Source organism: Nycticebus coucang, chromosome 5 (genome assembly GCF_027406575.1).
Source record: "Nycticebus coucang isolate mNycCou1 chromosome 5, mNycCou1.pri, whole genome shotgun sequence".
In the NCBI taxonomy this organism is placed as follows: domain Eukaryota; kingdom Metazoa; phylum Chordata; class Mammalia; order Primates; family Lorisidae; genus Nycticebus; species Nycticebus coucang.
The window spans coordinates 128,672,337-128,733,284 of record NC_069784.1 but is presented as its reverse complement, the minus strand read 5'-3'; the positions used below and the strand labels follow the sequence as shown (position 1 = coordinate 128,733,284).

At 37.3% G+C, this 60,948-nt stretch overlaps 2 protein-coding genes and 1 pseudogene across 14 annotated transcripts; all 3 read left to right on the top strand.

Annotated features, from left to right (window-relative positions):
- Positions 1-4,750: 4,750 nt before the first annotated feature.
- MTRF1L (mitochondrial translation release factor 1 like) lies at positions 4,751-22,746 on the top strand. 12 transcript variants are annotated; one of them, XM_053591482.1, is made up of 9 exons: positions 4,920-5,048; positions 8,047-8,167; positions 8,886-8,993; positions 9,437-9,516; positions 11,754-11,937; positions 12,507-12,670; positions 17,410-17,527; positions 18,921-19,057; positions 20,053-22,746. In XM_053591482.1, the coding sequence occupies exons 3-9, from the start codon at positions 8,981-8,983 to the stop codon at positions 20,251-20,253; spliced, it is 897 nt and encodes a 298-aa protein (XP_053447457.1). In that variant the 5' UTR covers positions 4,920-5,048; positions 8,047-8,167; positions 8,886-8,980; the 3' UTR covers positions 20,254-22,746. The 12 variants fall into 12 exon arrangements, 10 of the variants coding, with proteins under 10 accessions (XP_053447453.1, XP_053447459.1, XP_053447462.1 ...); XM_053591479.1 differs by having other exon boundaries at positions 8,886-9,328; XM_053591486.1 differs by having other exon boundaries at positions 8,886-9,516; positions 11,779-11,937.
- Positions 12,859-12,992, top strand: LOC128586837 (uncharacterized; annotated as a pseudogene).
- A 4,405-nt stretch (positions 22,747-27,151) lies between the features above and the next one.
- On the top strand, positions 27,152-41,069 carry FBXO5 (F-box protein 5). 2 transcript variants are annotated; one of them, XM_053591477.1, is made up of 5 exons: positions 27,152-27,251; positions 35,104-35,827; positions 37,038-37,128; positions 38,360-38,542; positions 40,221-41,069. In XM_053591477.1, the coding sequence occupies exons 2-5, from the start codon at positions 35,142-35,144 to the stop codon at positions 40,470-40,472; spliced, it is 1,212 nt and encodes a 403-aa protein (XP_053447452.1). In that variant the 5' UTR covers positions 27,152-27,251; positions 35,104-35,141; the 3' UTR covers positions 40,473-41,069. The 2 variants fall into 2 exon arrangements, with proteins under 2 accessions (XP_053447452.1, XP_053447451.1); XM_053591476.1 differs by lacking the exon at positions 27,152-27,251 and adding an exon at positions 27,274-27,622.
- The last annotated feature ends 19,879 nt before the right edge of the window (positions 41,070-60,948 follow it).

The window sequence follows — 60,948 nt, the reverse complement described above, 5'->3', positions numbered from 1 at the left end:
GTATATTTTGCAAACATATTTGAATGTTTTTCAAACTTCTGACTACTATAAAATATTTGTTCTCCTGAGGAAAGAGTATTCATTCTGTGAACATTTTAGTAATTCCTTACTTGCTACAATTGCAAATATTTATCACTAAAACTGATAGCAAAAATTTGTTTCATATTGTCGGCACAACGCTTACAGTATCCTTGCAGTATACAACAGTGCACAGAATGATAAATACCAGGCTTTGATTTTTTATAAGTATTTTAAAAATTATTAGTCTCACAAATATAGTCCTCTCCAGCCCCAAGTGACATCTTTTCAGATGAATTTAGTGGGACATTCAAACTTTTCACTAATGAAAAGGCTACTAAAGGCCAAGTGCCATTGTAACTGATAAGAGCTCTTGGTTTGGGAATTTTATTCCTGTGACAGAAGTTCTAAAATGAATAGAGAAAAGGAATGCTATTAAGCACTGATGTCAACATTCAGATGTAGTATATTTTATACAGATGTTTAACTTGAAATTTATTCTTCTCTCATTGTTTCTGATATTGCATCACTACCATTTCAGAAACTTTAGAATTTAAATCTGATTACTTACACCTGCCATCACAGCATTACAACTTTAAATAGTTAGAAATAAATATTTTAGAGTAGTAGTTATACAGATTGCTCTTCTGTCCTAGATTTTGATACATTTCCTTTCTATAGATCTAGCTCTTACTGCTGGTTTTAAAAGGATGCTACACACAGTGCTTACTGATGGAAATGTATGTTCACAGATTCACATATGGAGTATAGCATGGAAACTTTAGGAAGCTTGTATTACAAATCTGATTTCACGTTACATTTCTGTTTCGTATGACTTTGGGCAAATTGTTTATCTCCTTTGAGATAAATGTTTCTTATTCTGAAAATGAGGAATATAATAGTTAATAAGATGGCCATGAGCATTAAATAAATAAACACGGAAAGAATAAAGTGTGATATGTAATATTTTATAAAAGTTATTTAGCTCAATAATTATAATTTTTCAGGAATATCTATATTAAGGGTCATTTTATTGCACTTTTGTCCTTGTTTTAAAACATACATACTTTGTACCCTCAATGAATCCCAAATAATATAAATAAATAACCATACTTAAAAATATGATATAATTATTCATCAAAATACAATCAATGTTACTTTAAGGTGGGGCCGTATCAGTGTTATTGCTTTGTTCAACAATATGATCAAAATTATTATTTTCAGTTTACTAATATCACATCAGATCTACACTCCATAAGTGTTTCCTTCAGTCTCTCTCTCTCATGCACACACATATATGAGAGAGAAAAAGAGAGATGAAGATTAAAACTGAAGTTTAAATAGGGCAAATCATTTGAAAATTTTATTTCCAAAGGAAACAAAACCAGGATATGAATAATATAAATATTAAGTCATTTGCCAAAGATGTAAATGGGTAAAGAGTGAAAACTAAATTATAAGAAATTGACCATTAGAAAATATTTTTAATATTTTTTAATATTAAGGTTATATGATTTTCTTTAACAATCTTATGAAAATAAAAAAATTAATAAAAGGTGGTAATGTTTTAGTAAAACCTTTTATTTTAGAATTGTTTTAGATTTACAGAAAAACTGCAAAGACAGTACAGAGAAGTTCCATATACCACATCCGTGGGACAGAGGTCAAATTAATGAACCAGTATTGATGCATTAAGTCCATACTTTATTCTGTTTTTCTTAGTTTTTACCTAACGAGCTTTTTCTGTCACCAGATCCCATTCAGGACATCACATTACATTAGTTGTCACATATTCTTAGGCTCCTCTTAGCTGTGACAGTTTCTCAAACTTGCCTTGTTTTAGATGGCTTTGGCAGTTTTGAGGACTATCAGCCTGTTTTCTTGTAGAATATCCCTTTGTGAGGATATGACTGTTTTTCTCATGACTAGGTAAGTAAGGATTGTGGGAAAGAAGATCACAGAGAGAAAGCCCCGTCATTCTTATCACAAAATATCACAGGTACATGCCACCATCATTACTTTTGTTAGCTGGGACAGTTTCTTAAACTTTAGGCTCCTCTTAGCTTTTAATGTTAACTTTGATCACCAGAATGAGTCAGTATCTTTTAGCGTTTTCCACCGTAAATTAATACATTTTTAAAGAGATTATATTGAAGGTAAGTTTTCTGGACATTTACATGGAGCTGAAAAAGTCTGAGCAGATTCCTCAACACTAGTATTAAGTTTCATTAAATGATTACTAACAAATACTGGAAAGAAAATACAATGAATTGAAAAGTGAAATGGAAAAATAAAGCTCTGAAAGTCTTAGCACGGATATTTGCTTAATAGGGGTGAAAGTAAATTTTTTCCCCTGAACTACCTGGATAATTAATTACCTTGATCCTCTACACATTTTGCATACTACAGATCTTAGTCTGTCATAATTTAAATTAATAACCACTTTGCTTAATGCTTTTCTATAATGCCTTCCGCTGAATGAGGAGTATGACATATGCTCACTATTGAACAATGTATAAGACTTGATATTTTCTCCCCTGGCTTTAACCTATTTGTCATAAATAAAATGTTTATTGTTTATGATTTTTACAATGTTTGCTAAATATTAAAAAGAATTTCCATGTGTTTGGTTCTGTAAAATTTATCATGTTGAAGGTGTATAACTTGTTACTAACATGCTCATTATACTTAGCAATTGATATCCATATATTGGACTCCACCAATAGTTATTAGTGGACTATAACAAAGTTTTGAATGCATGAATACAACTCAAGAGGCACCATGCTTGGTTTATTTTGCAATGCCAGAATAACTTAGGGACTCATAATTTGAATAGGTAATCCAGATTATGGTTCCTCCGATTTTAGTTCTGTTTTTTTTTTTTAATTCTCCCTTCCTTGGATCTATTTTATCATTTACCTATGTATAATATTACAGTTCTTGAAAATGCTACAATTTTCATCATGTAGTAAAATTTGAGCATGACAGAAATGTAAGAAAATTTGTAAATCTCAAACTGGTATATTAATTTTGGATTTTCAAAATAAACTACAGCTGTTTTCATTTGACTATATTGTGGAAATCTATGGATATTATTGTAAAATGCATATGCATACACTGACTTTCTTATAATGTTTTAAATTAATAAAGAACTCACCAATTATCCTTAGACAAGTTTACTGTTTCCTCATTAGTACAATACTGTAGGAATAAAAGGTACACTTACATAGTACTCAAATTGCTTAGGCAACTGAAGGAAAATAATAAATTCAGGCTAGATTCTTTACATTGTTTCCTCGGGTATTATTATTTTGCATTTTATAAATAATAAAATATATTCTTGAAATAATATATGTTTTGAAGATTTATCGTTTTGAAATCAAATGAGTCTCATCATTTTTATGGTTAAAAAAATTCAAGGGTGAGTTTAGACATGGGAAATAGCTGTTTCTAATAGAGTTATAAACAACCTGACCAGCCCTGTTTCATACTCAGAATTAAAATAAAATGGGTTTCAACCACTGTCTTACAACAAGACAGTTTTATAAAGTAATGTAGCTTGAATACACAAAGTAAAACTAACGCGAGGTTAATTAGTTGGAACTTTTAAGTCGCAAAATTATGTTTGCTTTCTGTGAATCAAATATTTAATTCTTCCATCTCTCTGCTTTCGTATGTAATGCTAAGTCATGAATAGCCGCAATGCAAACTCGTTTTCTAAGAATTTTAGAAATTGTTTTGATTAGATTATGGAGGGCTATGTTAACCTGATTAAGAGCTATTTTTTATCATTTTATTTTAAGCAATGCAGAAGCTCTTAAAATATGTCATTTTCTCTCAACAGATCATCTCTTAATAGCTACTGTTAATAGCTACGTATTTCCCAAACAGGCAATTCTCACATTGAGCGCTTAGCCCTTGCGTTCCCAGGACTGTCTTGCTTGCATTAACTTCATCATCTCCGTTTCTCTGGTAGACTGTGACTAGGTCTTTTGAAAACGGCAAAGCATTATACCACAATTAACGTTAGTATTCCTAGCACATTATTTGCTACGTGCAGTTTTTTGCGATGGGATCGGGCTTGGGTCTTTAAGTGCTGTAGTTTTAACACGGATTCACGCAATCTCTTTAAAAAGTAGCTAGCGAAAACTGAGAAAATGAACCTGTAGGCAAGGAAGAAAGTGTTTTGAAAGCAAATCAATTACGTAGCAGATGCAGGGCAGGGACGCAGATTTTGCAAATTTATTCGGTTGTCTTAGAATACATTTGTCACGTCTTGGCTAAAATGAACCTAATCCACCATCGAAAAAAGAAACAAGAGCAGGGAAAAAAGGAAAAGGAATCAACCCACACGCGCGCGACCCCCTAGGGACAGACAACTTCCATGGCTGTGACGCAGAGGTTCTCGAAGCCCCATTCTGTGCCTCCAGTAAAGCGCAACTTGCTACTTCCCCCTTTCAGTCCAAAGATCGCCAGGGCACACGTGATGAGGCATTTAAAAGTACCGGGGTCTCCCGCAGACACACGATAACAGCCCCGCCCCTAAGGCTCCCGGCTGGGTAGCTCCAACTTCTAGCCTCCAGGAATCCTACCGCTTCCCAGCTTAGCCGGAAGTTCCCGCCGGAGCTTCCGGGCGGCGCTTCACCATGGCGCATGCGCCGGGCGGGCCCCGTCCGCTCTCGCCCCTATAGCCGAGCTCGGTTTGGTGTCGCGAGATCTGGTCTGTCTGGAATTTCCTGTCCTGGCGGTACTCTATTGTCTCAAACTAGAGATGCGGGCTGGGCTGCTGTGGGGCTCAGCCCGGTGTTTCTGGGCCCGCTGGGCTGCGGGTCGAGCCCGCCGACCTCTGAGCTGTGGAGGCCGGCAACTGGAGGAGCTGTTCGCCAGTGGCGGGCCCTTGCGGACCTTCCTCGAGTGCCAGACAGGGTCTGGAGCCCGGGCCGAGGTCAGGAAGCCAGAGTTGGTGGCGGCGGCCAAACTGCTGAGCGAGAAGGAGCGAGAGCTGCTTGAAACCGAACACTTGCTGCGTGGTAAGGACGGCCCAAGAGAGCGGTGTTAGAGCAGATTTTTGACGCTTCGTGTGATTTTTCCACTAAGCCACTGGCCATGTACCCACACTCACGAATTTGAAGCCGCTCACTGGCAGCTGGATTTGTTTTGGATCAGAAGACGTGCGTTTTGATCCCATCCTCTCCTGTTGGCTGTCTTGTGTGCCTTTGCCATCATGTTCTGCTCTCTTTCACAGCGTTTAAATGGACGTTTATTGGTTGCATACTCTGTGGCAGAAGCTCATTAGTTCACTAAGGACAAATAATTCACTATGTCTTTGGACTTGAGAACAATGTTTCTCAAAGTGGTAGGGAAACCATATGCACGAGTGTCAGGAATAGTGCTGGTTAAAACCAGACTGAGGACTTAGAATCTGAGACCTATGCATATGAATTTTAACAGGTATCTCAGGTGTTTCACCTGCATTTGAATCTGGAATTGGGGCTTAATTTCTGCATTACTACAAGCTCCTGTGGATGCCGAGCTGTTGGTCCATGGGGTGACCAGGCTCTAGAGAGGGTCACAGTCTATTTGGGTAGACAAAACTACCTATAAACGTAGGAACAAATAAGTAGGAGAGCAAGAATGTGTGGGGAGGCGTTGCACTAATCTAAAGGTCCACCCCTAAAGGATATATGTGAATTATACTAATAGTTTTAACCTTTATCCATCCCTTAATAGGGCATTGCTAAGCTTTCTTTATGCATTAATTCATCCAATTCACTTAACTATGGGGTAGGTACTATTAGCCCCATGTGATTAAAAATGAACCTAAGGCATAAAGAGGTAAAGTAACTCAGTCCAGAGTTACAGTTTATAAGGAATGGAGTTGGGATTGGGCTGCCAATCTCAATCACTGTACTCGTTAACCAAGGATAAAGAAAATATATTGGGAGTGGCAGGTTGAAACCACTTTGTAAGGGGAGTCAAATTTATTAACCTAAAAGGTTGGTTTTTATCCTGTTGTCAGAAAGGACCAGCAGAAGATGTGAGATTGGGGAGTAACAGAATTAGTTTTGTCTCTTAGGAACCTTGGTTCGTGGCAATTTAGAATCCAACCTACAAAAGGATTGAAGATTCCAGGAAAAAGGCAGCTAACAGTAGTCTAAGTCAGAGTTAGGAGGAATCTAAAGTGATTTAAGAGAAAAAGAGCATTCCTATAGTTTTAAAAAACAAAGACTAATAATGGTATTGGGAAAAATATCCTTTGGGCAACAATTAAATTGGTTTCATAGCTTAAACCAAACTTAAAATCCAACCGGATTTTAGGGTTAGCGATTTAAAAACTCAAACTATAGAGACAGTAACAGAATGTTAGAAAGGTATTGTTGACATTTTAAATAACAAAATGTCTTTTGTCAATGTGTTGCACACAATTAGCAGAAATTTAGAGAACTATTTTAGGAGCTTACAGCCTAGTAAGGAAGAGAGATGAGTAAGAAGTGAAGTAAAATATAAATGTATGAGTGTTTAATTTTTGCAGGAAAGAGCAAAGTGTTATATAATAAAAGCAAAGGCTGGCATTTAAATTGATCTTAAAGTGTAAGCAGGAGCTTGTTAGGTGGTGGAAGGGGAAGGAAAGGAAAGCAGAGGTGACCAGCAGGGATAGGTACAGGTACAAAAATGGAGAATGAGCGTGGTGGCTCATGCCTGTAATCCTAGCACTCTGGGAGGCCAAGGTGGGTGGATTGCTTCAGCTCAGGTGTTAGGGACCAGCTTGAGCAAGAGTGAGACCCTGTCTCTAAAAATATACAGGCATTGTGGCAGGCACCTGTAGTCTCAGCTACTAGCAAGGCTGAAGCAATACTCTTGCTTTGAGGTTGAGTTTTGAGGTTGCTGTGAGTTATGACACCATGCCATTCTACCAAGGGTGACAAAGTGAGACACTTTGTCTCAAAAAAATAAAAGGGTACTAAAATGGGAAATAAAATATGGCGGGTGCACAGAATAGATGTGGAAATGATGAGGTAATAGAAACTCAAAACTAGAAAGAAAGACAAGCTTACACGTCAAAGAATGTTAATTTGTTTTATAGGCCTTGGGAAGTTAGCATATGTTTTTAAACAGAGAAGTGACATCTTTATAAAGAAAAGTTAAAGTTGGCATCAGTGTTGAGGATGAATTAGAGTATTCTCCAGAAATCCTGATGCCTGCGAGGCTAGGGAGGAGAATGTTGAAACAGTCCAAGGGAGAGGTGGTGACAGGCACAAGTATGACTCCCAAGACATTCTGGGCAACAACAGGATTTGGTGGCTATGACCTGAAAAGGATGAAGGACAGACAGAATTATAAGAACAGTCTTAAGCTTTCCCATTAAAATGAAAGTATAACATTTAGGAAAAAGATGGGTTTTGCATTGAATGGCCAGGTTAAGTAATAGCTACAAGAAGGACATCCATATAAAGATATCTATACTAGTCTAGGAGGAAAAAAAAAAAAAAACAAACACTGACTTAGGGGAAAAACTGAGCTTGGATAGTCCTATAAGAGCTCTCAGGATATATCGTACATGATAAGTTAAAACCTTAGAAGTGCATGAGAATACTCAAGGAAAATTTGTGAAGAAGAAACAAGCCTAACAAGGCCAGAAATATACAATATTTGAGGAGCAGACAGGGAAGAAAGCTATAGAAGTTCAAGGAAGAATAGGAAGAGCTTTGGAACATTGAACCAGATAAGTAAGTAAAGCTGTAGAAACCAGTTAAAGAAAATTTTAAGAAGTAAGGATTGTCAGTACCTGACTTAGGAAAGTAAAGCTCATCTCCAGCTCATACTGAAAAAAATCATTAGATTTGACAGTTTAGTCACTGGTTATTTTAATAAAAATTTTTTCATTTGTTACTGAGATGTGCTGTAAAGTATAGAACACACAGAGATTTCAGACTTGGTATTAAAATTAATTTTGTAATTACTATACGTTGAAATAACATTTTGAGTATGTTGGGTTTTTAATTTAATTTAATTTTTTTTTTTTTTTAGAGACAGAGTCTCACTTTGTCGCCCTGGGTAGAGTGCTATGACATCATAGCTCACAGCAATCTTAAACTCTTGGGCTCAAGTGATTCTCGTGCCTCAGCCTCCGGAGTAGCTGGGACTACAGGTACCCACCACAGTGCCTGGCTATTTTTAGAAACGGGGGTCTCACTCCTGCTCAGGCTGGCCCCTATGTTGGTTTTTTTAAAAGGTAGTATTAAGATTTATTACTTCTAGACTATGGCTCCAATATACTTGGCCTTGCAAAACATTAGCATTTCAGAACTGAAGACAGCTCAGAGATCATCCAGCTCAGAACTTCTATTTTCCTCATAACTGAGACTCAGACAAGTTAAGTTTGTTGCCCTGAGAGCACCCTAAGAGAGTTGAGCTAGGGCTGGAATTCATTTTACCTAACTTTTGCCATACCATGCACATGTCAAAATAATTCCCACCAGTGCTTCCTGTCCTTAGAAAGAGAATGCTGTTGTCATCCTCCTTGAGTTAATCTTTCTTTCCTTTTTTTGCCCATTCCCAAAACAAACAGAATTCCTTCAACTTGCTACTGTTTTAATATTGATCACATGGTGTTTTAGGTTGCTATTCTTTGTGAGTTTTTCTCCCCTAGAAAAATCTAAATAAAATAAAACTTATCTATAATCCTGCCTTGTGGGCAGGTCTTACATGTATATTATCCCCAGGTCCCAGCATAGTTGGTTTCTAATAGATAAGTGTACAAACTGATACTTTGTTAAGTGTTTGAACTTTAACCACAGAAAACAATTTGTAGTGGCTAAAAAATGTCCTTTTCTCTCTCTTCTTTATTATATTTCTATTGTCCACAGGGAAGAGGAATGAAAAAGTATGTTTTGTAAAGAAAAAAATGAGAACTCAAAGATGAAATAACAAAGATAAAGCCAGAGAAAGCGGGGAATACATCATGTCGACATTCTGTAAATATTAGGCAGAGTCTAATAAATGTTTTTTGGTGGATACTTATTTTATACACATGAACATTTACTAATAAGGCAATAAATAACCTTCAATTTTTTAATTCAGTTTTGGTTCAACTGTGGGAACATTTGTTCCCCTTCTAGTTTCTAACTAGCTAGATTCATTCATTTTTTTTTTTTTTATTGTATAGTCTAAATTGGAAAGTGAAAAGTGTATTTATGTGACTATGGAGGTGAAATTGTACAAAAATTTTAGCTTCTGTATATTTTTTACACCCACATGCTTATGAAAACAAATGCAAAAGATGCTACTTTTAATTACCATTTATTAAAAAGTAAGATAACACATTTTATTTTTCCCTTCAGCTACAATAACAAACTGTAAGTCTGCTGGCAATTTAATATTAATAAAGAAAAATTTAACTGCTATCCTTTTTTCTTAGATAAGAATGAAGATTTAAGGAAACTTGCAGAGAATGAAATAACTTTGTATAAAAAAGAAATAACTCAGTTGAAGCATCAGGTATGGTATTTGCACAGAATAAAGCATTTGCACCATTACTTATGCACTTTATTAGAAGATTATTAAAATAATTCAAGAAATAACTAGTTTGTTACTATTTAGAATAAACTGGCTGGTTTTATTTTTCAGCTTTGTTGAAGTATAACTGACAAAATGTTATACTATTTAAGATGTATGATGCAGCATTTTGATAAATGTATATACTATGAAATGAGGGTCACCACTGTTTTAAAGCAGGAAAAGACAGACTTCATGTGGTCCTGTTTAATCATATTAAAAGTATTGCACCATTGTACACTATATACATATAATGGACTTCAACTTGTACCCCCTAAATCTGCGTTTTTCAAAAAAGACTGTAGAGCTCTCACAGAAAGATAAATGTCACATTGATTGTGTTTTCTGGAAAGACAGTGAAATATTGGTATATCTGCGTATCTCCCCTCTTTTGGTTTGTAAGGGGGTGTGAGGTAGGTACTGGGTAAAAAAGGTCATGGAATGATTGTAGACTGAGCTCCTCAGGGGCAGGAATATTTATGTCTCTGGCACTATTAGAATTGTACACTTAAGAATAGGCCCTCAGGATGTTAAGTTTTGAAAGATACTGCTTTGGTTTTACATCAGGAGAAGTGCAGGAGAACATAAAGGAATCAGACGAAGAACAATCATGAAATTAGAACCACTCTTTGCTAATTCTGCAAAGCAGAAATTAAAGAGTGGCAGCAGTTATCTCTCGAGATAAGTAAAAGAACATGTTAAAATGAGGATGGAGCCAGGAAAGTGAATGCTTAATTTTGAGATTCTGCTTTTTCTTTAGCCAAATATGAAACTTACTGAAAAGTAATGTTGCTAAATCCTGCTTTAGAGGGAGGGTTCTACTATAAGGTGAAAAGTCTAGTGTAGCTTGTCTTTTACTCATTTTCTAAATTTTTTGTGAATTAGAAGGATATGTATTAAAGGGTACACAGCTCAGTAGCTACTAACCAGCTAAAAGAAGTAAAATCTCTCATTTGTTCAAGATTTCAGTGATCGTGTTGTATTAACATAGGCTAGATAGATGGAAAACAGTAACAAGTACAGCTCTTGACCAAGGTGAAGTGTGATAGTTTAGAATTCAGTCACACTGGGTTCAATCCTAGTTCTTCCACTTTCTAGTTGTATAATGTTGGGCAACTAGAATGCCCAGTCCCTGTTAACCTAGTTTTAATGTTGGGCAACTAGATTATTTCAACCCCTCTTCACTTAGTTTTACATCTTATAGTAGAACTGTTAACAGTACCTATCCAAAATTGTTTTAAGAATAATGAGGCCAGGCCCAGTGATCTGAACACTAGGAGACCAATGCAGGAGGATCACTTGAGGCCAGGAATTTGAGGTTTCAGTGAGCTGTGATTATGCCACTGCACTCCAGCCTGGGTGAGACCCTGTCTCTCACATATATAAATAATAAAAAGAATTACAGTATGTATAGTGCTTAGCAGAATGTGTGCCGTATATTAATAAATATTAGTAGCTTTTATTACTAACCCAAGAAGCCTTTATTTTAGATCTCCATAATTGGTACATACTTAATACATAAAACAGTATTGCAACAGGAGAAGGACCTGTTTGGGCAAAAAAGATTTGAGTTCTTGTACCTGCTTGGCCATTAACTAACACTTGGCACTTTAACAAGTAATTTATACCTCTGTTAACCTCAGTTTTCTTTACATGTAAAATGAGGGAATTGGACCAGATCATCTCTTAGGGCCTTTTCATTATCAAAATTACAAATCTCTCTCTTTTATTAAGGAAGTTTAAAACAAATATAAATGCAATCTTGAGTGTTTTTGTTTTTCTGCCATATTAGGCATTAAATTTTAAAAGGACAGAAATAGAATCTTTTGTGTTTTACACAGTATAATACCCTACTCACAGCAAGCACTTAATTCCTATTAACTGAATGGAGAATTGATATAAAGCGTACAAGAGGCAATAAAACAAGCCTACAAGTTTCAGTTGAATCTTGTAGCATCTATAATACAGTTTTGTAATAGTAGTACTTTATGGAAGTTATATATAATACTGTTCTGATTAGCAAGATAATTGATAGTACTCAGCAATATTAAATTATGTGCTTAAAGAAACTTAATTTAAAAATGTGTGTTTAAAATTACTGAATCTAATCATTTATCTTTGGGGGGATAAGTTTTAAATAACTTTTAAATTTAGCAGGGGTGCTATTTTTGTATTTACAGATTATCTTACTTTTGGTTCCCTCAGAAGAAACAGATGAGAACGACTTGATCCTGGAGGTGACTGCAGGAGTTGGGGGTCAGGAGGCTATGTTGTTTACTTCAGAGATATTTGATATGTATCAGCAGTATGCTGCTTTTAAAAGATGGCATTTTGAAACCCTGGAATATTTTCCAAGTGAAATAGGTCAGTAAACTGTTCAAATTGTTTTAGTTAAAGTATGGATTTATCTGCATGTGTGTGAGAAAAAGGGTGAGAAAAATCATGACTACTAGGGCTTTGGAACTTACAAGGATGCTCATCATTTACCTAATAAATTTGAATACAAATATACGAATTTTTTTTAAATGGCCTGTAAGACATAGTGGATAGTCATTCACTAATACCATTGCATGACCAACGATCTTTTAGATGTGTTATTGATGTCGGTTTATTAGCCTCTAAGTGCTTTATGTTTAATAGCTGTTGGCAATAAAGGTAAGTATAAAATACCGATTTTTTTTTTGTTTGTTTGTTTGCAGTTTTTGGCCGGGGCTAGGTTTGAACCCACCACCTCCGGCATATGGGGCTGGCGCCCTACTCCTTTGAGTCACAGGTGCCGCCCTTAAAACACCGAGTATTTTAATGTTTCAGAATCTCTGTGCTTAAATCCTTTTGTAACTTACTTAAATATATTTCAAGAGAGTAGATGTGATGGTCAACTATTGATAAATGACAGGGATAGTAAAATGAATCGTTCCCCTTATATTTTCAAGGTGGCCTTAGACATGCATCTGCCAGCATTGGGGGTTCAGAAGCCTTTAAGCATTTCAAGTTTGAAGGAGGTGTGCACAGAGTACAAAGAGTGCCAAAGACGGAGAAGCAGGGCCGCATTCACACGAGCACCATGACTGTGGCAGTATTACCCCAGCCAACTGAGGTGAGGCACGGTAAGCCCCTCTCCTTGGAATTCCAGGCCTCCAAAATGTTTGCCTCCAGAGTTTACTCAGAGCTTAGTGGATTGAGTATCTCCTTTTCTTAACATTTGGTCCTCCTCACATATTTTCAGTTGCTTTTGATAATCTATTATTTCAGTCCAAAAACTATCATTTTATAATAGATGATAATATCGCTTCTTGGCCTTTTGGCTAAGATCAAGTGTAGTACAATAGATGATAAGAATTAAGAATTTACAAATGATCTAGTCTTGTATTGTCGATATAAGAAGTCTTCTCCACTAACGTAGTCATTGTGTAGCCATTTCTGTGGGTGAAATAATACTGTTTAAATGTGGACTGGTTGCCTTTATGGGAACCATAAACTTTTGTTTTGGCTGGGCACAGTAGTTCACACCTGTAATCCTGGCAGTCCGGGAGACAAAGGTGGGTGGATTGCTTGAGCTCATGGCTTCAAGACTAGCCTGAGTTAGAGCAAGAACCCATCTCTACTAAAAATAGAAAAAAACTGAGTCCAAGAGTTAGAGGTTGCTGTGAGCTATCATGATGTCATGGCACTATCATGATGTCATGGCACTCTACCCAGCGTGACAGCTTGACACTCTGTCTCAAAAAAACAAACAAACAACTTTTGTTTTATGTCACTGATTCCCAGCTTTTTAATAGAATAATATAACTGAATCACATTAAAATGAAAACATTTTTATAGTGTTCATTATGAATATATTCTCATAAAGCTAATTCTCAGTCCATATTTGTAAGATAACTTAGTTTAGAAGTTCTCTTTTGTTTAATTTCCCTTCTGTTAAAAAGTAGTAAGAAATATTCAACTTAGTTTTCAGGATGAAGTATGGATGCTTTGTGGGAGGAGTTTGAGGATTTCTTTTTTCTTTTTTTTTATTGTAGGGGATTCATTGAGGGTACAAGATGTGTCTGTAACACACTGAGACCCCACCCCCTGCCCTCCTTCCTTCCTTCAACTCTTTCTCCCAACCCCCTCTCTCCTTCTCTCTCTCTCTGCTCTCCCCTTTCTCCACCCCCTCCACCATGTCATTAACTGTCCTCATATCAAAATGGAATACATAGGATTCATGCTTTCTTGTGATGCTTTACTAAGAATAATGTGTTCCACCTTCCATCCAGGTTAATAAAAAAGCTGTAAAGTCTATATTTTTAATGGCTGAATAGTATTCCATGGTATACATGTACCACAACTTGTTTATCCATTCCTGGGTTGGTGGGCATTTAGGCTGTTTTGTTTTACATTTTGGCGATTGTAAATTGAGCTGCAATAAACAGTCTAGTGCAAGTGTCCTTGTGACAAAGTTTTTTTTCCCTCTGGATAGATGCCCAGTAATGGGATTGCAGGATCAAACAGGAGGTCTAGCTTGAGTACTTTGAGGTTTCTCCATACTTCCTTCCAAAAAGGTTGTATTAATTTACAGTCCCACCAGCAGTGTAAAAGTGTTCCCTTCTCTCCACATCCACACCAGCATCTGCAGTTTTGAGATTTTGTGATGTGGGCCATTCTCAATGGGGTTAGATGGTATCTCAGGGTGGTTTTGATTTGCATTTAATAATTAAGGATGATGAGCATTTTTTCATCTTTGTTAGCCATTCGTCTGTTGTCTTGAGAGAAGTTCTGTTCATCTCTCTTCCCCATTGATCTATGGGATTGTTGGCTTTTTTCATGTGGATTAATTTGAGTTCTCTCTAGATCCTAGTTATCAAGCTTTTGTCTGATTCAAAATATGCAAATATCCTTTCCCGTTGTGTAGGTTGTCTACTTCTACTTGCTGTGGTTGTTGTCTCCTTAGCTGTACAGAAGCTTTTCAGTTTAATTAAGTCCCATTTGTTTATTTTGGTTGTTATTGTTATTGCAATTGCCATGGCAGTCTTCTTCATGAAGTCTTTCCCCAAGCCGGTGTCTTCCATTGTTTTTCCTATGCTTTCTTTGAGGATTTTTATCATTTCATGCCTTAAATTTATCCTTTATCCATCTTGAATCAATTTTTGTGAGTGGAGAGAGGTGCGGGTCCAGTTTCAGTCTTTTGCATGTGGATATCCAGTTCTCCCAGCATCATTTATTGAACAGGGAGTCTTTCCCCCAGTGTATGTTCTTGTTTGGTTTATCAAAGATTAGATGGTTATAAGTTATTAGTTTCATTTCCTGGTTTTCTATTTGATTCCAAATGTCTATGTCTTTATATTTGTGCCAGTACCATGCTGTCTTGACCACTCTGGCCTTCTAGTACAGCCTAAAATCTGGTATGCTGATGCCCCTGGATTTATTTTTATTACTAAGAATTGCCTTACCTATCTGGGTTTTTTTCTGGTTCCATACAAAACGCAGACTCCTTTTTTCCAAGTCTTGAAAGTACGATGTTGGTATTTTAATAGGGATGGCATTGAATCGGTAGATTGCTTTGGGAAGTAGAGACATTTTAATAACGTTGATTCTTCCCAACCATGGGCATGGTATGTTCTTCCATTTGTTAATATCCTGTTATTTCCTTTCTTAGGGTTTCATAATTTTCTTTATAGAGAAAGAAACCTCTTTTGTTAGGTATATTCCTAGGTATTTCATTTTCTATGAAACTACAGTGAAGGGAGTTGTGTCCTCTTGGCTGTTACTGGCGTATACAAAGGCTACTGACTTTTGGACATTGATTTTTATATCCTGAGACATTACTGTATTTTTTGATGATTTCCAGGAGTCTTGTGGTTGAGTCTTTGGGGCTCTCTAAATGTAAGATCATATCATCAGCAAAGAGGGAGAGTTTGACCTCCTCTGCTCCCATTTGGATGACGTTTATTTCCTTGACTTGCCTAATTGTATAGCACTATGTTGAATAGTAATGGCTTCTGAGGACAACCTTGTCTGGTTCTAGTTCTAAGTGGAAAAGATTTCAGTTTAGCTCCATTCAGTAAGATATTAGCTGTGGGTTTGTCATAGATAGCTTCGATCAGTTTAAGAAATGAGCCACCTATGCCTATACTCTTCAGTGTTCTAATTAGAAAAGCATGCTGGATTTTATCAAATGCTTTTTCTGCATCTATTGAGAGGATCATATGATCTTTATTTTTGCCTCTGTTAATACGGTGGATAACATTTATGGACTTGCGTATGTTAAACCAGCCTTGCACCCCTGGGATGAAACCCATTTGATCATGATGTATGACTTTTTTGATGATAAGCTATAATCTATTGGCTAGGATTTTGTTCAGAATTTTTGCATCTATATTTATTGGTGAAATTGGTCTGAAGTTCTCCTTTTTAAAGTTGGGTCTTTTCCTGGTTTGGTATCAGGGTGATGTTTGCTTCATAGAACGTGTTGGGGAAGATTCCTTCCTCCTCAATTTTCTGGAATAATTTCTGCAGTATGGGAATAAGCTCTTCTTTGAAGGTTTTAGAATTCTGGTGTGAAGCCATCTGGACCAGGGCATTTTTTTGTTGGGAGATTTTTTTATTGTTCCTTTGATCTCAGTGCTTAAAATTGGCCTGTTCAGGACATCTATTTCTTCCAGGCTAAGTCTAGGAGAGGGTGTGATTCCAAATGTTGATCCATATCCTTCACATTGTCAAATTTCTGGGCATAGAATTTCTGGTAATATTCAGAGATAATCTCTTGTATCTTTGTGGCATCAGTTGAGGATTTCTATATTAACTTTGGGAAAAAGTCTTGTTTTATCTTTATATCTTGCTAGGTTCTTCAGATCAAATTTTTGTGACACCTAAAGTAGGAAGGGAGTTTTCTGTTTTGAAATGGCTTATAAAATGGTAGGCTGAGGTCCCACTATTGCCTAAATTCTTCTGGGAGTTGCATGGGGAGATATGGAGGGCCTAGGGAATGGCGTAGGGTTCTTGAAATGTCATAGAATGGGTCATCATTTTTCTGTGAAAAAATACTATTTAAACTTTAGTGCTTTTGATGGTAGCTGTTGGTATAGGGATCTTCACATAATATCCCAGGATATTCATGAATTGACTCTATTCCCATGACTTACCATCTCCCTTTGCTTCACTTCTGTCTCCAAATACATGTTTGAAATTGAACAAACCCTTCCTGAAGTTCTCAATCTAGCATTGTTTTTTTCTCTGGTAACATCTTTAAACTTAGAAAAATTCTACAGAATCTCCCTTTAGTTTATACATTCATATTTCTAACAATAGCTAAGTTCTCTGTTTGTGTTAAGGGAATAATTTAAAGACAATCCCATTTTATGAGGATTAGGGTGGGTTTGTTTTTGTTCCTGTATGATGTTTTATTTTTTTGGATACAGTCTTACTCTGTCACCCTCGGTGGAATGCAGTGGCGTCACAGATCATAGCAACCTCAAACGCTTGGGCTTAAGTGATTCTCCTGCCTCAGCCTCCCAAGTAGCTGGGACTACAGGCACCCAGCACAACCCTGGCTATTTTTTTGTTATAGTTGTCATTGTTGTTTTAGCAGGCCTGGGCCAGATTCAAACCCATCAGCCCAGGTGTATGTGGCTGGTGGCCCTAACCACTGAGCTACGGGCGCCAAGCCCTGTATGATGTTTTGTTTTGATTCTCTACTCTTTTGAAAAGGGAGGGTTCAAAACTTCCAACTACTTGTAGTCTTAAACAGTCTCAATTTTGTTATGAATTCTGTATGTGACATTTATAAATTAGTAGTTCTTACCTTTAAACAATTGGGATATGTAATTTTTTTTAAATCCCAACTTTTCTTCTGTATAGATTAATCTGGTGATTAATCCTAAAGATCTGAGAATTGACACTAAGCGAGCCAGTGGAGCTGGGGGACAGCACGTAAACACCACAGACAGTGCTGTCCGCATAGTTCACCTTCCAACAGGTACGTAAGTACTAATTCCTTCAGCATAACACTGAAGAAGGAAATCAATTTCCAAATGCCTAATTATCTGTTTTAATAGATCCTCAACTACCAGAGGAATGTATACTAAGAATTGATATTTAAATCCTTAGCTGATATGATATTCTCTGGGATAATTTTAATTGCAAAGCCAGGAAGAGGGAGGGATCTAAACCCAGGGAATTTAAAGACTATGAGTAGAAGGAGTGGGCACTTTCAGGTGGCCTTCTGAAGTTTATGCTTAATGGTTTTAGCTACTTTAAAAAAAAAAGAATCCTCACAGTGAAGTAATTATCATAGGTTCTTTACCAGAAAAAACACTGAAACGCTGGTTCTTAGTCTTTTGTTGGGGTAGGAGAACATGGACTCCTACCCACAAACATATACACAGGAAAAGTTTTGCATATTATTTCAGATGTTTCTTTCCATTAATTTCAATCACCTACCTCCAAGGAATCTGATTGTAGACAGGCAAAGAGACTGCATCTCAGTCTTTGTTAAGTCTCCACCGTGTACTAGCGGGCAGAACCACTTAGTGTCCCAAAAGTCATCACACATAGAGAAAATGGGAAATTATAGCTAAAGGTACCTTTATTTACAAAATACTCATAGAATTTTACAAAGTATTCACAAAATATTCTCTGACTCTTTATAAAATTTTGCAGACCTGTGTTTTATAATTATTGTTACTGTGATTTACATGTGATAAAGCTAGATAGCAAGCCTTAGTTATCTAGAAAGAATACAAGAATATCTTACTATGACTGATTTCAAATTGCCATAATTATCATTAACCAATAGTGGTTGATGTGAGTGCTGGATTGCCATGATTTTGTTTTTTGTTTTTGGCCAGGGCTGGGTTTGAACCCGCCACCTCTGGTATATGGGGCCAGTTGCCCTACTCCTTTGAGCCACAGGCGCCACCCGATTTTGTTCTTTTAGTTATAGAAAAATCTGCATGTTAACCGTGATGGTGTCTTATATAATATAGGGTACATGAAAACATGGAAATCCTCAAAAAAATATTAATAGTGATTATCTCTAGTAATAGAATATTTAACTTCTAGTAGTTATTACTTTAAAAACATTTTGGTGGCTAGCTAAAGGAAAACAATCCATATTAAATGATTTATGCTTATTATTTACTGTGTCTACACCTTCAATATGGAAAAACTTTTGCTACAGTTCAAACTTAAATTTTTAGTTTTCTGATAAACTGTACAAGTAATTAAGTTTATAGTTTCTTTTTTATTAGAGTCCTTTTTTTCCCCTCATAAAGGAAGAAGAAAAAGGATGAGAAGGAAAAGGAGTATTCCTTGCTAAAAAAAAGAAGAATTTTTTATTAAAACTCTTTAATTCTCATAACACTATTCAGGTGTTGTTTCTGAATGCCAACAAGAGAGATCCCAACTGAGAAATAGAGAGATGGCAATGAAAAAGTTACGTGCAAAACTGTACAGCATGCATCTAGAAGAAGAGACGAGTAAAAGATACAATGCTAGGAAGATTCAGGTAAAATTAGTTTTAAAAATGTTTTTAAAGGACAAAAATATTTTACGTAACTCGGTTTTTAGATAGCTTGACTGAGGGTTATGCTTGTTTTATAGAAATCTTAGATTTCAATCTTGTTTTCTGTATTCAAAGGCATTTTTCTCAAACTATTAAAGTTGTTTAAAAAAGATACACTGAGTCTTTATTTTTAATCCTTTGAAAGTGTAAAAGCAAGTAAATTGGAAAGCATACTGAACTTACTGTCTTCCTGTTTAGTATTTACTGTATAACTACCAAGCCTTTAAGAATTCGTCAATATGGAGTGGGTGCAGTGGCTCATACCTGTAATCCTAGCACTTTGGGAGGCGAAGGCAAGAGGACTGCTTGTGGCCAGGAGTTCATGGCCAACCTAAGCAACATAGTTAAGACCTTGTTTCTCCAAAAAAGAAAAGAAAAAACCAGGTGGGCATGGTGGCACATGCCTATAGTCCCAGCTACCTGGGAGACTGAGGCAGGAGGATCACTTTAGCGTGGGAACTGGAGGGTGCAGTGAGCTATGACATCGCTGCACTCTAGTCCAGGCCAGAGAGCCAGACTCTGTCTCAGAGAAAGAGAAAAGAAAGAAAGAAAATAATTCCTCAGTATGGGAAATTCACCTTCCCTCCAAGGAAGATGACTACATTAATGCAAAGAACATACATCACCACCGTGTAATGGTTATTGGTATCTTACAGATGGGAAAACTAAAGTTTAATGTTGAAACGAGTAACCTAAAGTCAGAGAGCATTGAAGTGGTAGAGGTAGAATTCAAATAATATCAATCTGTCTGATTTTAAAGCCTGTGTTCTTCTATATCATGTTCTCATGTCATTTAGGGATTTAAAATGTTTAAAACTTGTTTCTTAAATTTTGGTTTATCTTACAAATGAAGAATTTAATCTTGAGTTAAATTTATAGGTTTAAGTTGCTCGGAATCTAAACCTAACTGCATCTCACGTCTTGTTTTATACATATAGGTTGGAACTAAAGGAAGATCAGAGAAAATAAGAACGTATAATTTTCCACAGAACCGGGTCACGGATCACAGAATAAACAAGTCACTGCATGATCTTGAAACTTTTATGCAAGGAGATTATCTACTGGATGAACTTGTACAGTCATTGAAGGACTATGCTGATTATGAATCTTTAGTAGAAATTATTTCCCAAAAAGTTTAAGTCAATTTGTTATTAAAAACTTTTATAGCTCAGAAAAATTCTGTTATAGCAAATGAGATCGTATGTAAATAATTACCAGTGTTCTCTTGAAAAACATGAATTAACAGTTGGAAGTAATATGCATGTTCTTAAAGCATCTTGATAAGTAACAAATACTTCTCAATGTATTAACAAAAAACATACAATATACAGATGATGTCCCTCAATTTACATTGGGGCTACTTCCCAATAATAAACCCATAGTAAGTTGAAAATATCTTAAGTCAAATTCATGTAATGCTAGCTACACAGTACACAGTCCCTTACTTTGACTAACAAATTTTCAGCTTTCTGATGATATGAAAGGGATATACAATTGTAAGTTATGGGGAGCTCCTTGAGCTGAGGGGGGACTATGTCCCACTAAACTGCCAATAAAATCAGAAAATCATTGTAAATTGGAGACCATCTGTAATCATGACTGTGAATCTTAGGCTTACCTTTACAAGTAGGCAAAGGGGAAAATACCCATTTGCCCTGTGTTACGTAAATAATGGGTAATCAAAAATTTGACTTTGTTATGAAAAACTTAAAATATAAAATAGATATATGACATTAAATACTATATTGGTCAGGGTCTAGTCTTACAGTAAGGTTTCTTACAGTAAGGTTTTAATATAAAGAAATTTTAATTGATAATGGAGTTAGCTATTAAAAGAGAAAAAACTTTTATACATACATTAGAAACTGAAATAGAGTACCTAAGGCAGTTATCAAATCATAATTTGAAGAGAATGCGCTCCTTTGCAATGTTTATGACAGGCATTCTATAATACCTTCTTAAGATGTTAATGAATGCAGCATTCAGCGACCTATACAACTCAAGAATACAATAAATACAGCAGGACCAATCAGTCATATTCAGTTTCTCCCACTGTTCTGTCCTCTTGGGTCTTTCAGTTTCTAGGGTTGTTATGAATGGTACATATTCACAGGTTATTAAATATTATAATGTACTATTAGTTTTCCCTTACCTCTTCTCATAGATAACTAGAAATTAGACTGAGAGTATGAAGTCTTGAATGTTGAAGTTCATTCTGTAAATAAGGGGGAGCTATTAAAAGTTTATTTTCTTTATCCCCATCCCTCTCCACTCTTTTATCCCTTGCCTTGTGGGAAAAGAAGGTATAAGAGCTGTACTAACTAGGGTAAGAAAAACCCTTGATCAATTTTTAAACTTCACGTCCATTAGAACATCATAATACTTAGGTAATTTTAACAATATAAATTAAAAATATATATCTAGGTATATTATGAACACATGCAGAGTAATGCAGGTCTGTGAACTGACACCGGCTCCTTCACCTACTAATATTTATTCCTACATGATCAATGTAATTGTAAAAACCCAGGAAAAGGTAAGAGTAGACCACTGTAATCCTGGCACAAGAAGCCTAGTGTAATCCTAAGTTTTAACATTTTAAGGTCCTTGGAATTTGCAGATGTTTGCACAAACACAACTACCATCAACACAACTACCTTAATTACCGGCAGTCCTTAGTTACAAACATCTGACTTAGTGCAACTGGCACTTAGGAACAGAGGCTATTACAGTAACTGCCTGAGTTACAAACATCCAAGTGACATATGACTTGCATGTAGAAAGGAGGCTATTGCAGGTAATAGGTAAATACACTGTTCCAACTTACATACGAGCGTGGACAAACCTACAGACCCTCATTTATAATGAGGTGACTGTATAAACGGTGCACTGTCACTTTACCTGCCTTTTGTCACGCTGCCCTGCCCCCTCCACCTAGAAAATACTCACATTCTGTCTACCTTTGTTTTGAGGGTTCTGCCCTCAATAACACAATAATGAGTTATAAAAGAGCTTGATGGAGGGAGTCTGGCCTTTGTGCCCTTCTGCATTTGCCATGTGAAGATAAAGCATCCTTCCCCTCAAGACACCCCAAAATTCAATGATTCCAGGTGCCATCTTGGAAGCATGTAACAGTCCTCATCAGATGCCCATGCACCTGTTCCTGGATTTCCCAGTCCCCCAAACTGTCAGAAAAGACTCTGTTCTTTATAAGTTATCTAGTTTGTGGTACTCTGTTATAGAAACACTAAACAGACTAACACACCTCACCTGGACATTAGATGGAAATAAATTCACTGGTTAATTCTGTCTCAGACTGTGCTTAACAAGGAAATGGGAAAAAAGGGTCCAGGGAATAGGGCAGACTAGTATTGTTAGACCTCTCACATTGTCTCATCAATGGCCAAGACTGTTTTAGTCATTCTTACTTTTCCACGAGTGAACACAACATTCTTATGTAATAGGCACTTACATAGGTGTCTAAAGGCAGTTATATCCAAAGAATTTGTCTAAAAATCTGTTAGGATTGTTAAGAGCCAAAATTCAACTTAATTTCAAAAGGGTCTATAGCACTAATAAGTCAAAACTCATTAGCTACGATAGCAATTCTGAATATTTTGCAAATACTATGATTAAAATGGCACTTATCATTTTGCTTTATAACTCATTTCTCATTGTGTGATCTCCATTTCTTTCATGGTACTGGCATTCTCCATCTCTCAAATTTATGTGGTCACCTTAGATTCCTATTCCTCTCACTATACTGCTAATTTCTACTCCCTGCAACACCCTCATCCTCTCTAAGCCGAGGACCACTACTCTTGTCCAGAATTACTTCTTTTGGACTACTTTAATAGTCACCTGACTTCCTACATCCTATCTGGTTATTTTATTAACTGGTAAATTAATCCTTCTAAAAAGCAAGACCCTGATCTTGTCATTCTTCGCTCAACTATGTAATACCTCCCCATGGCTGCCCATATATATGTATATGTGTATGTGTGTGTGTATATATATATATATTTTTTATTTTTATTTTTTTTTTTTTTGAGACTCACCATGTTGCCCTCGGTAGAGTGCTGTGGAGTCACAGCTCACAGTAAACTCCAACTCTTGGGCTCAAGCAATTCTCTTGCCTCAGCCTCCCAAGTAGCTGGGACTACAGGTATCCACCACAATGCCCAGCTATTTTTTTGTTGTAGTTGTTTAGCTGGCCCATGCTGAGTTTGAACCTGCCACCCTCAGTGTATGTGGCTGGCACCATAACCACTGTGCTATGGGCGCCGGGTCATGGCTACCCATATATTATCAAAACTCTCTCACCAGTGTACATAATACATCCATAATCTGTCCAGCATATCTTTGTATTAGCCCATTTTACACACCACCTCCTTTATGCCACATCAAATTAAGTTTTCCTGATAAATGCACCTGCATTTAAGCTTTCCTCCACTTTGTTGTTTTTGCCATGGAAGGGTTCCCTAATCCCCATTTCCCTAAAAGATCCCCTACAGTAGCGGTTTTCATCCAGACACAACTTTGTCCCCCAGGGGAGATCTGGCAATATTTGGAGACAGTTACCACAACTGGGAGGGAGAATCAGAGACTAGGGATGCTGTTAAACACCCTAAAATGTGCAGGACAGCCCTCCCCAACCAAAAATAACCTGGCCCAAAATGTTAATACTGTTGAGGTTAAAAAACCTTGTCCTACAAATTATTCATGTATCCTGATACATAGAAATTAACGTGTCTGTTCTGTAAAAAACCCAAGTAAAACTTTAAATGTATTTGACTCATCCAGGGTTCCATTATAGCTTTATTGTATATACCTTATCCTCCCAACACCTCATGATTCTTTTATTAAAAAAAAAAATTATTTTTCTTTTCAGTATCTCCTTTGCTGAAAATATTCAATAATTATTTAATGGGCATTTAGTAAGTCTATTATGGGGCAAGGCCACAGAGAGAAAACACAAGGGTAGGAACCATGTCCAAGTTATTCTCATATACCAGCAGTTCTCAACCTGTGGGTCGCAACCCCTTTTGGGGTCGAATGACCCTTTCACAGGGGTCACCTAAGATCATCCTGCATATCAGATATTTATATTACGATTCATAACAGTAGCAAAGTTATAGTTATGAAGTAGCAACAAAAATAATTTTACAGTTGGGGGTCACACAACATAAGGAACTGTATTAAAGGGTCACGGTATTAGGAAGGTTGAGAATCAATGCCATATACCTTACAATATTTTACACATGGTAGGTCACCAATAAGAATTTGACAAAAGACTAAGGGCAATTCTCTCTGGACTTCATCTTGCCAACAGTGCTGATAGGCAGGAAGAAAGAGATATCTAGTTACTGGCAACTAGTAAAATTCAGAATGGCCCTTTCTAAGTTTTTCACTAAAGATAAAAATTAACTGGTACCCATGAACCTACTGAACCACTGTCAGTTATAAATTTTAATTATAATCAATTAAAGCTCAAATATCATTTAAAGTCAATGATTAAGTAACCAAATAAGCTGAAAAAAATACTGAAAAATTATTCCAGTCTGCATCAAAATGTGTCTGACTCTTTATATTACTAACTTTGATTTTCCCTGTAATATACATGTATCGGCCTTTTGGGCGGAGAAAAAAAATGCTGTAGGTCACTTTTAAACTGTGGTTAAAAGATTATACCCCAGGTTCTCAACTAATTTAATGAGAACCTTTACTTCCCTTAAATTTTGTATTTCTTTCCACATCTGAAAATAAAAGAGGCAAAAAAAGACTTCTAAGGTCAGGCCGGTATGGTAGCTCATGTCTGAAATCCCAGCACTTTGGGAGGCTGAGCTGGGAAGACTGTTTGAGCTCAGCTGTTTTTTGTTTTTTGAGACGGTCTTCACTTTGTCTACCTTGGTAGAGTGTCATGGCATCATAGCTCACAGCAACCTCGAACTCTTGGGCTCAATCAATCTTTTTGTCTCAGCCTCCCTAACAACTGGGACTACAGGCCTGCGCAACACCCAGCTATTTTTAGAGAAGGGGTCTCGCTCTTGCTCAGGCGGGTCTCCAAATTGTCAGCTCAAGTGATCCACCGGCCTCTGCCTCCCAGAGTGCTAGGATTACAGGCTTGGCCTGAGCTCAGGAGTTTTAGACTGGAGTGAGGTCAAAGTGGGAAGTAATGTGAAAATGTACTATTAACAACCAGGATACCAACAACATTATTTCCCAGGATACCATAATAAGAACATAGACTTTTTAAAAATCCTGCAAAAGGGGATTGAGAATCTCTGCTGTGGTTCTAAGAACCACAAGGTGAGAATTAACTTACATGTCTAAGCACAATCATGACACAATCAAATAATGCTCAGCCTATGATGAGGATTAAAGACTAACATTTACATTCTTTCTATAGTACATAAAAAGAAGCTATTACAGTTTTAATACTTACTCAACAAATAACCTCCTTGCTAAAATCCCTCCAACAGCTACTGGTTGCAATCAGAAAAGAGTCTAAACTATATTGAAACCTATGAAGTCCTACAGGATCTGGTTTCTGTCTACTTCTTTGACCTCATCTCCTAATCTCCCAATTTCAAGAAGCCCTAGTGAGACATTCCAGTCTCTCCTTGGTTTATTCTGCAACTCTTTGCACAGGCAGTTTAACATTCACATCTTGACTCAAAGGCTCAGAAACCTTCCCAACCATCCAAAAGCCTTAACCTACACCCCTAATCTCTATTCTCTACCCCACTATGGTTTTACATCGTCTTTCATATACAGAAATCAATTGCCAATTTCTTCCCATCTGTATGTAAACTTCTGAATACCAGTATCTCCAGGACACAGCACCAAAGGCAGACCCTGTTACAGGCTTAAGGCAAGCAATACATGCCTCAGATGCAAAATTTAGAAGGATGGCAAAAATTTCACTAATTGACAGTATTGTAACATTTTTAAAAATGAAATTTAATGCAAAAAATCCAAATGATTATCAAAATTTTAAGTAAAGTCAGGATCCACCCAGCACTGTTAGGTCTAATCCCAAATCCTGACCCTGCCTCACACAGGACTCGTCACTAACTGTACCGAACCCTCAACTATTAACATAAGCCAACTATTAAGTCTATCAGAGGCTGCTGAAGAGCAAAAGTGGAAACAGCCAAAGATGAGGATTTGTGCTTTGGGGATCTTACATCCCGCTGCATTACTGTGCTGTGGCTAAGAGCTGCGCTCAAGGGATGCACCGTCACCGCTTCCGTATTCGAATAGTGAAAAGTTCAGCATCACTAATGACACGGTGTAATTTTAATTCTTAACGTCATTCCAGCCATCACTAAAAAATATTCACCTGGCCAGGGGCCTCTAACCCAAGAGACTGGAGATTTTTATTAATTCTTTTTGGGGAAGCAGATTAGTGGCTCTTGCGCTTGGCCCCTGAAGAAACATCCCGGGGAAGCGTAGATTCAAATTCAGTAAACTTAACTTCCGTACAATAGCATCTGCAGAACGGTGGTTAAAAAATACAAATAAATGTGCTTACAAGGAAAAAGTGTCCTACTGTGAACCCTGCCGAAAGGCCCTGCAAGAACACTACAGCAAGGGTGGCGCCCGCAAACGCTGGGAGGAGCCGGGGTCCCTCGAGTCTACCGGTTCCCTGCACCTCGCCAGGGAAAGCCTCGGACCCCACCGCGCAAGCGCCGACCCGCCAACTCTGTAGCCACCGCCCTGCAAAGGCGCCTGCGCAGGGGCAAGGGACAGGGGAGGAGCGCTATTAGGAGGGAGAGGAGAGTGCGCGCGTAAATCCTAGAGAGGCGGGCTAAGCCGGACTTGGGGGAGGATTCGTCTTCCGGAAAGTCCGGATTCCCGGACGACCGGGGTTGCCGCTCACCGAACTCCAACTTGTGAGTGATTGAGGAAAGTCAGCTACCATTTGCATCCATCGGAGGTCTTCAGATAGAAGCCGCAGCTGTCTTCTGGCTTAAATTGGGACTTGCAGGAGGTCACTTCCCAAGTCGGCGAGGGCAGCTTGACGGGCGCACGCATGCGTGGTGGACTTCCTCCACGTGCGGCCCTGCCGCCGCCTCCCCGCGCTCGGAGGCTCCGCCCCCGGCCTCAGCATCTTTCCGGACGTGTGGAGCCGGTGAGATGGGAGGGGGTTGGACTCTGCGGCTCAGCTTCTCCTCGGCCACCTCCAATTGGGTGTGGGTGAGAGCGGCTCCGCCTACGGCTTTCCTAGTGGTGCGCACTTGAGGGCGACGCGTCCCATTGGGCCGCTCGGATTTGGGCACCAAATTCAAAGATTTTAAAAGTACCAGCTGGCGCCTTTTAAGAGCTACAGCTCTATGAAGCAAGCGGCTCAATTCTCTGCTGCTAGAGCAGTTCCTTCACCTGAGGCGGGCCGCACGTCCCCGGGTATGAGCCGGCGCCCTTGCAGCTGCTCCCCACGGCCATCCTCCTGCTCCTGCAGCTCCAGCACCGTGACAGCAGCCGGGCGCCCTCGCCCCCTGGACAGTGAGTGAAGGGAGAGGGCGTGAGGGGGGTTCGCATTTCAGGCGGGGTGCACGGTGAGGGGCGCACCCTGCCACTCCAGACCCGCCACCCTTCCGAACCTGGGGCAGCCACACCTGGGGCCTCGGGCGGCCGGGGGTTCCTGGGTCCTGGAGAAAGAAGCCTGGGGGGTCGAGAAGGGGAAGGCAAATGTGCTGGGGTGGGATGGCGGGTCGCGGGTTCTCGCCGTCCATGCTGCATCCGACTCCAACTCCCGGGGAGGTGCAAGTCGTGGCAAACTGAAGCGAGCGCCGTTTTTCCTTCTCGGAATACTTACCTATCCCCACCCGGCTTGAATAGGCGCCAAATGCCCCCTCCCCCACCTTTGGGCTCCTGGTTGTGACAGGGCTGCGACCCGGCACTCCCAGGGTCTGATCACGTGCTTCACCCTCACTCCCTGTGCCCCATGTCCTTATCTGTCCCGGACCTTAAGATCCAAAGTCAATTTTCCCGATTTTTCGCTGCTTCAGACCTGCTGGCGGGCGCGGGAGATCTGGCTCCCGGTTATCTCCCGCCTCCTCCGCACGTCCCGCGCCCTCGGGGGCAGCCCCAGCGACACCTCGGGGGCTCCAGGGTCTCCCCCAACTCCCGCCAAATGCAGAGACAGCCTCCCCATTCTGCGCATGGGACAAACATCATCTTGGATATACAAACAAAAACTTAAATTTTTTCCTTTTTTCCCCCTATTGCCTTGCAACTCGAGGCCTGCAGTCTCAAGGGGAGAGTTCACGGAAAACACTTTCTACTACAAAATCTTGAATTTGTTGATTATATTCAGTTGAATTTGTGAGAATTGAGGAATTGTTTAATTCCCCCCCCACAAGTATAGTTTGTACTTGTGAAGAACTATACAGTCTTTATTTCAAAGTTTGTAAGGAATGGAAGACACTCCAGCCCCTCCTTTTGTCCTCTTCGTTGCTACCTCTTCTAAACAATCCAAATGCATTTTTTTACCTCAAAAATGATCAGAAATGAAAAAAATTTAGCAATTTTGACATCGTAATTTGGTAATGTCTCTGTCATTGGGAAAGAAATTTAGAGTATGGAGAAAAAAATAATACTTAATTTTAGCAGGTTAAATATATTTCTAAAGGATCCTTGATCATAAATATCCTTTGAAATTTTGGAACTTGATGGCTTATGTGGGAGTTTTTTGATTGCTAACTCCAGTTGTCCTCAGAAGGTATCTGCTGCTTCTTGAGATTTTTTACAGGCTTTTAAGGAAATGAAATTTTGAAAAACTATTGCATCCTAATATTTTTGAAAGTAAGTTTTTCTAAAGATTTCTTTTAAGAATTATGTTTGATTTATGCTTTATAGTATCAAGCCTTGGGCCTCTCAGGTTCTTAAGTAAAGGAATGGCTGTGGCCTAACCGTGCACATGGTGGTTATCTATAGATATTAGAGACTGAAACTTAATTATTTCATTAACCCTAGAAGACTTACAAAGATTTTTAGGCACGGTAGCCTTAATTATGATATTGAGTCTCTCTTGGAAAGTTAAATATATGGTCAGACTTTGTACAGTTTAATAAAATACCACTTCTCTATGATTGGCTGTGAATTGGTAACTGAGAGTCTTTAAAAAAGTACCATAGTTGAGTCTTTATTAGTATTTTGACTTTAGAGAAAATAAAAAATGGTATAGAATGTTCCAAGTTCACAAAGTTAGTCAAAGAGCTGAGCAAGGATTTTCATTTGAACTTGAATCTGATTCTTCAACCTATACATTCTAATAGAAAAGTATATAGTCTGAAATGTATTCTTTTGTGTGGGGTGTATTTTTAAATAAATGTAATGACTTGCAATGTAAGGAAAATGAAAGGGTTTAGGTTATTATGTGATTAAAAGTAGATTCTGTTAATGACACCCCTGTGAGAAGGACTCTGCTATTCATTTAGTCTATGAGTTTCATTTTCATACCCTCATTTTACGGATGAGGAAACTGCCTTTAAGAGTTCACCTCCTCAGCTCTGTTAATGGCACTTTCTACCTTAGATACTTCAGCCTTAAATCATGGAGTACTTTTTTTTTAATTCCCTTTTCTTGATGTCCACATCTAGTATATTTGCAAGCTCTATTAGCTTTACCCTCCTAAATAATAGACATTGAATCCCAATGAATATCCAATTATCTTCATTTAATCATGCTGATCCCTGGTATTCCGCTCTCTGGACCCCTGTGATAAACACTTCTAACTAGTCTCCCTGCTTCTACTTTACCTTATGATCCATAGCTACCAGTGATCTTTTACAAATATAAACCAAATATCTCTTCTCCAATTACAATCCCTCAAAGGCCCACCCAATCCTACAAATCTATAGTCATTCTATCTTTACAACCTTTTTAAAAAATCATCTCTCTCTAGCTCACAAAGCTGCAGGCCTATGGTTCTTTTCTTTGAACACACTGCACTTGTCCTCACTTTCTGTATTTGTCTGGAACTCTTCACAGGATTTCTACAAGACTTTCAGACCTCAGAATGCCATCTTCTCTAAAAGATCATCCCTGCCTAATATCTTCTTCTCCCTTTACCCTGTCACTGAGTGGACATTAGAAAAATAAATAAAGTGGCAAACTAGACTTTTTTTTTTTTTTTTTTTTTTCTTCCACTCTGTCACCCTGGGTAGAGTGCATAGCAACCTCAAACCCTTGGGGTTGAGCCATCCTCTTGTCTCAGCCTCCTGAGTAGCTAGGACAGCAGGCACCTGCCATTATGCCCAGCTAGTTTTTCTATATTTTAGTAGAGACAGGATTTCTCTCTTTTGCTCAGGCTGGTCTTGAACTACTGAGCTCAAGCAATCCACCCACCTTGGGTCTCCCAAAGTACTGGGATTATAGATGTGAGCTACCACGCCCGGCACAAACTAGACTCTCAACCCTCCTCTGCTTAACTCAAGAGGTTCTGGAAGAATGTGATACTTTCTGAGTAATATCAGATCAGTTATACAAATACTACATCTATTTCCCAAATTTGGCTTGGGCATTGGAAGGCACTGAACTTGTTAAAAGATGGTTTTCACCCATCTTTTTAGCTGTAAACAGTTGGTTCAGCTTTGTAAAAACGTGGTTATTATTCAGTTTATTCTGTGGGGTTTTTTGTTTGAGCTGTCACCCTCAGTAGAGTGCTGTGGCATTACAGCTCACAGCAACCTCCAACTCTTGGGCTGAAACAGTTCTCTGCTCAGCCTCCCGAGTAGCTGGGACTATAGGTGCCCACCACAATGCCCGGCTATTTTTTTGCAGTTGTCTTTGTTTAGCTGGCCCAGGCCAGGTTCGAACCTGCCAGCTTTGGTGTATGTGGCTGGCACCATAACCACTGTGCTACGGGTGCCGAACCAGTATTCTATGATATAGTTACAGAGATGAAAAATACATTCAGTTCATGTTTTAAACTTAAATCTACAACCAGGATCCACATTTTGGTTCCTCATATTTTTTTCTCAAAAACAACCAACCAACCAAATAAAAACACCCGTGTTCCTTGGAGAAATGACTGATTCTAGGACTACAACAAGGAAACTAGAGGGTGATCCTAGAGCATCTTGTATTTCCAGAAAGTAAGGAATACTCAAACAAAATGATGCAAAAAGGACAAGTGGACACTGAGCCCAACTGAAAGAGCTCACAATAGTGAGAAATAATTTGAGCACCAACATAAGTAGTGTTAGATTACAACCCAAAGTCTGTGGGTATATACTGATATGTGCATATAAATTATTGTATAAATAAATCGGAAGGCATGGACAAATCTTCTGTGCAAAAGAATTCCAAATGGTATATAAGTTTACTCCCCCTCACAGAAGTGGAGCATGACTCCCTGCCCCTTTAAGTGTGAGCTGTGTGTAGTCACTTTCTTCCGAAGAGAATGGTACAGAAAAGGAACAAAAAGTAGTAAGTTTACAGTGGAAAAACCTGACAGATGTAGCTTCAGCCAAGTGAACAAGGCTAACATCAATGATAAATTATATCGATAGCATGTACTCTTGATGTAGTAATAATAGCACTTTACTCTTTTTTTTTTTTTTTTTTTTTTTGAGACAGTCTCAAGCTCTTGCCCTGGGTAGAGTGCAGTGTCATATCTCACAGCAACCTCCAACTCTTGGGCTCACGCGACCCTCTTGCCTCACTGTTTCTACTTTCAGTGGAGACAAGGTCTTGCTTTTTGCTCAAGCTGGTCTCAAGCTCATGAGTTCAAGCTATCCACCCACTTTGGCCTCCCAGAGCTAGGATTATAGGCGTGAGCCACCAGGCCCAGTGATAGCACTTTACTTCTGTGGTCTTTTTGTTAAAAACTTAGCCCCAGATTAAGAAAAACATCAGACAATTCCCAATTGAAGGACAGGCTTCAAAGTAATCTGATTAGTACTCCTTAGAATTGCCAAGGTCATTATAAGTAAACTCATAGAAATTATTATAGCTAAAGGGAGCCTAAAGAGATACGAGGATTAAATGTAATATGGAATCCTGAATAGGATCGTGGAACAGAAAAAAGACATTAGGTAAAAACAAAAGAAATCCAGGTAAAGTGGCCTCAGTATTGATGCATTCATTTTATCATAGATCCAAGTTCATAATGGAAGAGTTGCGTATTGGGTGCTTGATGTACAGGAATTCTGTACTATTCTCGCAACTTTTCTGTAAATCAAGTTTATTAATTTTTTTAATATTAAATCTTTTCATGTGAAAATACAGGTTGGCAGAAGAAGAATGTAATAGTTCTTTTGTTCATTTTAAGTTCCCCAATTTAATGAGTAATATTCTATTATAGTAATCTTCTAAATGTAAAATTGGTAGTGCTTTGAAACATGGTTTGATGAGGTTTGCTTAGTGCCCTCACAAATAAATATGAAGGTATACATGAGTAATAAATTAGAAGGTAAATATGCAAACGAAGCAGAAATATTCCGGGCGGAGAAAAGCATAATGTACAAAGCCCTGAGATGGGATATTAAGAGGGCACACTTGAATGAGAAAAGAAATGTACAAGTGTTTTTCTTTAGTACTTTAAAGAGGTCTTGCACTGTGAATTCTGGCTTTTTATAAGTCAGTATAAATGTTAAACGATATATGGTATACATTGCTTTAATTTGCCAGGTCTGTTTTTCCAAAGTACCTCATTCCTGTGTGAGATAATGGGAAGATCACTGACTTGATAGGCAAGAAATCTGTCTCATTTAACTACTTGTCTTGGGCAACTTAACTGATCTTCGTTGCACTCACTTTTAAAAACAACTCCCCATCATACCACAAAAAGGTGAGGACCAGTGTTAGGAAACATTGAAAGTTGCAAGCTTCTAAACAAAAATAAGGTATTTTATTCATTACTAGGGCTAATTTTAAAGAACTGTATATTCAAAGAATAGTGTTGAATGAAAGGTTCTGTTGGACACTCCAGAAACAGGGCTCTGAAGACAGAGGGGAGGGAGAATGCCTTGAAGCTCCTAAAGTACTATCAGGCCTCTTTGTTTAGGTAGCTAAACAGAGTGCAAGGTGTGCTTTCATATGGAGCTTCTGCTTTTTTATACGCTTAGATAAATTGTGGGTATATGTAACTCAAACCTGATTGTTTTAGTTGAGGCAAAAATAGAAACAGTCTCTCTTGGCAGCATTTTTCCCTCTCAGTGAAGGGAAACCACTGAGAATAAATGGTTCAAGGGTTAAAATTTTTATTGCAGGGTTAAAATTTGTATATTCTTTTATTTTGTTGTGCCCCTGAACTCGTAGTTTAAACCTAATTTTGAGGTTTAATGGGATCCTGAAGCACACACTATTTGTGTCTTTTACTGTGTTCAACACTGGGATTTTAAAAGCTGTTTCTATCTACAAGGTTACTTTCTTTGAAGGTATCCTTTTGTATTTGAAAGGTTTTGCTGTGAGTAAAAATGATGAAATTAATGGAGTGGTGACCAGTACTTAGTACATACAAAACATAGTGACTGATACATACCTTTACTGATAGGATAAATTGTTACCTATATATGACTGGCTGTGTGGTGGGGAGTGGTAGCTGGAGCACTTGTTAATGTGGCATTCAAGACTCCGCCTTTTTTGGTTCATATCCCCATTGTCCCTCTATTCATATACTCCGCCTTCAGCAGTGCTAAGCCGTTTTTCTGAACCCATCTACTATATTTCTTCCAAGCATTATGCCTTTGCTTGAGTTATCCTTTAGCGAGTGCCCCTCCCAGCCTCTCTTATACGCTGTGGTTCTCAGCTAGCAGAGGAAATGTTGCCACTGGCTTTTCCTCCTTACCAATATTTGGCAATAACTGGTAACTGGAGACATTTGTTTAACTGTTGAATCTTAGGAGTAATGGCTGCTACTTGTGTTAATGGGTAAAGGCTGTTAAACATACCATACACAGAACAACCCCTAAGAACAAAGAATTATTTGGTCCAAAATGTGAGTAATATAGACATTGAGGAAACCATTCTTCAAAGCTGTCTTACAATGCTACCTGTTCCAGTATGCCTTCACTGATTTCCTAGGCCCTGAAGAGAAGTTCTAGGGTGCTAAACAACCTTGAATAAGTCTTTGGCTTTTTTGAAGTTTAAATTTGAATTAGTAATTTTGAATTCTAATGGATACTATCCAGAACTAATGGTATGATTCTTTAGTAGTATCAAGACTTATTTTTTTATTTATGCTACTTATCATAAATAGCTATTACTATTACATTATCTTAAGTTATTTAAAGCAATTGGACAGTAATTTATACCTGCTGCCCTATCATTCTCCTAAATCTGATTAATTGATTGTAATGTTATTCTTATATTTACCAACTCTTAATTCTAATTGGTGTCAGAATAGTCCTGACATATTAGGGAAGATACAAGGAGATGTCCCTCTGCTTGAGTTTACTATCCAGCAGCATAAACAAACACTTTAAATATATGAAAGGGTCACCAGGAGCACCAACCACAATAAAACTGGGAGATGAGCACTGTGGGAGTTCAGGTAGACTTTAACTTATGGATGTTTAAATGTATGTTGTCTTTTCATTTTTTTCAAGCTCCTATGGATTATTTTAATGCTTACAATAATTTCTTATCTTTAAATAACATATAGATTTTTCATTTATTTTATCATCAAGACTATTCTGAACTGTACACATTTTTCTCCCTCAAGGGGTCTCAACTATTTTGACTATCAGTGGTTTGGGTTATTTAAGCCAGAGCAAACTGTAATGTCATTTCAAGTCAAGGGTATAAAAACTGATTCTAAAAGTATTTAATTTGTTCTTAAAAGATATAAATAATATTTGCAAGTGTTATCATATCAGTAATTAAACTTGGATAATATCACAGCTATATAAGCAAATGGATATAGGCAAAACATAACGCTGAATGAATATAAATTAATCTTTGTATATCCTACTTTTAGAAGTAGGGATGTGTGGAAATGTTACCATTAAGAAGTAAATATTGTATTCTTTTCGTAGGTTGTAAAGAAGAAGAAAGTTCTATTCTTTCTGTTAAAATGAAGTGTGATTTTAATCGTGACCAGCATGTTCATTCTGGACTTAAACTGGTAAAATCCGATGACATTGGAAGACTAGGTTCCTATGTTCCTGCATATTTGGAAGATTCTTGTAAGGACTGCTTTAAAGACTACGAAAGGTTATCATGTCTTGGATCACCAGTTGTGAGCCCTGGGATTGTAGAACTTGATACTGAAAGCAAGCCCTTGCATAACAAGGAAAATCAACATGTACAACAAACACTTAATAGTACACATGAAATAGAGGAACTAGAGACCAGTAGACTTTATGAAGACAGTGGGTATTCTTCATTTTGTCAGCAAAGTGGTCTCAATGAACACGAAGAAGGAAGCCTTCCCCTGGAGGAAAATTTCAGTTACAGTTCACAGTCCTGCCTGTTACAGATACAAAGCCCAGACCAGTATCCCAACAAAAACTTGTTGCCAATTCTCCATTTTCAAAAAGTCGTTTGTTCAACATTAAAAAAGAATGCGAAAAGAAATCCAAGAAAAGATTGGGAGATGCTGAAGGCAACTATAGCCAGTGGAAATTTTAGACTACAGAATATAATTGGCAGGAAAATGGGCCTAGAATATGTAGATATTCTCAGTGAACTCTTTCGAAGAGGACTTAAACATCTTCTAGCAAATATTTTAACACAGCTCAATGATATGGACTTAATTAAGTAAGTATTACTGCTTTGAATTTCCATGTCAGCATTTTTCAAATTTGGGAATATTTTCATTATTGAACATCCCTAATCCAAACTACTCCGATGTTCATTTCCTTTGAGCATCATGGCATCATTCAAAAAGTTTCAGGTTTTGGTTAGGGATACTCGACATGTACTAGGCTATGTTTCACTGAGGTGACGATTTCCTTCATTGCTGGTATTTCCCTACCTATGTGTCAAAGTATGCACTCAGTCTAGTCAGTTCAAATGTTATATTCATGCTGTTAGAAAACTATTTCTTTTAAATTGAAGTCCTTGTGCCTTTTAGTTCTGAAACTTTTTGTATGTAAATTAAATCTTTGGAGCCTAAACATAAAAAATAGCCTAGTTCAGTGGTCCAGTAGGCATTACGATTTTTGTCACACCTGAAAGTAAGAAATAGTTTCTGTTCCTTTTAGGCCATTTTTGATATAGGGCTGTGCTAAGTTTGACAGTGGTGAAACAGGAAAGCCTGCAAATAGAGATTTGATTATGACCATTTCATAGAAAAATACTAATTGCCCTTGGTCATTCTACCATGGAAAATCAGTTCGGATAAGATAACTTTGAAAATTAATTAAGATGAATATACAGACTAGGGTTTGATTGGATTCAACTCAACTGGATTCATTTTTTGGCTTTTTGAGAAATTATTGAGAGGCAGTCTGCAAGTGTGGCTTTCTACTGGTCTTTATGAAATACGGTTAATGCGAACCAGATGTACATATTGATTTTTAATAATATAAGTATTCTTGAGGGATAATCAATATCACAGTTTCTACTTTGTTAACATAGTAGCGTTTTTAAAATTAATTTCCACTAATTAGCAGTATGTCCTAGAGTACTTTGAAATTTTGTGTATAACTTTTACCAAATAGCTAAAATGGTGTTTTTCTTTTATATTTATTTATTTATAAAATAAAGTAGTGGCTATTTATTTTGTTCGCAGATATTGTGGAAAAAGAAAGTAAAATGTAGTATCCTGAGCCTAATTTTAGACCAGTGAGACATAATGTACCAGGACTGTTGGATCCTTAAATCTTAAGTGCCCTAGGCAATTCCAATCTATAATCAGGTTTGAAAAGCACTGCAAAATGTTTTGCGTGGTTTGTTTTCCTGCTACATTCATTTTAGCTCTTTGTGATGATTTAATTGTTTCCTTTATGGCCATTTACTTTTCCAGTGTGTCTAAAGTGAGCACTACTTGGAAGAAGATTCTAGAAGATGATAAAGGAGCATTCGAGATGTATAAAAAAGCCATGCAGAGAGTTACTGTAAGTCTTTACTGTTGATGTTTTCATTTTAAAATACACTGCTGGTGCTCTTTCAGAAATAGGAGATAGAAATAGGAAAGAAAAAGTCTGAAAACCCTCCTTTACAGAATAGGAGTAATGGATTTTTTTTCTGGTTACCAAAAAAATTAAATGTGAACATATTGAAGATTCTTAGTGTAGGAGGAAAATGTATTTACTTTTCTAAAGTAATCAGTTTACCTTGGAAGTATTTCTGAGAATCAAGATCAATACATGAATAAAAGTTCAGGCCTTACTATTGGATGGACTTGTGTGCAAATTTTAGTGTTTTTGGCGTTGCTGTTTACAGGTATGTAACTTTTGTGAATTATTGATGAGATTCTCCAAGTTCAGTTTTTTATCCAATAGGCTGGTTTTAAATCAGAAACATTCAAATGTGACTATTGCCACCTGCTGGTGGTGGAAAGAATAATCTCTTATTCTGGCAATAGTACTTTGACATTGATTAGCTTTAAATCATGTATTAAGTGCTTTATGTTACTTAATCGCATGTAAAGTGATTTGACACAATTTCTTTCAATAAGTTAGGCTTTATATGTGTGAATAGTTAGGTATAACTGTTAAAGCATGTGTGAGTAAATTGCGCATAAGAATAGATCTTTTATGTTCTTATTCTCCACTTACATGTACAAATGTTAAAAATGATTGCCGAGAATATAGATTTTTTTTTTAGTTTTTTTTTTAGTTTTTTTATTTTTTTTTATTATTATTATTTTTTATTGTTGGGGATTCATTGAGGGTACAATAAGCCAGTTACACTGATTGCAATTGTTAGGTAAAGTCCCTCTTGCAATCATGTCTTGCCCCCATAAAGTGTGACACACACTAAGGCCCCACCCCCCTCCCTCCATCCCTCTTTCTGCTTCCCCCCCCCATAACCTTAATTGTCATTAATTGTCCTCATATCAAGATTGAGTACATAGGATTCATGCTTCTCCATTCTTGTGATGCTTTACTAAGAATAATGTCTTCCACTTCCATCCAGGTTAATACGAAGGATGTAAAGTCTCCATTTTTTTTAATAGCTGAATAGTATTCCATGGTATACATATACCACAGCTTGTTAATCCATTCCTGGGTTGGTGGGCATTTAGGCTGTTTCCACATTTTGGCGATTGTAAATTGAGCTGATTGCCGAGAATATAGAAAAGAAAGTAATTTTTAAGTTTTATTAAAACTTTTTTCTAATTAGGAAGGCAACATAAACTTTTCAGCACATGCTTCAACCAGAGATTATGTTATGCTCAGAATCCCACTGGCTTCTGTTCAAGAAGCAACAGCTCAGACTCCTTTCCCAAAAGATGCTCAAACCAAGTTATCCAGTCAAGGTGATCAGAAGGGTTCTACTTACAGCCGACACAGTGAATTCTCTAAGGTAATTTTCTGTTTAATCAATAAATTAGAAACATAAGTCATTTATTTTAAAAAGGATTTAAAGTGAAAAATGGGGTGGGGGGGACCTTTCAAGGTCAAAATATAAATGGCTGTAGATCAGTGGTTCTCAACCTTCCTAATGCCACGACCCTTTAATACAGTTCCTGTGGGTCATGACTCACAGGTTAAAAACCGCTGCTCTAGATAATTCTTAACAAATTAGGATACTTGATACTGATTCAGGTCATTTAAATTTTAGTTTAATTTGAATTACAGTAGAACCTCTTTAAGTTGACCACCTAAGGGACTGTAACAAACTGGTCCACGTATGGAGGTGGTCAGCATAAGGAACTAGCCTACTATGCTTACATATATGGTGCTTGTTCAGTCTGTGAGAACTCGGTCAACTTGAGGTCAACCATAGATGTTCTACTGTATTAGGGGAGTATTAGTGGGAATTGTTTTCTTTTATCCCTTCATTTTGTTCTCCAAAATGTGGGAAAACAAACGCTATTTCAAATTAGGAAAGTACACAGAGATGTCTTTCTACTAATAGTAGATTCTGCTTGACATTATTTGTGGAAGTTCAGTGATGTTGAGTTCTAATTTACAAACACTAAGGAAATAATGAAAAACCTTGATGTAAACATTTCTTACAAAGTTACCCAATACTATGTTCTGCAGTTGCTGCCTTTAATAACTTCCTGAAATCGGCTTGGCGCCTGTAGCACAGTGATTATGGCACCAGCCACATACACCAAGGCTGGCAGGTTCAAACCCAGCCTGGGCCAGCTAAAACAACAATGACAATTGCATCAAAAAGTAGTTGTGCGTTGTGGTGGGCGCCTGTAGTCCCAGCTACTTGGGAGACTAAGGCAAGAGAATCGCTTGAGCCCAAGAGTTTGGGGTTGCTGTGAGCTGTGATACTACAGCACTCTACAGAGGGCAACATAGTGAGACTCTGTCTCAAAATAATAATAACTTTCTGAAATCAAAGTCCTCCTACTATACCATCAAATCAAAGTTCTACTGACATGTAGATAATTTTATAAGCTTAATTTAGAAAACCATAATTATATCTAACTGGTAAGTTTTTTTTTTTTTTAATGATCACTGTCATATGTTGGTAAATAAATAGAAATTCTATATGGTAAAGTTTTAATTTCTATCTTAAATGTTTATGATGTAGTGACAAACATGACATGTAAACGTTTTCAAAAATGTTTGAGCATCTGCTACCAGGTAATGCATCAATAGGAAATGTCGTAGTTCTACAATATAAATAGAAGACAGCTACATAAAAATAATGCCACATAGTGGGATAAGGTGCTTTCATAAAAGATAGAACTGCAGATGAAAGAGCAACTCCTTAATGACACTAGGAAGACTTTACAGGAAAAGAGACATTTAAGTTGGGCATTGGTGTGTATGTGAGTAGCATGCACAGAGTGAAGACCATGTATGTAAAAGTAGCAATAGGAAATAGCCATGGACCAGTTGACAGGTGGTGCTGTCTGTCACCCATCGAGCAGTAAACTCCTTCAAGGCAGCAGGTGTCTAACATGTGATAGTGGTGCTTCATACATGTATTGGGGAAAGTATAGACATTTACTAGTTTTACTAATTAATTATATTTGGTCCTTACTAAAATTTGTTTTATGTGTTTTTTTTCTTTTTAGGTTGCTAAGACTTTGAAAAAGAATGAAAGCCTCAAAGCTTGTATTCGATGTAATTCACCTGCAAAATATGATGGCTACTTAGAGCGAGCAACCTGCAAACGGGAAGGCTGTGGATTTGATTATTGTACAAGGTGTCTGTGTGATTATCATAACACGAAAGACTGTTCGAATGGCAAGTTCCTAAAAGCCAATTGTAAAACGGGTCCCCTGCCTGGTACTAAAAAAAGCAAAAAGAATTTACGAAGATTGTGACCTCTTATTAAAACAGTTGTTAGTGATCATGAATATTAGTTAGAAAAATTAGGTTTTAACTTAAAATAATAAAAATATATTGTGATTTTCAATTTTACATTGAAATTTTTTCTCAATGGATAAAGAGGATACACTACCTCTTAAAATATTTTACAATTTAATGTGAAAAAGTTTAAAATTCTCCGTGCAAATCAGAAAATTTAAATATTTTAAGATAAAAGGAAAAGTAATCTGGTATTTGTGATACAGAAGTGAAATGATGCAATTTTATGGTAAAAGAAGGCTGTGTAATTTTACCTTTGACAATCTTAAATATAAATAAGGTGTACCATCTATTGGCAATTAAGACATTTTATTAATCTTACCAAATTAATGCTAGCTGAAATATCAATTTTTAGATCTATTAATTTAAATGTCTTGTCTCCTTTCTTAGCCTTTTTCAATGTATGTATTTCCCAAGAAAGTATCCTTTGTAAAATGTGCTTGCTTTCTTTTTTTCTGTTATCTGTGTTCTAATATTTTTGTATACATATAAATATTTTTGTATTTTTATGTCTTTTGTATATACATATAAAAATACATTTTGTTCGTTATCAATAAAATTGTGAGCTTAATAAAGAATGTATGCCTTTTTGTTTTTATAAAACATCTTAATCCTAGAAACAACTTAATTAGGAAGTTGCGCCCTTAATTGGGTGAAGGCCTTACTTAAATGGGTCTATGTGTGGATTCTTCAGTGGGAGCTTGTGATATTGGCAGGTTCCACGCTTGTCCTATCTTGACTGCAGTCAAGCGTCTGCTGGTAACAAAAGCCAAAGTCATTTTTATTCATTCCTTAATTCCAAAGTTAAATGATTTAGTTTCATTTGTAAATATGGAAAAATCATAAGGTAGAATTCAGGTAACAGGCACTCTAAAGATTTAAGGGTGGGTCTCACAGTATCCCATCATTAGGGCCTCAAAGAAGCTTAAGGCTTTTGCCCTTTATCTCAGAAACTTAAGATAGAGGATTTACTGTTTAAACCTCAACAAATTAGGTATGTTCAAATGTGGGTATATGTTTTCTAAAGGAGTAAAACCTTCAATAAGATTAACAGACCAACTTATTTTTATAAGCTGCTTTATGAAAGTAAAACACATTAAATCGACTCCATAAAGTGTAATTTGATGAGTTTTGACATACATGAAGCTATCACCACAGTTAAGGCAATGAGCATAACTGTTACCCCAAGTTTTTTCCTACCCTTTTGTAAACTCTCCAGTCAATTGTTTTTTTTTTGTAGACACAGAGTCTCACTTTATTGCCCTCGGTAGTGAGTGTGGCATCACACATTTCACAGCAACTTCCAATTCCTGTGCTTAGGCGATTCGATTCTCTTGCCTCAACCTCCCCAGTAGCTGGGACTACAGGCGCCTGCCAACACCCGGCTGTATTTTTTGTTTTTGCAGTTTGGTCGGGGCGGGTTTGAACCTGCTACCCTCAGCATATAGGGCCAGCGCCCTACCGAGTGAGCCACAGGCACCACCCTTGTCACTAGATTTTTATATGATTTATAATGAACAGAAATGTATTATCTCAGTTTGGGAGGCTGAAAAGTCTTATGACTGAGGGCCTGGCCCTCTTGGTGTTTCATTCTGTGACAAAAGGGCAAGAGAGAAAGTGAATTTGTAACCTCAAGTCTTTTCATAATCAGCATTAAGCCACTAGGGTGGGTGGAGCCGACATGACCTAGACACCTCCCATTAGGCCAGCGGTTCTCAACCTGGGGGTCAAACGACCCTTTCACAGGGGTCGCCTAAGACCATCCTGCATATCAGATATTTACATTATGATTCAGAACAGTAGCAAAATTACAGTTATAAAGTAGCAATGAAAATAATTTTATGGTTGGGGGTCACCACAACATGAGTAACTGTATTAAAGGGTCGTGGCATTAGGAAGGTTGAGAACCACTGCATTGGGCCCTCTACCTGTCAACACTTGCATCTGAGGTTGAGTTTCCAATACATGTTTCTTGGGGGACACATTCAACCCATGGCAATATGGATCAAGTAAAGCTGATTCCTGAGATGCACAGATGGTTCAACAAATGCAAATCTAAATGTGATACCACATTAACAGAATAGAGATAAAATTACATGGTCATCTCAATAGATGCAGTATAAAAATACACAAAATTTAACATTATTTCATAAAAAAAACCTCAACAAATTAGGTATGCTCAAAGTAATTAAGGACCATATATGATGAATCCACTAACAAAGCTAGCATTATACTGAGTGGGAAAAAATAGAAGACCTTTTTTTCTTTTTTTTGTTGGCCAGGGCTGGGTTTGAACCCACCACCTCCAGTATATGGGGCCAGCGCCCTACTCCTTTAAGCCACAGGTGCCACCCTGAAGGCCTTTTTTCTAAGACAAGGATGCTCACTTTCACCATTTTTATTTAATATAATACTGAAAGTCCTGGCCAGAAGAATTAGGCAAGAGGAAAAAATAAAGGGTATCCAAATTGGAAAATAGAGTTAATAGATGACACGATTTTATACTTAGAAAAACCTAAAGATTTCATTTTAAAAAATTGATAGAACTGATAAACAAATGCATTAAAGTTGCAGGATACCAAGTCAACATACAGAAACCACTAGCATTTAGGTATGCCCATAGTAAAAATCTGATAAAGAAGTCAAGAAAGCAATCTAGGCTTGGCGCCCGTAACTCAATGGTTAGGGTGTCAGCCACATACACCGGGGCTGGCAGCTTCGAATTTGGCCCCAGCCTGCTAAACAACATTGACAACTACAAAAAAAAAAAAAAATGGCCGGGTGTTGTGGCAGGTGCCTGTAATCCCAGCTACTTGGGAGGCTGAGGCAAAAGAATTGCTTAAGGCCAAGAGTTTGAGGTTGCTGTGAGCTGCGATGGCACAGCACTCTACCGAGGGCAACAAAGTTAAAGTCTGTCTCAAAAAAAAAGCAATCTAATTTATAATAGTTTTAAAGAATATAAGATACATGGAAATCAATTTAACGAAAGAAGCAAAAGACGTGTGTGTATACATACATATATATATGAAAAACCATAAAACACTGATAAAAGAAATTGAAGAGTACACACACACGGAAGGATATTTCATGCTAATGGTTTCAAAGACTTAATATTGTTAAAATGACAATTCTACTCAAAGCAACTTACAGGTTCAATGTAATCCTCATCAAAATACCAATGACGGTCTTCACAGAAATTTTTTTTAAAATCCTAAAGATTTTATGGAATGGCAAAAGAGCTTAATGGCATGAGCAATCCTGAGCAAAAAGAACACAGCTAGAAGCATAAATACCTGACTTCAAAATTTACTACAAAGCTACAGTAACCAAGTCAGCATAGCAAGGTTCTGGCATAGTAATAGACACATGGACCAATGGAACAGAACAGAGAGCCCAGATGTAAATCCCTGCATTTACAGCCAACTCATCTTCAACGTGGGCACCAGGGATATACAATAAAGAAAGGGCAGTCTCTTCAATAAATGGAGCTGGAAAAACTGGTTAATTATATGCAGAAGAATGAAACTAGAACCTTATATCTCACTATACACAAATATCAAATCATAATGGATTAAAGACTTGACTCTAAGATCCGAAACCAAGAGATTACTAGAAGAAAACACTGGGAAACCCTCTGGATCCTGGACGTTGGTCTGGGCAAAGATGTTTTGTGTAAGACTACAAAAGCACAGGCAACCAAAGCAAAAACAGACAAATGGAATTAAAGCAAGCTAAAAAGCTTCTGCACAGCAAGGAATGATCAGCAAAGTCAAGAGATAACTCATAGAATGGCAGATGATTTTTGCAAACAACCCATCTAACACCGGATTAATAACTAGACTATACAGAGTGTATAGTCCTATATAAGGAGCTTGAACAACTTGAACAAGAATAAAACAAATAATCCAATTAAAAATTTGGGCAAAAGATCTGTACAGACACTTCTTGGAAGAAGACAAATGGCCAACAGATGTATGAAAAATGTCCAATATCACCCATCATCAGAGAAATGCAAGTCAAAGCTACAAGGAGATATCAATTCTCCTCAGTTAAAGTGGCTTTTATAAAAGAGGCAATAATGAATGTCATTGAGACTGTGAAGAAAGGGAACCCCTCCTGCACTGTTGGTAGGAATGTAAATTAGCAGAGCCGCTATGCAGAGCAGTGTGGAGAATCCTTAAAAGCTAAAAACAGAACTTCTACAAGATCCAACAATTTCACTATTGGGTATGTATCCAAAAGAAAGGAAACCAATATATCAAAAATACCTCTGTAGGCCAGGCATAGTGGCTCACACCTGTAATCCTAGCACTCTGGGAGGCTGAGGTGGATGTATCACTTGAGCTCAGTAGTTCAATAGTAGCCCAAGGAAGAATGAGACCCCTATCTCTACTAAAAATAGAAAAAATTAGCCAGCTGGGCGTCCTGACAGGAGGAGGCTGAGGCAGGAGGATCACTCCATTGAGGTTGCTATGAGCTATAATGACACCAGGACTCTCTAGCCTAGGGGCAAGAGACTGTTTCAACAAGGGGAAAAAGAAGGAAATCCAAAGTGGAGAGAAACAGGCTTCCTGCCAATTGCTAAATCTGCACGTGAGTATCTTTGAAAGCAGATTCTTTAACCTTAGTCAAGCCTTTAGGCAACTTTACTCCTCACACATATCTTGAGCACAATGTGAGCTGACTAGCTAAACTGGTTCAAAATTTCTGACCTCCAAACAGCTGTTAGGTGATAAATGTTTGCTGTTAGAAGCCTCTAAGTTTTGGGGTAATTTCATATGCAGAGATAAGTAACTAGTGCACAGTGGGCCCACCCTTCTAGGAGAGCTGGGTTAAGAGAAAATTGAGCCAAAGTCTTTTGTCAGATCCTTTAATTGGACGTACTAATTAATATTGAGAGGATCAGGTCTTCCCAAAGACTCTGAAATGTGTAATTGCTTGACCCGAAATTGACACTGGTTTAGGTATAGGGTGACAGCCTACATGTACTGTGTAGAAGAGTGTTCCCTACATAAAGAGCTCATACTGCCAGGCCAAAATGGGTTTGGGACTGGTCTGATCACAAAAATGGACTACTTTAAAGCCTGCTACATAAGGGAGAATGGATTACCTATAGAAATCAGTATTTTCATGGTTACTGTGATACATACAGTATTTTTTTTAAGTACTCATTTTTTCACAAAAAAAAGTTACAGTACTAGTTTCAAGGTTACTGATACTTTTTTCTTTGTATTCCAGCCCTCAGAAAAAAACTGTTTTATGAATTGAATATGAATAAAGTCTATCTTAAAAGAATTTTTAGATAGTTCATGTTGTGACAAAGGTCCATGACACTCAGAAGGACCCTTCAGCTGACCCTGGCCAAAAACATGGTTTGAAACTGGGAGGCCAGCTCCAAAAGGACTTCTTTTACCTGGCTTTGTTGATCAAACCGGTGAACAGTCTGTATTTTCATGTAGTCACCTCTGCCATCCTTCACAGCATGAAACCAACTATTTTCTGATCAAAGTGACCATTAATGGCAGATAAATCTTCATGGAGGCATTTATTTCAATGAAGAGAGTTCAAGTTTGGCAGTCCTGTAATGGCTTTGCTGACACTGAATGACTAGTGAAAATTATATTTTAGTGTTTCTGATAAAATCTCAATGTGTCCATATGTATTGGTCTTTTGTATGTGTTCTCAATTTCAGACTCACAGTTCACTAAAGTGGCATCAAATTAACACATTTTGCACTGAAGCCTACTTGCCATTTGCCAAGGTTCATGCTGGAGCGTTATCTGGCACCTGGAGATTAGCACGTCTATTTCCTCTGTTCAGGAAGTTTGTCATGCCCAGTGCATACAACTTAAGAACCAGCCATAAAGATTGCATATAACAGAAAAAAAAAAAAATCATGGTCCCCCTACTAACTTCTTTTTTTTTTTTTTTTGCAGTTTTTGGCTGGGGCTGGGTTTGAACCTGCCACCTCTGGCATATGAGGTCAGTACCCTACCCCTTTGAGCCACAGGCACCACCCTCTACTATCTTCTTAAACTCATAATTTTACCCTGATTGCTTGACATGTTTCCACTTCTCCCAAATTCTGCTTTAACTATGTAAACACAACGCCACAAGATGGTGCTCTTATAACAACATACTTTTGAGTCTGTTTATTCATGTAAAGTTTAATATACATGGATGAAATAGTATCGCTGCTTTTCAATTTATGCTGTCAGATTACAAAATTAAGTTCATACAGAGTGTTAACCTAGGATAGGAAAATATAAATAATGTATGAAGGACACAGGCTTGCTTCTCTTCCACATCAAAGTCTGGATCGTCACTGTGCTACACAGTAGCAACGTGTGACGACCAAACACTTGAAATGGGGCTCATTCCAACCCAAACTGTGATGTACTGTAAATGTAAAACAAACACCAGGTATTGAAGATTTAATATGAAGAAAGGCAAAATCTTATCAATAATTCATATATGGAATATGTGTTGAAATAATATATTGGATATATTTATTTAATTAACATATTATAAAGATTAAGTTTTCCTGTTTATTTTAGTATGGCAACTGGAAAATTTAAAGTCATATATGTGACTAATTTTATGTTTTTTGTTTTGTTTTGTTTTTGAGACACAGTCTCACTCTGTTACCCTGGGTAGAGTGCCCTGGAGTCATAGTTCACAGCAACCTCAAACTCCTGGGCTCAAGCAATCTTCTTGCCTCAGCCTAGAGGGATCTAATCACCACACCTGGCTAGTTTTTCTGTTTCTGTAGAGCTCGGGACTAGAGGGATCTAATCACCACACCTGGCTAGTTTTTCTGTTTTTGTAGAGCTCGGTATAGTTCTTGCTCAGGCTGACCTGGAACTCCTGAGCTCAAGCAATCCACCTACCTTAGCTTCCCAAAGTTCTAGGATTACAGAAATGACCCACTATGCCCAGCTTAACTTTACATTTCTATACAGTGGGGGTCTAAGATCACACAACCAGTAAGTACCAGATGAGTCTTTTCTGGCACCATAACCTAAATATGTCACACTACTTAACCTAATACCTAGACTTCCCATACTTTAAAAAAAATAAGTCAATTGTAGATAGAAAGATGAGAGGATATTTCCTAGAAAAATGAAGGAATAAATTTCATCTAAATAAACTGTAATACTTTACTTTAGAACTCTCACCACTCACAGTTTTATAGTAATTCACTTGTCATTAACCTCTGTCCCCATCTTCACTCTCAAACTAAAACTGCTGTTACCAAAGCAGGTCAAGTCCTTGTGTTCCTATTACCCAGAAGGTGCTTAATAAATATATCTGGAATGAAGGAATGGATGAGAAAACAACTAGATAGATACAGGCTGACTTCTCTGAGAATCCAAGGCCATTAAACTTGGGGCTAGCCTCCTTACTAGCAGTACAATCTGATTTTTTTTTTTTTTTACTATTAGAAAAGTTTATTAACAAAAAGTTGAATATGAAAATGTGCAAGACCCGATTTTGACGTCACAGTAAAACAGGCTCATTGAAGAGGGGACATGGATTTCTCCGCTGAACAGCCACTATTTATACTCGGTCCAAGGCTTCTAACGTGGTATTTCCTCGTATTACCACCATTCCAATGTTGTTCCCTTGCCCACTAGTTGTCATCACCACACATTTATCTAAGATTCTAAGGGATCAGATCCCCACAATATTCCTTAGCCATATCTGCCACCATTTAATTTTAATAACTTCTTTTCCATAATTTTTTTTTTTCTTTTTAGCTCGGGAGGGTGAGCTTTGCTCATGGTAAGTACTCCCCCGGATCAAGGATGATCAGAAACGTAATTCACGGTCTTGGCGCCTGTAGCTCAGAGGCTAGGGCACCAGCCGCATACTCTGGAGCTGGCAGGTTCGAAACCGGCCCAGGGCCTGCCAAACAACAATGACAACTACAACCAAAAAACAGCCGGGCGTTGTGGCGGGCGCCTGTAGTCCCAGCTACTTGGGAGGCGCAAGTGAATCGCTGAAGTCCAAGACTCAAGAGTTTGAGGTTGCTGTGAGCTGCGACGCTACAGCGCTCGACCCAGGGCCCTCTGCCCAGGGCCACATGGTGAGACTCTGTCTCCAAAAAAAAAAAAACAGGCGCAATTCCCGGCCTGCAGCACGCTCCCGCGGGAAGCCAGACGTCTTGCGTCTGACGCCACAAATCCCGTTAGCCAATAGGCTCTGGATCCTTTTCATCTCGCGATACTCAGCGGTCTCCCGATATAATCTTTAAAAAGTTGTCTTTATACCCTTTACTCAGGAGTAAGCTTCCCCCTTCTTGCTGAGCTTTGAAGTCCACAAAGAATTCGTAAGGTTAGTTTTGCAAAACAATTACCACGCGAATGGCTTTTTTGTTTTGCTTTTAAAGCTTATTTCTTTGGTCCAAAATCCCTTCACATATTAGAGCTAGAAGGGAATGAGCTGCGCTTTGTTATGTATTTTCAAGAGGCCTGAACTTTATGCTCATGTGAGGATTATAGAATAGACAAAGTAAGTGGAATGAAAGTGAAAAGGAAGGAAACTATTCACTTCTTTCTTTTAAGCACTTATAGGTAAATATCCACTGTATTTTGCTAATGTAATTCTTTCTGTGTTGTCAATATTAAAATAATGACTATCTATAAACAGAAAAGTCTACATAGTCATATAATAGATATCCTGAACTTGTTACTATGTATTTGTCTAAAGTACTGTGGGGTAACAGTGTCCTAAAATGGAAATGGAAAGAGTGATTCTTTGCTATCAGGTTATCTCTCTCTCTCTTTTTTTTTGAGACAGAGTCTCAAGCTGTCGCCCTGGGTAGAGTGCTGTGACATCACAGCTCACAGCAACCTCAAACTCTTAAGGCTCAAGCAATTCTCTTGCCTCAGCCTCCCAAGTAGCTAGGACTACAGGGCCCCACCACAACGCCCGGCTATTTCGTTGTTGCAGTTGTCATTGTTGTTTAGCTGGCCCAGGCTGGGTTTGAAGCCACGTTTAACTGTGGGCAAGTTTTCAACATCTATGAGTTTTAGTTTTCATATTTATAAAGAGACAGTAATACTGCATATTTGATATTAATATGGTAACTAAATAGAAAATGTCTGGCATATAAATAATTGGAGCTATTATGGTTTTTTTATTATGGCCAAAATGTTAATGCTTACACATATCTGGATATTTATGACTGTCAAAATAATGAAGTCCCTTACTAAATAATTCTATAATTTGGATAGGACAAGAATAATCTCATACTAAATTTTCCATCACTTTTATTATTTACTCCTAAGACTTGAAAAGCCTTTTTGTCCTTTGTAGGTGAGCAGAGAAAGTAACTTTCTTACTAAAAAATAATTTTGTTAAAGAATGAACTGAATTGACCTTCAAATGACTTCAAAGTGCAGACTTAAAGGTTTACAGCTATTCACTTATCCATTCATTAAAAAAACACTTTTTGAATACCTCTATGTACTGTGAGGCATGCTGTGTGATGTCTAACATAGAATCTCTCTTAATCAGGTTTCCTTGGGAGAACTGAGCTTGAATAATGTAAGGTATCTATTACACACGTAATAAATTTCCTCTTAGGGCCGGGTGTGATGCCTCACACCTGTAATCTTAGCACTCTTAGAAGAAGGGTGAATAGCTTGAACTCATGAGTTCAAGACCAGCCTGAGCAAAAGCGAGACCCCATCTTTACTAAAATAGAAAAGCTGAGGCAGGAGGATTGCTTGAGCCCAAGAGTTGGAGGTTGCTGTGAACTGTGATGCCACAGCACTCTACTCAGGGCAACAGCTTGAGACACTGTCTCAAAAAATAAAATAAAATAAAATAAAATAAAATAAAATAAAATAAAATAAAATAAAAATAAAGTTCTTCCTAGGGATCTAGAATAGTACCTGTTGTGCATCATCCTTGAGGAAATTAGGAAAACAATCATTCAAATAAGTGCCTGGGTTCTGTGGCTCAGGTAGGAAGTCTCGTTAAAGTCTAGGAAGTGTGGAAAAAGACCAAAAGAAATACTAAATTAAAACAGAAGATGAAATAAATGCAAAATAAGAAGTATTACAGTAATAGAATGGAAAGAAAAATACTTCTAAAAAGAGGATCAGAGTAAGGAAGTTATTGAAGAGAATTGTGAAGGATGAAAAGAATTGCCCTTTCCTTGTTCTTTCTCTTTCTGCTTTTCCAAAATGTGCAGATTATTGTGCTATGCCCTGCGATTGATTCGGAGAACAATCAGTCAAGGAGCTTCTGTGGTTTGTGGAAAAGTGGGAGGTGCCTGGAGAGAGGTGCACTAACAAATTACCGTGTGAATTCAGGGTGGGAATGCTGATGTCCGTAATAGTTCTCCTGCTACTGTGAAGAAAAGTAATTTACATCATTTGATTTCTTCACATAATAGGGAAAAAAACAATATCTACTTCACTCTAAGAATTAGGAAAAGTCCATTGCAAACTTTTTAAAGACTTAGGAATAAAATGGCAGAAAAGGAAACTCAGAGGTGGTGTTAGAGATTCTGACAACCTAAAGAAACTTGCTCATTGGGCGGCACCTGTGACTCAAGGAGTAGGGCGCCAGCCCCATACACCGGGGGTGGTGGATTTGAGCCCAGCCCTGGTCAAAACTGCAAAAAAAAAAAAAAAAGAAAAAAGAAACTCATGCATTGGTGACCTAAGTTCTGAACACACTTACATATTTATTTTTAAAAACTAATATTAATTTCTTAAAAACTAAATTAATTTTTAAAAACTAATTGTTTTCATTCTAGACGGTAAGTTAGATACCCTTTAAATGAGTGGAGGTTGAATTGGAGGAGGGTAAATGAGAGGATATAATGCAATGTCAGTGGATCTACCTTCTGGAAAATCAATTTTCTAGGCCCAAGGCATAGGAGATGGTGATCTTTCTCTCTAGATGAACTAATATTTTACATAAAGTCAGATATTCTCACGAGATTGATGCACAAGAAATCTCTAATGCCATTACCATCTTCTGAGACACTCAATAAGAAAGGGAGAGAAGCAATCCAGGGCATACAGGGGCCGGCAGCATAGACACTCCGAGGGTCTCCTGGCCTCCAGGAAATGAGGAGCTTGTCACCGGTAGAACTGAATTGAAGGGCAGAGGAACATAAGAGCACAACACTTCCCATCGTTCCTTAGCTGCCCAAGTTCAGGAGAAATAATCAGACAGCTTTGGTGACTTCATATAAAATGGGTTGGAATTGTCGAGTCAGGCTCATCAACTTTCAATAGGTTTCAGTTACTTGAGCGTAAAGTCTGAGGAATAAAGAAATAATGTTCCACACAGCCTTTACGTGTGAGTGAGGGATAGGGAGTGCAGAACCCATCTCTAAGGACTTTGGAGGGATTCGTCCCAAATCTGGTTGAGTCCTGAAAATTCTAGTAGCACAGCAAATGCCGTATTTCCTGTTAGCAACTATTCCTGAAAATAAAGCCTACAGTATATTCATGAGCATGCTTTTTGGCATGCTAATTAATACCTTTTACTTATAATTATTTCTAATAAGACATGTAATCTGATATTTATCCCTTCATAGTTCACCTCTAGTTTGGTTTGCACAGATGTCACTCAGAGGCTTTACTGCCTGTAGTCAGGAAACAAGGGCTCTACGCCCTATTGATTGCTTATTCTTACGTCATGTTTCTGGAGATTTTCAAGTCATTTTCGGAGCTTGCAAACTCTTCAAGCATTCAGGATGTCAGTAAACTTGCTGTTTTCTTTTCCTGCTATGCTCGAATGTTTCTTTGCTTTTACTTCTTTGGTTTTCCACCAGAGGGGGCAGTAAGCCTAGCCAACACACAGTTTGGAGCTATTTTCACTAGCTTCACTTCAGTGCGTGAAGTGTACATCCTGGACTAGTTAAAAATGGTTCTAATTTCATTACTCCAAGATGTTGTGGTTCAGAGCAGGTCTCTGATGCCAGACTATCTGAGCTTGGGTCTCAGCTTTGGTATTTGCAGCTTTGCCACCTTGTGGGATTCCTTTATTTCCTCTCGGAGCAACCATGTTCTCACTCTTGTAAAATGAGAACCACCTTCCTTTTGGGTTTCGGTGAGGAATGAATGAATTTAGACACATACATAAAGCACTCGAAACTAAGTCTGGCAGATAATAAGGCACTATGTAAGTAAGAACGTCTCAAAGTTTAAGAAAATGGTGGTTCTGCTTGCTTAGGAGTTACCTGGAAGGCAGCAAAGTATGGAAAACTGCTAAATCAAGCTAATTAGTACTATTCTTGAGTGTCAGGTGTGTGAAAGGGCTTAATTGAATGTATTTTTTCCACCAGACATACCAAGGGAGAAGTCCGTGTCCATTTGTTCATTGGTCCATCGCGAGTGCTAGAACAGTGTCTGACACTAATTAATATGGTTTAAATGAATAGAAGATAATTTTTATTAATGTGTGTTTGCAGGTAAGACAGTGGAGGCTCAGTGAGTTGATAAAACTTGCCCAGGATCACACAAATGAAATGTGTTGTGCCTTAACCCAGTTCTGTCTGATTATAAAACCAACCTCTCCACAGGATTTCAGTCACCTTGAAGGAAGACTGAAAGGATTGAAAAAAGTGAACTTTTGGTTGGCTCTGAGAACTAACTGCCTGGCAGAGGTTTTATACTATAGGAGGGAGAATGTAAGGGATTCCTTTTAGTAAGACTTTAGGAGGATTGTTTCACCAGGATTTAGATCAGTGGTTCTCAACCTTCCTAATGCCGGAGCCTTTAATATAGTTCCTCTGGGTTGTGACCTACAGGTTGAGAACCACTGATTTAGATGGTGTTTAGCAAAACAAATAATTTAAGAGATTACTTAATTCCTCTCAAACAAGTCTGACAAACAAGTCTGACAAATATTCCTGAATCATATTTTCCCTAATGCATTTTGTAACCTATTTTCCATAACCAAATGCAATAGCAAAATATAAAGAAAAAAGAACATTAAAAACCTGCTTAATTTTAATTCACATTTTTGGAGAGCTCAATGGCTGGCTGAGTTCATGCTCAGTATGTGTTTGTCGAATGCCTATGTGTGAGAGTACGGGAAAGCAAATAACCATGGCTGCAGTATTCTAGTCCCTTGGTATATGGGCAGTCTGCTGGCCAGCAGCATCGGCATTACCTGGGAACGTATTACACATGCCATCTCAACACAGGCCTACCGAATTGTAGTCAGCATCTTAATGAAGTTCCAAGTGATTTACATGCACATTAAGGTTTGAGAAACTCTGCTGTAGCCAATATGGTTAATTGTGGAAAACAAATGATTGATTCCCATTTACTAATTAATCACATCTTATTGAGCATGTTTTGAAAAGTAAGGAAGTAGAAGAAAATTTATGCTAGGCAACTCCAAAATATATATATTTTGAGGTGGGAGAGGTAGAACTCTGTGAGAATTTGTTAAAAAATGGAGACTGTAAGCTTACTTATTTCTTACTGGGGATTGGGCCCATCATGCCAACTTAGAATAGGTTTCTCCAATTTGACAAAATGATTTCTTGTGTGGATTACTTGCATGAAAGCTTTGGTTTCCCTTTACTTATGAGCTTATGTAGCTTGAAGTAATTTTATTGTCAATGTTATCCTTATGTTTTGTGTGTGAATCATAAAAATGTATTTCTTAAATCCAAGGTGGAGGTGGGTAGCCAAACTAAAACTATGGGACTGACATCCTTTGTGGCAATGTCTCTCATGTTAGGCTATAAAACCTCTCTATCTGTGAGGAGGCAAAGAAATCTGCAGTGATGTGGAAATACATTGTAAAATATTTCTGCCTAGTATACCATAGGATGTGTCTGTATGCTACTCATGTATATATACACATATCATACACACACACACACACGGTACTATTGTACATGTATACATCTATAGCTACTATTTTAGTGGTATGTATGTGTATATATTTTATACTATCTAACACCAGGAATTTGTATAGTTCTTTAAAAATTTGTAATGTCTTCTCGTTTTTTTTAAAAGTTTGTAGTCACCATAATATAATAATTTCTTATAATAAAAATAGGTATTTGTCTTTGTAAATACTCAAAAATTATAATGTAGAGTACTAACCTTTGACTATATTGGTAGAATTTTTTTCTTTTTAGTGTTCAAGCATATCTCTATAGTTCAAGACTACTAAAAATTATTAATAAACTAGTAATAATGCCAGGCATGGTGGCCTACAACTATAATTTTAGCACTCTGGGAGGCTGAGGCAGGTGAATTGTTTGAGCTCAGAGTTTGAGATCAGCCTGAGCAAGAGGGAGACCTTGTTTCTACTAAAAATAGGAAAACTAGCTGGTGTTTTGGCAGACTCGGGAGGCTGAGGCAAGAGGATCTCTTGAGTGCAAGAGTTTGAGGTTGCTGTGAGCTATGATGCCACTGCACTCTACCACGGTGAAAGAGTGAGACTCTGTGTCAAAAAAAACCAAAAAAACACAAATAAATAAAAATAAAAAATAAAAGGTCATACATCATGTAAAAAATAATCTAGGAATAATAATAGTAATAAAGCAGTTTGCTCCAATGACTTCCACATTTTCTCTCATTACATTATCAATGCACACATTTTTCATCTGTAAAACTTAACTCTTTCTTTTTAAAATATGAACCTGATTGCTGTTCTTAAGTAATCACTTGTGCTTTTATGACCAGAAATTAACTCATCTGTATTATAGAATATTTTGATTAGATTATCTTTGAAATAACCTTTAGTTTGGTTTAAAAGCATAATGGTAGCCTTCATTTCCCTTTACATCTCTGTGATTTTGCACAGAATCATAGATTTTGTATTTCTGGTGTTTTGTCCTAACTTCAAAATATAATTGAATAAGTCAGCAGCCTTGCTTGGCTCATGGTGCATTTGAGGACTTGTTCCCTGGGTCAAAAGAAAGGAAATAAAATGGTACCATTGGTGGCTCCCAGGAGTTCACCTGAGAAACACTGGGCTTCAACTTACCATTTTATATTTTCTTCAATAAAGCAGGACTCCATTATGCTGTTTGTACTTGCCCATGAAGACAGTTGTGCACACTTAATTTTTTCTCTCCTTCTTGTTTATATTATCATAGGTGCTAAGTCCATACAAACTGAACCTGTATGCATTGGCAGTGTTGTAGTGCTTGTTAAAGGATGCTATTTGGAAATGCAGTCAAACCGAACAGTTCCCTCAATAGCAATGATCATTATCAACAGAAAACATATTTACAAAGCATAATTCCTGTTATATCTTTATTAATATATTCCTGTCTGTTTATTTGAAAATGTTTTCAGGTTGTTATGGAAATCATAGTCAAGGTTCTAATCTTATGATTTAGTATCTGTAAGAAAAGGGAGCACCAAATATAAGGAAAGAAATACTAAGATTTTTGTTTTGCCAGTTAAATATATTCCATGGAAATTTTATATCTACAGATTGATAAGCTAAATATTTTCAAGGGCTTTCTAGTGATGTGTTTTTCATGATGCTGAAATTGATAGAAGAGTAGAATGAACATTTTCACAATCACCGAGACCATATCAAGAGCTCATTAACTAAACACCTGTTTCCACTCCCATCAAATCTGGAATAGTATATTTAAAATGAAAATCCAATGATGCACTAAATACTCACTCTGGGTAGAGTGCCCTGGAGTCGTCATGGTTGACAGCAAACTCAAACTTTTAGGCTCAAGCAATCCTCTTGCCTCAGCCTCCGGAATAGTTGGGGCTACAGGTGCCCATCATCACACCCAGCTGGATTTTCTATTTTTAATAGACACGGGTCTCACTCTTGCTCAGGCCAGTCTTGAACACCTTCTCTCAGGTTTCTACCTGTCTCAGCCTCCCAGAGTGGTAGGATTAAGTCATGAACCTCCACACCCAGCCAGAAGGAAAAAAATTTAAGGAAAAAAATCTTCCCTCCGCAAGCAGGTTTGAACTCACTGATAGCCTTGGGAGTGACTCTATACACAGGGTCAGCTCTGTGGGGAGTGACCATGTGACCAGGCAGTCACATGGACCTCCTGGTGAATACCTTTTTGAGCTTAGATTTGGTTTCACTAGCAGTTATATACTTGTTTTAGTTTATTTGCTTTGAACCAGATTTTCTAACTTTTATAGCTATTTGTTTTAAAATTTATTGTCATAAAGAGAGTCAGAGTGTGCTCTTTTAATTCTTTTGATTTTCATCTGTAGTTGCTTTCCTTTTTTCAGATGCTATATATTTGAGGATTCTCTTGTTTTTATCAATTCCACTGTGAATAAAAAAAAATTATCAGTCTTTTCAAAAATTCAGCTTTTGGCTTTTTTCTCTATCTCTTTATTTCTTCCTTTCCTTTTTTTTTTTTTTGGCAAAGTCTCACATTGTTGCCCTTGGTAAAGTGCTCTGAAATCACAGCTCACAGCAACCTCCAATTCCTGGGCTTAAGCCATCCTCTTGTCTCAGCCTCCTGAGTAGCTGGGACTACAGGCACCTGCCACAATGCCCGGCTATCTTTAGAGATGAGGTCTAGCTCTGCATCAGACTGGTCTCAAACTCATGAGCTCAGCAAATCCACCCAGCTCGGCCTCCCAAAGTGTCTTCATTTTCTACATTATGAACTTCTACTCTTGCCCTTGCAATTTCCTTTCTTTTTTGCTTTTGCATTCCTGCAGCTGTTCTAGTTCTGTTTTCTTGAGTTAACCGAATAAACAGTTTTCACTTTTTCCTTTTTAGCAATCTCAGTACAAAAGCGACTATGCACTAAAAGTTTTAATGTATATTATTTTCATTGACATTTCATTCTAAATGTTTTATGATTCCAATTAATATTTAATTTTAGATCCACAACTTGCTTATAAATACTTCAAGATTTCTAAATAAATTGAATTTCAGGTCTATTTTTCTGCTGTTTATTTTACTATAGAAAATACAGTGGCAAGGTGGTGTCCGTGGTATTGGGATTTTCCAATCTGCTTTGGGAACTAGTGTGTAGTCTAATTTTATAAAAGTTCTGTGTTTGCTTTCAATGAAATATGCATTCTCTGCTTATTGGACATAAACTTCTAATTGTGCTTGTTGATTGTAATATTTCAACCTTATAAATGTTTACTTATTTTTGACTATACAAGTTGATAGATCCTTTACCATGGTTAGAGATATGTCTATTTCTTCTTGCATTATTTTCTTTTTTTATTAAATCATAACTGTATACATTAATGCATTTATGGGGTACAATGTATCAGGTTTTTAGTTTTATCTTTTTATTTCTTAAAGTTTTGTGTTAAAAATTAAGACACACAAAGGAAGGAAGAAAAAAAAGAGAGGACCACAAAACAGTGAGAAGTTAAATAACAACAGGGCAGTAGAGCGTCCTTACCTGTCAATAATATTGATTGTAAATGGACTGATCTCTCCAACCAGAAGACATGGAGTGGCTGAATGGTGATAAAACCAAGACCTACCTAAGGTTACTGTCCTAAATCAGAATCTTCAGATAGTTCGCCCTGCACTTAACTGAGTGAGAAAACTTTGCTTATCAGAGCAAAGATGTGACAAGAAAGCTTTTCTATGTATGAGTCTTTGGGTGAGAAGAATAAAATAACAAATCAACTTTCCATGTTATTCAAAAACCATAGGCTTGAGTACAGATGGAAGGGTAGCCAAAATTTAAACTGTAGTCACGCACTACAGCACTACAACGATGGACTGCGTACACCACGGTGGTCCCATAAGATGTTAATAGAGCTGAAAATTTCCATAGCATGGTGATAACTGTAGCTATCACAAGGTCATGGCTGCAACTAATTACATATTTATGGTGATGCTGTTAACAAACCTACTGCTCTGACAGATGTGTAAACCTGTCCCATGTATAATTATGTATAGTACCTAATACTTGATGTTAAACTGTGTTACTGGTTGACATATTTACTCTTCTTTTATCATGACTTTACAGTGAATTTTTTCTAAGTATAAAAAAAAGTTAACCATAAAATGGCCTCAGGCATGTCCTTTCGGAGGTATTCTAGAAGGCGTTGTTATCATAGAAGATGACAGATGCTTGTGTGTTATTGTCCCTTAAGACCTTCCAGATGGACAAAATGTGAATATGTGAGACAGTGATAGTGATGACCCACTGCAGGCCGAGGTTAACTCTGTGTATCCGGGTCTTAGTTTTTAAACATTTTTCATTTTTAATTATAATGGGTATATAATAGCTGTATATATTTATAGGGCGCATGTGATATTTTGACACAGGCCTCTGAAATCCTGCCTCACAGATGTACATCTCCTTCATTTATGACTAGGACTAACCTTTATAGACACTGTTGGGTTTTTTGCCCTCCACTTCCGCAGCTCAGACTACCATCTAAGATGAAGAAGGGAAGAAAGAAAAGAACTAAAGCTACATACAATATAGAAGTGAATCATAGAAAGAAAATAATAAGGGCTGTATTCCAAGAACACAGCTATATTTAGGAAAATATAACTTTCATCAAATACAGGGTATGCACTCCATTATTATTTTATTTTTTAAAAAATCACATTCTTAACTGAAAGAAAGATTGAAACCTTGCTGTGCAAATAAATACCTGCATAAATATGCATGAAAAAAAAATCACATTCTTAATGTATTTCACAAATTTGTTTTTTAATGGTAGCTTTTTAATAATGTAAGAGAAACATTTTATCTAAGACAGATAAAATGATATTTTAAATGTGATTTGCCATCATGCAACTGGCTTCCATATTGGTAATTTTCTTCGAATATTTACACATAAGCACTATGTGTCAATTTAGGGGAAGTATTGCTTATTTTTCATTTTGGGGGTAATTTTATATCAAATTTATCTTAAACACTTTACCAGTTCTTAAGTTCATTTGAAATGTGTTGGATATAATCTTTTGCTATGTGACACTATTGATTTAGCAGCTTTTATACTTTACTCGCTGGAAATAATTGATAACGTTAAAATATTGAGCACATTATTAAAAGTGACAGATTCATTCAGGCAGATTGAATAATGCAAGCGTGAATGACATCTGTGTATATTACCATAATATAACTTTAAATAATTCAGTCCTTAGTTATGAGAATTGAAAGAGAAAAAAATGATGTAAAAATCATAGAATGCTCTTAATAGCCTTATTTTTGTTTTATGATTTCTCTTAGTTAATACCAAAGTATTTTAAGTAAGTCATTTCACTTATTATGATAATGTGCTCATTAAGATAACATAATTAATTATAAAAATCAGAATTTGAAAATAATATACAGGTAGATTGACCAAATATTAATCATAGTTATTATGCAAAACATCTAATAATCTGCCAAAATATATTCTTTCTCTCTTTATTTGGAGTCTACATTAATCTGTACATTTTTAATTATTTGAAACTACTATACATTGCTATTTAAAATTTTTCATAGTATTGTAATGAGATTAAAAGACCCAGACCATCAAAACCTTTCTTATAAGCATTAGAGCAGCGTTTCTCAACCTGTGGGTCGCAACCCACAGGAACTGTATTAAAGGGCCACGGCATTAGGAAGGTCGAGAACCACTGCATTAGAGAGTTTTGGTGTTCTTACCATAGGGGACACAAGGAAATTTTAGGAGCTGTTGACTATGTGTATGACCTTGATTGTGGTGATTGTGATGATGATATCACAAGTATTTGCACAGGTCTAAAATCATTAAGTTGTACACATTAAATATGTGCAATTTTTTGTCTATTAATTATACCCCAAAGAAGCTGTTGAGAGAGAAAGGGGGAAGAGGGAGAAAGAGAAAGAGTGGGTGGAGAGAGAGAGCGAGAGAGTTGTGTATACAAGTTTCTCAGGCAGGCAGCTCATGTTCAAAGGCTCAAAAGAAAGAGGGTGTACAGTGGTAAGAGGAATTCAAAGAATGATGGGAAGTAAGACTGGGCACTACTCTCCAGTTTCCAGTTCCTGGCTGCTCTAGTAAGCCGGGTATGAAATCATGCAAATGCCAATGGCGACCTTTAAGAGGAGAGTTTAAACTGGAAAGGGATGTGGTCAGATAAGCTGTTTGGGTACACTGCAATGACTGTACTATGTGGAGTAGATGACATTATTTTTTTCTGTTGTGAAAAAGAGAGTAAAAAAGCCAGAAGAATAGATTTAAAAAAAAAAAAAAAACGTTTTTGTCCTTGAAGAAAAGATGCTAAGGGCTTATTAGATCGTACTTTTTCTTTTCTTTTCTTTCTTTTTTTTTTTTTGCTTGGCAAGTTAACACAGACTTCAGGAAAATAGCTATAAGTTGTGAGTAGCTAGCAACTGTATGTTAAGTTTAAATCTTTTCTGACATCTAGTGTACTTACTATGACAGCAAAGAAAACTTTGGATTAATCAGTCACGATTAACAATTGATTACTTATTCCTTTAGCAAATACTTATGTTTGTATCTAACACTGTGCTGA

Excerpts from the sequence above, each read along its gene's own strand:
- MTRF1L (XM_053591478.1), top strand. The coding sequence starts at position 4,790 with ATGCGGGCTGGGCTGCTGTGGGGCTCAGCCCGGTGTTTCTGGGCCCGC. Across the intron at positions 9,517-11,753 it reads TAACTCAGTTGAAGCATCAG|ATTATCTTACTTTTGGTTCC; the intron begins GTATGGTATTTG and ends TTGTATTTACAG. Across the intron at positions 19,058-20,052 it reads ACAATGCTAGGAAGATTCAG|GTTGGAACTAAAGGAAGATC; the intron begins GTAAAATTAGTT and ends TTATACATATAG.
- FBXO5 (XM_053591476.1), top strand. The coding sequence starts at position 27,454 with ATGAAGCAAGCGGCTCAATTCTCTGCTGCTAGAGCAGTTCCTTCACCT. Across the intron at positions 27,623-35,103 it reads GCGCCCTCGCCCCCTGGACA|GTTGTAAAGAAGAAGAAAGT; the intron begins GTGAGTGAAGGG and ends TTCTTTTCGTAG. Across the intron at positions 35,828-37,037 it reads AATGATATGGACTTAATTAA|TGTGTCTAAAGTGAGCACTA; the intron begins GTAAGTATTACT and ends TTACTTTTCCAG.